The 72,089-nt window shown below is 45.4% G+C and overlaps 1 protein-coding gene across 1 annotated transcript; it reads right to left on the reverse strand.

Moving 5' to 3' along the window:
• Nucleotides 1-13,764: 13,764 nt before the first annotated feature.
• Nucleotides 13,765-55,943, reverse strand: LOC121277467 (BCL2/adenovirus E1B 19 kDa protein-interacting protein 3-like). The gene is made up of 6 exons (XM_041187034.1): nt 55,626-55,943; nt 24,665-24,827; nt 20,074-20,158; nt 19,090-19,196; nt 17,963-18,112; nt 13,765-14,524 (listed from the first exon to the last, which is right to left on the reverse strand). The coding sequence occupies exons 1-6, from the start codon at nt 55,660-55,662 to the stop codon at nt 14,476-14,478; spliced, it is 591 nt and encodes a 196-aa protein (XP_041042968.1). The 5' UTR covers nt 55,663-55,943; the 3' UTR covers nt 13,765-14,475.
• Between the last annotated feature and the right edge of the window lie 16,146 nt (nt 55,944-72,089).

The following is a 72,089-nucleotide window of genomic DNA, read 5'->3' on the forward strand; positions in this document are numbered from 1 at the left end:
TAGTTAAGGGAGCAGACAGATGTTTTTGCAGCCACAGACATGAATCCAGGATGGTATGTTGCCTCTCTGGTGCCAGGGTCATGTATGTCACTGAGTGGCTGCAGAGAAGCCTGAGGGGGGAGGGGGAACAGCCAGAAGCCGTGGTCCTTATCAGTCCTAACGACATAGGTAGAAAGCGGGATAAGGTCCTGCGGGCAGAGTTTAAGGGGTTAGGAAAAACATTAACAAACAGGATCTTAAAGGTAGTAATCTCCAGATTACTCCTACTGCCAAGCGCTCGTAAGCATAGAAATAGGAGGTTAGAGCAGATGAATGTGTGACTGGAGAGATAGTGCAGGAGGGAGGGCTTTAGATTCCTGGGTCGTTGGGACTGGTTCTGGAGGAGCTGGGACCTGTACAAGCCGGATGGTTTGCACGCCAACAGGGCAAGGACAAATATCCTTACGGGGAGGTTAATTTGGCAGGGGGGATGGGAACCTGAAGGCGAATTCAGATGGGACAAAATCAGAAATGGATATGGAAGGCAAAATAATGGTGAATGAGTCTGGAAGGAAGAGCAAAAAAAGATTAGCAAATAAACAAGAGAGATTTGCAGTGCTCAATAGTATGTTCTTCAATGCAAGGAGTATAGCAAATGAAGTGGACAAGCTTGGCAGTATGATATCATAGTTATTACAGAAACATGGCTTAAAGAGGAGCAGAAATGGCAGCTCAATGTTCCTGGTTGGAGGGTTTTCAGACGAGCTAAAGAGGGAGATAAAAATGGAGTGGTGGGGGTGGTGGCAATTTTTGTTAGAGAATCAATTACTGCTGTGAGGAGGGATGATATGTTTGGAGGATCATCAAGTGCGGCCATATGACTTGAGCTAAGGAACTGAAAAGGGGCAGTCACACCACCGGGAATGTGTTATAGACCCCCAAATAGTCGGAGGGAAATAGAAGAGCAAATATGTAGGCTCTGAGAAGTGCAAAAACAATAGCGCAGTGATAGTAGGGGATTTTAACGACCCCAGTATTAACTGTGATAGTTTTGGTATGAAAGGAATGGAGAGAACAGAATTCTTAAGGTGCATTTAGGAGAAACTTTATTGGCTACTATTTAATAAGCCCAGACAATGAAGGTGGGCAGGTGGAAGGAGTGGCAGTGGGAGAGCATTTTGGTGGCACTGATCATAATTTAGTTAGTTTTAACATAATTATGGAAAATAGGACAAAGACAGAACAGAAATTAAAGTTCCAATTGTACTAAACTGAGTGATTTAGCAAAAGTGGGCTAGAAAGAGCTACTTGAAGGTGTCAGTGCAGTGGGAGGCATTCAAAGGGGAGACTCAAGGGGTTCAGAGTAAACCTGTAAGAAGGGTAGGAAGGTCAAATCTCGAACCCTCTGGATGTCAAGGGACAAAAGGAAAGCTTATGTCAGACACCGAGAACGCAACACTACAGAGAGCTGAGGGTAGTTTAGAAACAGGAGGGGTGAAATCAAAAAGGAAATTAGGAAAGCAAAGAGAGGGCATGAAAGAATATTGGCAAGAAAAATCAAGGAGAACCCAAAAGTGTTTTATCAATACGTTAAGAGTAAGGGGATAAAGAGTAGGGCCCATAAAAGGTCAATAAGGTAACTTATGTATGGAGGGCGTGGATGTGGGTATGGTTCTCAGTGAATACTTTGCTTATGTCTTCACAAAAGAGGGGGACAGTGCAGATATTGTAGTTAAGGAGGAGTGTGAAGTATTGGATGTGATAAACATAGGGAGCGAGGAATTGTAAAGGGGATTAGCATCTTTGAAAGTGGATAAATCACCAGGCTGGATGAAATGTACCCAGGCTGTTAAAAGAAGCCAAGGAGGAAATAGCAGAAGGTCTGACCATCATTTTCCAATCCTCACTGGATACAGGTGAGGTGTCAGAGGATTGGAGGACTTCTAATGTCATACCTTTGTTTAATAATGGAGTGAGGGATAGACCGGATAATTAATTACAAGCCAGTCAGTCTACCTTTGGTAGTGGGCAAATTATTAGAATTAATTCTGATGGACAGGATGAACTGTCACTTTAGGAAGGTACAAATTAATCAAGGACAGTCAGCATGGATTTGACAAGGGAAGATCGTGTCTGACTAACTTGATTGACTTTTTTGAGGAGGTAACAAGGAAGGTTGATGGGGCTAGTATAGTTGGTGTAGACTGCATGGATTTTAACAAGGCATTTGACAAAGCCCCGCATGACAGACTGGTTAAAAAAAAAAAGCCCATGGGATTCATAGGAATGTAACAAGCTGGATATAAAATTGGCTGAGTGGCAGGAAACAAAGGGTAATAGTTGATGGATGTTTTTCTGACTGGAAGGTTGTTTCCATTGGGGTCCCACAGGGCTCATAACTAGGTCCCCTGCTTTTTGTAGCATATATTAACTATTTGGACACAAATGTAGGGGGAATGATGAAGAAATTTGCAGACAACACAAAATTTGACCACATGGTTGATCGTGAGGAGGCTAATGTCAGGGAGATATTATAATTCTCATAACATTATTGGAATTTATTGTAAAATATAGTAACAGTGGGATGTCTTTATGTCTACATGTGTCTGTGTGTGTGAGAGACTTAATTGAATTCGATGTAAGAAGAGAAATTAGGTTTGAAATGTTAATTAGATAAACATGGGCAAGTTTAGAAACATAGGTGTCAAGGGAACGTTTGCATTTTTAAATAAACTAGACTAGATTGTTTCAAAAGAGGGAATGAATTGTGTCAGCAGCCAGCTGAAGTTTAGAAACAGTGGGAAGGATTTTCCAGTCGGTGAGCAGGGGCAGGGCCCAGTCGCTGACACGTAAAATGACGCGCAGTGTTGTTGGGACGCCCGCTTGATGTCACTGCACATCATTTAGATTTTCAGTTTGGCAAGCGCGCAGCCGACTTGGCTACACCCCACCCCTCCCCCCGAACTGTCAAAGGCCTATTCCGGCTTATTAAGGCCTGTTAAAAACTAATTAAAACAGTTAAATGAGTTGCCCGTCCAACCTTAAGGTTGGCAGGGGGCAGACGAAGAGCCCAAGCGGCCTTTGCATTTTTCATGAAACCTCATCCACAGGTGGGATGAGGTTTCATGAAATGTTTTAAGATTCAATAAATTTTTTTTTAAAATTTCATTGACATGTCCCAGCTCATGTGACACTGTCACATGAGGGAACATGTCCTATAATATTTTCTTTTCTGTATTTAGCTTCTAAAAACTTTAACTAATCTCCCTAAGGCACCTGCGCAAAACAGCACAGGTCCCAACTCAGGAAATCCAACCCCCCATGCCCACAACCCCACCCCCGCCACCCCCCCCCCCCCCCCCCCCCCCCCCCACACAGGGAGCGCTCAGCGCTTCCAGCTGAGCGTCACACTGGGCGGGCCTTAATTGGCATAAAATGGCGGCATCCACCCGACCCGGAGCGCCGATCAGGTTCGCGCTTCTGCACAATCGCCCCGACGGGGGGATATTCTGCCCAGTATGTTTATTTCTCCTAAAGGTTACTGGTGAAACTTATTGCTATAAGAGGGCTTTATTATCAGGAAGGTAAAGTCCAAAGACATAGTGAAACAATGGGTATTTGCATCCAAAGAGGGAAATCTGTATAAAGGAGAGAAGACTGTAAGGGGAGGCATTTTTAAGATCTAACAAATGTTAAAAAGCTTTCAGCATCTATGCCTCAATCTGCTGCCTTCAAAGGACTGAAGTTAAGAAAACTTACTTTGAAATCGACTTGTTCAGGTTATCATGTTTCTTTGCCTGGGCCTTTTAAAATCTTTGTGTATTACTGTTGCCTTAAAAAAAGTGTAACTGGGAGTTCGATTGATTAGGGGATTTAGAAGTTATCATCGTAGTAATTTGTAGATCTGTGTATGTATTTAAAAATCATTTATCTTATTAATAAATGCTTACTTTCATTTATAAAAACCTATAAGACTTGGTGGTCTTATTACTACTGGATTCAAGGCATGTATCTCAAAATTTATACTAATTGCAAAACAAGTTGTGGCAGTTGTTTCAAGTTTCCCTTTGGGATTTGAACAACTCAGCATTTACCATTGGCGGCGCCATAACAGTAGCTATAGACTGTAAGAAGATACCAATGGACTGGTCAGGTGAGCAGAAAAGTGGCAAATGGAATTCAACCTGGAGAAGTATCAGGTGATGCATTTAAGGGAGGTCAAACAAGTCAAAGGAATACACAATAAATGGGAGGACACTGAGAGGTGTAGAGGAAGTGAGGGACCTTGGAGCACATGTCCACAGATCCTTGAAGGTGGCATGACAGGTCGATAAGGTGATTAAGAAGGTATATGAAATATTTTTCTTTATTAGCCAAGGCATAGAATATAAGAGTAAGCAGATTATGCTGGAACTATATAAAATGCTAGTTAGGCCACAACTTGAGTACTGTGTGCAGTTCTGGTCACCTCGTTATAGGATGTAATTGGCTTAGTCATAGAAGACAGAGTGGAAGGGTGCTTTTCTGAATGAAGAGCTGTGACTAGTGGTGTTCTGCAGGGATCAGTGCTGGGACCTTTGCTGTTTGTAGTATACGTAAATGATTTGGAGGAAAATGTAACTGGGCTAATTAGTAAGTTTGGAGACGACACTAAGGTTGGAGGAGTTGCAGATAGTGAAGAGGATTGTCAGAGGATACAACGAGATATAGATTGGTTGGAGACTTGGGCGGAGAAATGGCAGATGGAATTTAATCCAGACAAATGCGAGGTAATACATTTTGGAATGTCTATTACAGGTAGGAATTATACAGTAAATGGCAGAACCCTTAAGTGCATTGACGGGCAGAGGGAACTGGGTGTACAGGTCTACAGGTCACTGAAAGTGGCAGGTGGCTAAGGTAGTCAGGAAGGCACATAGCATGCTTGCCTTCATCGGCAGGGGTATTGAGTATAAAAGCTGGGAAGTCATGCTGCAGCTGTATAGAACCTTGGTTAGGCCACACTTGGAATATTGCGTGCAATTCTGGCCGCCACATTACCAGAAGGATATGGAGGTGTTGGAGAGGGTGCAGAGGAGGTTTACCAGGATGCTGCCTGGTCTGGAGGTTATTATCAGGTTATGAGGAGAGGTTGGAGAAACTCGGATTGTTCTCACTTGAGCGACGGAGATTGAAGGGCGACTTGATAGAAGTTTACAAAATTATGAGTGGCTTGGACAGAGTAGATAGTCAGAAGCTTTTTCCCAGGCTGGAAGAGTCAATTATTCGGGGACATAGATTTAAGGTGAGAGGAGAAAACTTTAGAGATGTGCGGGGCAAGGTTTTTACACAGAGGGTAGTGAGTGTCTGGAATTCGCTGCCAGAGAAGGTGGTGGAAGCAGGTACGATAGTGGTGTTTAAGAGGCAGCTTGACAAATACATGAATAGGATGGGAATAGAGGGATACGGATCCCAGAAGTGCAAAAAGATTTTGTTTGACAGGCAACATGATCGGCGCAGGCTTGGAGGGCCGAAGGGCCTGTTCCTGTGCTGTACTTTTCTTTGTTCTTAGGGTGAAGAGGAGATTGATGAGGATGTTGCCAGGACTGGAAAATTGCAGCTATGAGGGAGGATTGGCTAGGCCAGGGTTGTTTTCTTTGGAAGATTTGATTCAGGTGTGCACTTTACGAGGAGCTTGGATAGTGCAGGTGGAAAGGGCCCTTAGCAGAGAGGTCAGTGACTCGGGGGCATAGATTTAAAGTGATTGGTAGAAAGATTGGAGGGGGGGGTGGGGTGAGGAAAATCTTTTTCACCCAGAGGGTTGTGGGGGTCTGGAACTCACTGCCTGAAAGGATAGCAGAGGCAGAAACCCTCAACTCATTTAAATTGTGTCTGGATATGCACCTCAAGTCCCGTAGCCTGCAGGGCTATGGACCAAGTGCTGGAAAATGGGATTAGACTGGTGGGCTCATCTTTCAGCCGGCACATACACGATGGGCAGAGTGGCCTCTTTCTGTGCTGTAATTTTTTCTAAATGTCTGAAAAGGAGGAATATGCAGGGATGTGGGGAACAGGTGGGGGGAATGGTAGTATGTGAGTGCCAGCATGGACATGATGGGCCAAATGGCCTTCCTCTATGCTGCAATGATTCTTTGATCACACATATATTTTGTGCTCATCAGGAGTTTAGATTGAGACTTCCAAAGAGCATCTCAAGGAGTATCCCTGGGAGCAGTAGAACAGAGGACACGCTTGTCCAATCAGCCTTGGTTGGTTTCAAATACAGAGCCTCGGAGTGAACGATCATTGTTTAACTTCCTGTCTCACCGTGTCCATCAGGTTCCACTGGTGGAGCTCGGTTCCCTTTTTAATCAGTATCTGGTGGACAAGGCCCTCTCACTGTGACCTGACTTACATCTGCATTCGTCACCTGCAATTCTCATCAAAAGAAATTATGTCATAAGCCAACTTAACACAGCCATGTTAATGCATGGCAATCAGACAGAAATGTTTGCTTTATTCACTTTTGGGATATGGGCATTGCTGGAAAAGTCAGCATTTGCCATCCATCCCATTGCACTTCAGAAAGTGGTGCTGAACTTCCTCCACAAACTGCTGCAGCTTGTGTGGTGAAGGTGCAGCCACAATGATATTAGATAGTTAAGGAGTTGTGTGGAGTGCTGTTAGTCAGTTCAAGCTGGCCTCCCACTTTGCAGCCTATTTAAGTTCCCTGTATCCTAACTTACTGTCCTGTTCACTCCTCGTCTGTCCTGGCAAGCCTACACTGGCCTCCAACCTGTCAACGCATGATTTTAAAATTCTCATTTCATATCCCACCATGGCTTCCTTCCTCCCTAGCTCTGTAATCTACTCCAAGCCTTGAGACATTTGTGCTGCTTGTGCATCCCAATTTTAATCATCCCCACCATTGGTGGCCGTGCCGTCAGCTGTCTGAACCCTAAGCTCTGGAATTTCTTCCCTAAACCTCTCCCCTTCACTCTCCTCCTTTAAGGCTTCTCAAAATGTACCTCGTTAGTTTACGGCAGCCTGGTCTAAAATCTCCCTGTTACTCGATGTCAAACATTTGTCCGATGACATTCTTGTGATTTCCTTCGGTCCTTCGTTGCTGTGTTCCAGAATTTTTACCCAGCAACCACGAACGAACTGTGATAAATGTCCAATTCAGGATAGTGTGTGACTCAGAGGGAAGTTTGGAGTGTACCGTTCTCCTGCCTGCCAACTGCCCTTCTTCTTCTATGATCACAGATGGGTTGTATTAGGAGGACGATTGCGTCAGGATCCTTAGGATGCTCAGAATGAAATTAACTGGAGTTTCCATTCCTAAGTGCTATTCAGTTACACTTCAGACCCCCACCCACCCCCAACAACCCCCATTCTCAAGTCTCGGGCAGGCACTGGGGCAAGTGTTCAGGAGAGAGGTGGGGAAACACTGTGGCCGTAAAATGCCACAAGCCACTCCAAACTCCATTGGCTTCGGCGGGACCGTGAAATCCCGCTGCCGAAAAATTCCTCCCTGTAATTCCTGCCTATGCCAATGATGTCATTCTTGTGGTGCCCAGCCTCCCAGTACACCTCTGCGCATGCGTGCACAGCTTTTATATCTGTATGGACACACTTCCTGCAAAGAATATGGTTGGAAGTTTAGGTTTTGCCAGAAGAACAATAAAGCTATCAACTCATTAATTAGTGACAGCAACAGGTATCCTTCCAAATTCCAATGTTGATCTAGCCAAACTCATTGCTGTGTGCATCTCTGGCTCATGCCAGAGAGGATAGGCTGAACCCCAATCGCCCACGGTTAAAAATCATCCCTAAGGGGATCTTGCTTACACAGAAGTCGCATGAAATCACAAGAGCCCAAATCAAGCAATAATGATACATAGAGGACTTTGAAGATTGTTTAGTTGAATAAGAACCACTAATACTTTGTGTGAAACACCCTCTCTTTCATGACTGGACTTCAAGCCTGCTATTAAATTTTGTGCTTAAATTACACTTCCATGAAACGATATGCCTAGTTGAAGAAAAGGTTTTGACTTTAACTGTTGCAAATCATTTCAGCCCAACCATCTTCAGCTGCTTCATGAATGGCCTTCCTTCCATCTTAAGGTCAGAAGTGGGGATGTTCGCTGATGATTGCACAATGCTCAGCACCATTTGCAACTCCTCAGGTACTGAACAGTCCATATCCAAATGCAGCAAGACCTAGACAACATCCAGGCTTGGGCTGGCAAAGGGCAGGTAACATTCATGCCACACAAGTGCCAGCCAATGACCATCTCCAATAAGAGAGAATCAACATACTGGTGGTTACCATTGACCAGAAACTGAACTGGACTAGCCACATTAAATACTGTGGCTACAAGAGCAAGTCAGAGGCTAGGAATCCACCAGCAAGTAACTCACCTCCTGACTCCCCAAAGCCTGTCCAAGATCTACAAGGCACAAGCCAGGAGTGTGATGGAATACTCTCCCTTGCCTGGATGAGTGCAGCTCCCACAACACTCAAGAAGCTCAACACCATGCAGGTGCTTGATTAGCACCCCATCCATGAACATACACTCCCTCCACCACCCACACGCAGGAGCAGCAGTACCACCTACAAGATGCACTGCAGGAACTCACCAAGCCTCCTTGGGCAGCACCTTCCGAACCCACGACCACTACCATCTAGAAGGACAAAGGCAGCAGATGCATGGGAACACCACCGCCTGGAGGTTCCGCTCCAAGCCACTCACCATCCTGATTTGGAAACATCTTGCTGTTCCTTAAGTGTCACTGGGTCAAAACCCTGGCGTGGGTGTACCTACACCACATAGGCTGCAGCGGTTCAAAGCGGCAGCTCAGCACCACCTTCTCAAGGGCAACTAGGGATGGGCAATAAATGCTGGCCTAGCCAGCGAAGCCCACAGCCAATGAATGAATAAAAAATATATAAACAGGGGAGAAAACACAGCTGCGATTATTTGAGCAGTGTCATTTTCGGTCCTGGCCGCTGCCGACACCATTGCTCGCTGTGATGTAAGTGTGCAACAGAATCGAATGTGCATGCCCAATGTTGGTTGCTGCATTGGCAGCAAGTGCAGCCATGGCAAATGGGAAAAAAGAACAAGCGTTCTGTAGAGAATTCATTGGAGTAAATGGGTGACCAGCGAGTGCTCCAACCAGAGAATCCACAAACAACTCATAAGTAATTCAACGGCAAAACAAAATAGTCAACAGAGGGACTTCATTGCTCAGGTTTAATTACTTTTTTACACAGCGGGGAGGGTGGGTGGGGAGAAGGGGGTAAGAAGCTGAAGCATATTTACAGATCTTTCAATTGTAAAACTTAATTCCAGTCATTAACACTTGCCCTTCTGTTAATATACTGTAATGGGAAGGGCCTCATCCAGTGAGGTTTCTGGCAGGTAATCAAATTGATAACCTATTGGGAGTGTAGGTAATGCCGATCTTACTATTCTGCTCAAACTCCTTTCTTCCTTGAACAGCTCTTAGATTTTACCCAATCCAGCTACTACGGTGCATGTGGATAAAGCACTTCCTCATTTCATTCCTGGAGATGAGGGAAACCTTCACACTTCAGGGACAACGCAGAGGCTTGGAGTAAGACTGACCTCTGGCTGTTGGAGAGCTGCGCTAGTTGGTAAAAAGTGAGTGGAGATACTTGGACCTTTCAACTTTCAAAGGCGGAAGCTGGATGGCAATGGCACAGAAATAGACAAGGGAGCAAGCGGCATTGCAAAAGGCAGAAGGCGCAAACGTGCATTATAGGACAAGGTGACACAAGGTCAAACTAGTAAAAAAGTAAACTTAAGACTTGATTTCAGAAAGGGCCTCAAATAGTGAACAACTCACAAACTAGACTCTTGCAGTACAGATGAAAAGCATGGTAGCATTTTAAAAAGCTGTTGAGATAATCTGAGGGGAATCCCGAATAGAATGAACTTAAAATGAGCCAAATAATCTTCATCATCTATAATTATCTAGCAATCTTCTAAACATTCACTGGGATGGACTTTGATAGCTTCATGACCAGTCAGACGCCAAGTTCATTTATTGTGTTAATATAATATTGATATAATTGTACCTTATTAGCTGATGGAAAATCAATTTTAGCCTGAGCTAGCCAGCCACTCAATAACTATTATCATTATTTGGTATGGTTGTAGGGTATGGAGTCATAGAAACTTGGGATGTTTGATGACTGTTCCATGCTGGGTTTGAGAATCTTTGCCAGGTCAATGGGGTACCATTCGCCTGAGAACCCTCTGAAGCCAGCTGGTATACTGGAAATGCTACCCAGCTATCAGCTATTAAGAGTGAAATCTGCTAAAACAGGGATTAAGTAACTTTCCAGCTGTGACTCAGTAGGTAGCACACCCTTGCCTCTGACTCAGGTGGTGGTGAGCTCAAGACACACTCCAGAGATTTGAACGTGAAATTTAGGCTTACATTCCAGTGCACTACCGAGGGAGTGCTGCACCATTAAAGATGCCATACTTTCTTTGAGACATTAAACCAGGGACTTGCCTGACCTCTTAGGTGAAGGCAATAGATCTTATGGCCTTGTTTCGAAGAGCAGGGAGTCTGGCGTCCTGGTTAATGTTTACCCCTTAACCAAAAATCACTAAAAAAAATATTCTGGTCATTATCTGAAATAAAAACATTAAGTTCTGGAAAAACTCAGCAGGACTGGCAACATCTGTGGAAAGAGGAACAGTGTCCAATGTGGCTTTGGTCCACTGGTTAAATCAGATGATAATAATGCTAAGGTCATGGGTTCAATCCCTATAACTGGCCAGCAAGCTTTCTCAGTATCAAGACACATATGCATCTTTTTCTGAAGAGAACCCAAAATATTTCTCTCTCCAGTTGAGTTTTCCCATCATGTTCTGTTTTTATTTCAGATTCCCATCATCTGCAGTATTTTGCTTCTACTTCATTGCTATTTTTAGCACTTTGCTATGTGAAAATTGGCTTTGTACATTAGCACAATTACTTTTTTTTTAATTCATTTATAGGATGTGGGTCTTGCTGGCCAGGTCAGCATTTACAGAGGGCAGTTGAGAGTCAACCACATTGCTGTGGTTCTGAAGTCACATGCAGGCCAGACCAGGTAAGGACAGCAGATTTCCTTCCCTAAAGGGCATTAATGAACCAGATGGGTTTTTACAACCATTGACAATGGTTTCATGGTCATCATTAGACTTTAAATTCCAGATTTTTATTGAATTCAAATTTCACCGTCTGCCATGGTGGGATTCGAGGCCTGGTCCCCAGAGCATTACCCCTGGGATTACTAGTCCAGCAACACCACCACACCATTGCCTCCCCGACTACACAGCAAAGGTAGCCGTCAAGTGCTTTGAGTTGCCCTAAGGTCGCGAAAGATGCTAAATAAATACAAGCGTTTTTTTTTTAGGTCAGCTCACAGTTTATAAAACTTCGCTAGGTGTTGCCACTAAAGCAGTGGACAGGAATTTAGATCCTTTGCTGTAAAGAGACAGAGGGACTGTAGGCCCCTGAGCAGGGCAGGTCAGTAAGTCACATTGGGGCTGAATTTTACAGCAGCGGGATTTTGTGGTGCCGCCTAGGTCAATGGAGTTTAGAGTGGCTCGCTGCATTTTACGGCCCCAATCCCTGCGGCAAATACGCTGTAAAATTCCGGCTGTGGTCTTCCTAGGCAGGAGCTTTAGTGAGACGTTGGGGAGGACTCCAACTGCTCAAATTCTGTCACAGAGTGCTTTCCATGGGAGCCAGCAGCCACTTCGGCCCCAAGTCAAACACGGAGAGTAATATTATCGAGTCCCACCCGGCCACCTGTTCTACTCTACCCTAGCAATGAAGCAGTACCATGAGCAGAGCAAGGATAAGGAAGCAAATGACCCTATCCAATTTTAAATGGAGTGACTTGATGCTACGGATTTGACAGCAGTCTAAGAATGACCAAGTCTACAGCAGTCGTCCTGGGTTTGTCTTCATGGGCTGTGCAAGAATGTACCATGGAGGCTCGTGGGTCATAAGGTTAGATTCACAGTCAGGGTCCCGATTTGGAGGTCACCCACCAAATAGTCTTAAAAGAACGGATACATATCTCCCCTTTGAGCAGCTCGACAGACTGTGGCTGGGGATCAATTTTCAATTTGCGGCCCAGGTCTAAAAGTTCAAATTCACATTTGAAATGGAGCAGCCCAATGAACTCCCCTTCCTAGACGTGCTAGTTGAGAAATCTGCAAGGGGGTGTTCTCTACCACTGTCTACCGCATGCCTACCTTCACAGGTCACTACACACATTGAGGTCCTCACACGCTACAAGATTATCAAAAATGCAACGAAGCAATTCCTACACCCCCTACCCCACGTAACCGATGGCCTCCTGTACTCTAGTAACAGGAATGGAGGGCTGGGTATGCCCAAGCTCAAAGTCCAAATTCCAGCTGCAGTTATTCGTAAAAGTGTTGCATTGGAAAATTCTATGGATGTGGTGATACAAGTATTCTTCGAATTCCGGGGTTACGGAGACAGTGATAGGATTAGAAGGTTGCGAGAACTTAAAGTTCTCTTGGTCTTGTTGGCAACCTTGTAAATAGGGCCCGAGCCATTTGCTCACCATGCACGCTTGATGCTGAAATAGAACGCGTCAAAGGCACCCTGCAGGATAATGGTTACCTCGATCAGATCATTCTGTGCTGTGTATCACGCAAACCCATGGCTGGGGCTGTTCCTTTCGGCCCTGAAAAGTGCCCAGTCTGCATCAGGTTACTCCAGAAGGACAACGTATCTCAAAAAATTTGAGCAACAGGTGAAGCTAGGTGTTTCACGCTGCTACCATGCAATAGCAACACGAATGGTATTTGCCACTAACGGGATGCTGCCGTCAAGCCAAAAAGACGCTCTGCCTATCAAACAAATGAGTAACGCGGTATATGAGTTTCAGTGCCAGTGTGATGCTCGGCATGTAGACCGTACATCCCAAAGACTGGTGGATCATATCAAACAGCATGTCCCAGCCACTGTTCACAATGGGCAGGGTACAAACCGTACCCAACCAGCCCGTGCTTGCAAAACTCAAAACACAGTGTCCAACATCAGATGTGATTCTGCGATTGGACATTTGCTAAATAATCCTCAGTGTGCTAAGAATTACACTGGCAACCAAGTTAAAATTGTCAGCTGGGCTCGCAGTGTGGTGCATTTGCGTGTACTGAAGGCTACGTATAACACATAGGGCTCTGTTCTTTTTGCAGGCAGGAAGAACACATACACACATTAACAGTGACCAGTCAGGGTCGAGCTGCCTGGTTTAAGTTTCAAAGACTGCTTGGCAGTTAACTGTCAGTCACCATCACTGGTGCATTCTCCATGGCTATGCCTCTGCCAGAGTCCTTTTGCCAACCAATCAGCACTCTTTTCACATACGGTATAAATTGTTGTTTTCCCCTTATGTTGGTATTCTTGCAAAGTGTCCTGATGAGTGCAAGATGAAAAGCTTCGACATGTCTCTTTTTTCAGCAATGTAAAAGTGTTGTTGAGGATTGGCTGCCAGTTATACAAAACATTTGATTTACAGCCAACCCTTAAGGTTAGTTTTAGGGCGGGGGCGGGGGGGTGGATGCATCAAAAAATCTAAGCCCTCAGTCAATGGTCTCCTGGAGCACTGATGCCTCCATCCCCCTCCCCTCTCCACCTCTACCCCCCCCATCCCTGCGCGCCCCCCCCCCCCCCCAACCCCCCGCCCACCACCCCGGCCAATACTCTTACAACCCTTTTATGTGAAGACGGTTTTTCCAAGTGTCACTTTTATCTAGCTCAGCCTGAATTCTATGATTACATTCCTTGGTTTTGCTTGAATTTTGAAAGGACATATAATCATTAACCAGTTTCCTAGTCATTACCATAACAGCACCACATTTTGGAACGATGAACTGTAGTGAAAGTGAAGCTGGGTCCTGGCAAGACAAGGCAAATAAGGCCATTGCCGTGGCGTACTGGTATTAAAGTGGAGATGCCAACTGATTTTTTTTTCAGCCCTTGGATAATGTTACTCTGGGTTTGGGGAAACATGTTTCCTTAGACCTGGATGAGAAAGGGACACACACACACACACACACACATGTGCGCACACACAAATGCTGAGGAGCCTGTGGCGGACAGGCCACTGGAAGTTCCAAGTCCATGGCACGTGCTGAAATGATGAGTTTTGCCTACAAGGAGAGGTTGCAAGGGCATGGGATCGGCACTGGAGTGTAAAGCTAACCACCCGTGCTGTCAAAGCCAACTCATTTATGGTCAGGATACTACAAAGGGAAGGGCATAGCAAATGTTTAAACGGGGAGACGTGACGGGAACAGGAAGTAAGATAACTGTAAAAACACTTCAAGTCTCTGTAACTTTCTTTGGGCTTCGGGTGTCCATCTACATGAGTGACGAGTGACGAAATCGGTGTCAATCTCCGCAGTTCATCAGGTTTGAGCAGTTTTTCCTGTAGAATTTTTACAAGGTACTTGCAGGTGATGCAGCCAATCTTTTTCCAATGTATATTCTAAAGTGAGAAATACAGAAATACAGATCAGATTCAAACAGTGTAAGATGAGGCGGGCCGGGGGGTGGTCAGAGACTTGTAGTTACTTATTTGTCATAAACTATAAGGTACAATGAGTGATTTGGGTGCGGAGTTAACCGGTCTCAGCAAAGTAAATAAAGAATTTGCAATTCTGAAGCGCCTTTCGCAAGCTCAGGATGCCTCAAAATGCTTCACAGCTAATTAGGTGCTTTTGGAGTGGAGTGACTCCTCGTGGAGTAGGATGTCATGTGTGAGAACGACGAGCTTTAATGATATTGGTTGAGGGATAAATAACGGCCAGTGCAGCAGGGAGCGCTCCCCCGATCTTCTTCAAAATAGTGGCATGGGATTTCTTTGCCCCGAGAGGATTGATGGGTCTCGGTTTAACATCTCACCTGACAGTGCAGCACACGCGCTGCACCGCACTGGAGTGTCAGGCGAGATTAACATGGTTTGTGCTGACAATGAGTGGTATGGGGAGTTAAGCTGCCATGATCTGATCATTAACGTGATCCCTGGGATGAAGGGATTGTTTCATGATGAAAGCTTGAGCAGGTTGGTCCCATACTCATTGCAGCCTAGGAGAATGAGAGGTGATCTTATTGAAACCTATAAGTCTCTGAGGGGGCTTGACAGAGTAGATAGTGTTAAACCTGATATACATGTGCAAATTCATCATGTCTTTGCAACCTAACCCATGCTGGATACAAAACCCTGGATTTTTAAAAAAATAATTCATGGGGTGTGGGGGTCGCTGGCTAGGCCAGCACTTATTGCCCATCCCTAAATGCTCTGGAGAAGGTACTGATGAGTTGCCTTCTTGAATTCCTGCAGTCCAGCAAGTCAGCATCTCATAGCAGAGATGGTTAAAAGGAGATTTAATAGAGGTGTTTAAAATCACAAAGGGTTCTGGTAGAGTAGAAAGGGAAAACTGTTCCACTGGCAGGAGAGTCGGTAACCAAATGACATGGATGAAGGAAAGGGAACCAGAGACACTATGGAGAGATGCTTTTTATACAGCAAGTTGTTGCGAACTGGAATGCACTGCCTGGAAGGGTGGTGGCAGCTGATTCAAGAGTAACTTTCAAAAAGGAATTGGATAAATACTTGAAAACGATGGAGAAAGGGCAGAAGAACAGGGCTGTTTGGATAGCTCTTTCAAAGAGCTGGCTCAGGCACAGTGGGCTGTCTTCTTTATATTATTCTATGATTCAATAGCTAACCTCCAGCAATGCCTTAGAGCAGAAGTTAGGGCAATGGATAAAAAAAAAGTGATGAAACTGGAGAGAGAGAGAGAGAGAGCACGAGAGCAGAGAAGGCACGAGTGAAGAGAGGAGGGTCTAAATAGTCAAAGATAAGAAAGGAAACCAAACTGGGGAGAGGCTGATATACTTGAAGGAGCTAACAAGGTCACGAGGTAACTTTTGTTTTATTCGTTCATGGAGTGCAAGTATTATTGGCAAGACCTTGTTAGCATTTATTGCCCATCCCTAATTTACCTTCTCATGGGTAATTAGGAATGGGCAATAAACGCTGGCCTAGCCAGCGACACCCACCCATATTCCATGAATGAATTAAAAAACTCATCTCATGACACTAACTGCATTAAATAGAATAACCTATTATGCCCTCAACGCCTCCAAAGAAGGGACTACTTATTGTAGTACAGCTAATTGGACAGCAAACTTTTGCAAGCCCTCACAACACAGCTGTATTGATAACAGGCCAGCGTGTGTTTGGGGGCTTGGCTGCTGGGAGAATACTAGTTGGGACACCAGTGGATCAGTACAATGGAGATTTTAGCATTCACCCGAGCATACATAAAGGGGCCTCGATTTAACATCTCATCTGGCACAAGTCATTTATAATTGACGCAATTAGTATGCAGAATAAGTCATAAAGACATTAGAAATTTTAAGATAAAGTAAAGTCCATCCCCCTTGACAGATGGAAACCCAATTCCCTCCTCCTCATGTCTTCCTTCAACACTTTCCCTCCCCAGAAACACACCCAGATCTCTGAAACCCATTTATGCTGTCTGCTTCGAAAAATTATTCCACAGCTTGATTTTCCACTTAGTGAAAGCATTCATCTCATTCTTCAGTTGCTTCTGACTGGAGTCCGCAGTGAAAAATTTATCCAAGGCAACTTTGTCAACTCCCCTTCATCATCTTGGAAGTCCCCATCAGAACACCTCAAAGTCCCGATTCTGAAGAAAACAACTCCTGAAATCAGGTGGATCAAGATGGATTGAGAATGTCTGTCAGCAAGTATCAGAGATCAATGTGAAACTAGAGGAAAGAGATTAATGAGGCCATTTAATAAAAAAGCCAAGCAGTGAGCTTTATTTCTGAAGGGATTGCAACAAAAAGCAGGGAACTTGATTGGAACCTTGCATAGACTACACTTTAAGTACTACAAACAGTTTTGGTCTCCATTTTATAAAGAGGAATAGAGAAATTATACCAAAAATTAGAAGTTATAACTATCAGAAAAGACTGAACAAGTTAGGGGTCTTTTTTCTAGAAAAGAGGAGGTTCAGACGTGACCTGATAGGGGTCTTTAAAACGATGAAGGGGTTTGACAGCATTGATCGAGAAATGTTTCCACGTGTAAACAATTGAAAAACAACTGACCATAATAATAAAATTGGAACTAATAAATTCAAGGGAAATTCAGGAGAAACTTCTTTACCTAGATAGTGGTAGGTACGTGAAGATGACACCAAAGATTAGTTGAGGCAAATAGCAGGGATGAATTTGAGAGAAAGCTAGTTAAGCACAAGAGAGTGGAAAAAAATAGAATGGTAGGCTGAGAGAGTTAGATAAAGACAGGCTCTTATGCAGCATAAATGGCCTGTTTCTGTGCTGTGAGCTCAATGTAACTCCATGTAACAGATCGTTAGGACTAATAATTGTGGGTTCTATTTTTGATGGCCATTTAATTAAATGATCAAAGGGAAGCAATCGGTGGAACTCTGTGAAAGCATCATGACACGGGTGTGCAAGACAATCTATATATTAATCATGCACGTGCCCAACACCCAGCATGAACAAGTGAGTCACCATGTCAATGAGTGCACAAGACAATCTATACATTAATCATGGATGTACCCAACACCCAGCATGAACAAGTGAGTCACCATGTCAATGAGTGCACAAGACAATCTATGCATTAATCATGGTTGTACCCAACACCCAGCATGAATAAGTGAGTCACCATGTCAATGAGTGCACAAGACAATCTATACATTAATCAAGGACGTACCCAACACCCAGCATGAACAAGTGAGTTACCATGTCAATGAGTGTACAAGACAATCTATACATTAATCATGGGTGTACCCAACACCCAGCATGAACAAGTGAGTTACCATGACAACGGGGGTGCAAGGCAATTAATTAATCATGGACGTACCCAACTCCCAGCATGAACAGGTGAGTTATCAGGAGAGAGGGAATGAGGAACACTACAAACTCAGAGCTGAAGATTCCTCCTTTCTTCATCACGCCTGTCTTCCGTACACTCAGACTTGAACAATATTTTGGGTGTTTGAATACAAATTCCCTAAGAGTGGCAAGAAAAAAACAAAAATCATTTGTCACTTCCATCCAGTTAAAGCATGACTTGGAAATTACATTCATCCAGGCTATGTTAGATTTTGGATAAAGTGCTCAATAGATTCGTCCTGTGTTAGGTGGTCTCAGCCAGAGTAGCAGTGAGGATTGCTTCCAGTGTCTCCAGGCTAGAGAAGTTAAAATACATTAGTCAGGGCTCTCAGTCCGTAATTGCTACCCTGTGAGTCTTACTTGACCCAAGTAAGTGGATGCCCATCGAGAACATTGCTGGGTCCTGGCTGTGTTGTCCTTACATTCTAGGCTCACATGTGAATTTTTGGTGCCTGAAAGGCATTGCTTCTGAATGTCTGACTTCTGTTTCTATGTGCGAGAGTGATAGAGTAGATGCTAAGAACTGTTTCCACTGGCTGGGGAATCTAGAGCAATCTCAGAATAAGGGGTAGGTCACCTAAGACTGAGCTGAGGCGACATTTCTTCAAAGGTTGTGAACCTTTCGAATTCAGTGCACCCAGAGAGCTGTGAATGCTCAGTGGTTGAGTAGATTCAAGACACAGTGTGATAGATTTTTGGGCACTTAAGGGAATTAAGGGACATAGTGATAGTGCGGCATGGTGAAGTTGAAGTAGAAGATCTTGTTGAAGGTGCAGCAAGGTCAAAAGGCCTAATGTCTTATTCCAGCTTCTATTTCTTCTGTCGGCAACCAGTCAGTGTGAGACTGGAGGCACAAAACGACCAGGTTAGGGATCTTAGCGGACCATCTTCCCTAAAGGATGTTTGTGAGCTAGTTGGGTTCATAGGGCAACTTCACACTCATTACTGTTCTGAAGCTAACCAAGGTCACCAGATTTATTGAATTCAATTTCACAATTTTTTATGGTGGAATCTAACCTCAGGACTTTCAAATTTGTGTTACAACCACAAGGCTATCGCGTCTAACAGCAGTAAGAGTGCGGAACTGCAACTCACTTTGGGGGTACGTTTTCTGGTCGACTGGACCAGTACCAGATCCACTCTGCATTATTCCTTAGTAGTTTCTCAATCTCTCCGCTCCTCTCCTGGTTTTCTTCATCAGACTGTGGAAACAGGTGATAAAAAGATTAACTACCCCAGGAAGAGGCAAACCCCAATCCAAAGTATTCCAGGTGTAAATACGATCACAGGAAGGAAGGTTCTGAAATCTCCCAGATGGCATACATTCAGTTCCCATGGAAAATGCAAAAAAAGACATAAACAGCCACGGCGAGACTCTGGAATATTTGGGAAAACGGCAGATCCCGCAAATTCCCAGGTGATTTTGGCAGCCATTTTGCCCGCCCGTCAATGACGTGGCAAGAGGAAGTGCATGGACAAAGAATGAGAGTGAACGCAAGGTGAGAAAAGCAGAGGAATAAACAACAAAAAAAAAGCAAATGAAAGAATAAAAGCAGCAAAAACTGAGAAGGGTAGAAAATAAAAGAAAAAACAACAAAACCAAGGAAACACTGTCCATTGGACCACTGCCCGCCCAATACCTGCCATAACTTTGGTGCTAGGCTATCAGATTGCTAATTTGCTTTGGGTGTCTAATACATCCCAAAGCAAACATTTTACAGTTTCCAAACCAAGTTCTGGAAAAACCCCACCTGATTAGAGTTTCTGTTTGGCTCATGTACTCAGAATTCATTTACCAAACTTTGGCACAGACTAGCAAACATTAAGCCTTGAGTGGAACCACCACCACTCGTGTTGTATTAAAATGTAATCATCACTCCCTGGTTGGGCATCCCGACTTTCCCATCCAGGCCAGAGCTGGTGTTTCCCATTCTCTGACCAATACAGGACTTCCTCAGGGAGAAATGAAGATCAGAAAGGGGAGCACCAGCATGATACAGAGACGTTGCCATGGGAATGTAATGGGGACGTTAATCACGAAAGGTCCAACGTCACTCCCCTGGCCAAGTCCTTACCTACCTGAGTACTGTTGCTATCTGCAATGCTTCCAGTTTCAAACTCAACAGGAACGTGAGGCATCTGGGGGCTCATCAGTAAAGGAGGGCTGTAAAACAGGAAATAGAACACTTCTTAACAAGGGGCTGATCCAGGGTTCCTCTGCTGCAGTGTTCATAAACCTTCCTGCCAAATAGTTTCGGAACAACAGAGGCCATCGTCATGATCAACGCTTCTAATCTCACTAGGTTCTCCATTTCCAGATATGGAAGTTAAGCTATGTGAGTATTTTTGCGACACAGATTACAGAAATAAGTAGATGTGTTACTCGCAACCTTCCACTTGTCCTTAACCCATCATAGACAGACAAAGAGACCTTCTTAGTTATCAAATTACAGGCTAAAAGGGTTAAATTATGTGGACAGATATAGACGAGCTTTTTAAAAAATTCTTTCATGGGATGTGGGCGCCACTGGCAAGGTCAGCATTTGTTGCCCATCCCTAATTGCCTTTGAACCAAGTGGCTTGCTAGGCCATTTCAGAGGGCAGTTAAGAGGCAACTACATACTATGGATCTGGAGTCACCTGCAGGCGAGACCAGTTAAGGACAGTAGATTTCCTTCCCTAAAGAATGGTTGTGAACCAGATGGGTTACAACAATCAACAATAACTTCATGGGACTAGCTTCCAATTCCAGATTTTTATTAATTGATCTAATTTAAATTTCTCTGCTGCGGTGGGATTTGAACCTATGTCTCCAAAGCATTAGCTCAAGTTTCTGGATTACTCGTGAAGTGAAATTACCACTGTACCATCATCCATGTAAAAGACTTAAGGGGTGATCTAATTGTGCTGTTTAAAGATGATTGAAGAAGTTGATAGGATAGATAGAGAGAAAATATTTTCCTGGGGGTGGGGGAGTCCAGAATGTGGGGACATGAACATAAGTTAGAGCGAGACCATTCAGTGGTGATGCCTTTACACAAAGAGCTGTGTAATCTGGAAACTTTCTCCATAAAGCTGTGGATGCTGCGACAAGTGAAGCTTTCAAAATTCCAATTAATAGATTTGCTACATAAAGGTATCAAGGGCGATGGAATCTAGGTGGGTAAATGAAGCAACAATGCAGATGAGCCATGATCGAATTGAGTGATCAAGGGCTGAATGGCCTATTCCCGTTCCTATGTTCCAGTGACTGCACAGTCGAAGGTCAGTAAAGGCTTGTAAGTTACTCATAATGCATTGAAAAACGTGAGAAAATTAAAAATCTCCCTTTGTAACTCAGAGTATTTACAGACGTTCCCTTAACGATCAATATCAGACAATTTGAAGAAAAGGCAAGGTTAAGGTGTGGCAGGATAGAGGTCTTCACGATTATGAAAGGGCTTGCTAGGACGGACACAGATACGACATTTCTACTAGCAGCAAAACCAGAACTCATGGCTGGAAATGCACTAGGAAATTCAGGAGAAAATTCTTTACCAAGAGAGTGATGAGAATGTGGAACGTGCTGCCACAACAAGTGGTTGGGCACAAAGCATAGATATACTTCAAGGGAAACTAGATAAACACATGAAGGAAAAGGGTATAGAAGGATATGCGAATAGTTAGATGAAGAGAGGTGAGAATCAGATCATGTGGAGAATGAACGTGAGCACAGACCAATTGAACTGAATAACCTGATTCTGACCTGTAAACTATATGTAATGTGTTCTTAAGCCAACTGGTTGCACCTTATCTGAAGCCACGCAGTTTGCAAGATGCAAGGGTTGTTCCAAATTAAGTTACTTCAAACCCTTAATAAACCTAATTTCCCCTTCAAGGGTGGACCTTATTAAGAGCTTCATACCAACTAAAGCTATATTGCAACAAAGCAAAAAAATCATACAGCGCAGAAGGTGGCACTTGTGTCTGCCCTGGCACTTTGAAAAAACTTTCCAATTAGCCCCGCTCCCCTTGCTCTTTCCCCGCAGCTCTGCAAATTTCTCCTTTTCAAGTACATTCTGCTGTCATTGGACATGCTGCTGTTCAGGCTAAGATGGTGGTCAGTGGGTGCGGGGGTGGTGTGGGGGTGGGGGGGACAGAAATCGATAGAAAACTCCTGGATCAGAAATACAGCCATCTCCGGACAAGCCCCCAACAGGGTGACACTGTCCCCTTAATACTTCTAAGCACAGTGGGACTGTCCCTTTAATATTTCTGAAAGCCAATCATTGCAGCAGCCATGAGGACTTCAGTCGCTCGCAGGTTCGCTGAGATCAGCAAGTTTAGTTTTTGGCTCTGTGGCAAGGCGGAAAGCCCCAACACTAATTCCTCTTTAGGCAAGGGGAGGAGAGATAAGCTATAGGACAAGCCAGGGCTTGATGTGAAAAGGGAGTTAAGCTGTCAAATCACGTAGCAATCGCTTGGTCGGTTTTATTGAGGTTTCACCAGTGTTTATTGAGCCATGAATCCTCCACATTTTCTACTTCATTCACCCGTTCAGAATCAGTTCCGACATTTGAGAAGAGCCGACGCAGGTAGCTGCCAGTTCCCCCTCCCCCCCTCACTCACCCCCCACCCCCACCCAACTTGCCAGCTCGGATTTTCCTATTCCACTTACTGCTCAGGGAGGATTCACCAGGGCTTAAAGAGTTAAATCAGGAGGAGGAGGGTTTCTGTAACTTAAACTTGGCTTCTGTTCTCCTGAGTTTAGGAGATTAAGGGTTGATCTAATCGAGGTACTTTTAAATGATAAAAAGATTTCGATGAGGTAGGTAATGAGAAACTGCCTACTCTGGTGGAGCGAGTCCAAAATAAGGACTTCAAGTTAGAGCCGAACCATTCAGGAGTGAAATCAGGAGGCACTTCTTGACACAAAGGGAATGGAAGAGTGGAACTCAGATGCTGGGGGACTAGTGGAGCTTTCGAGGCTGAAATCAGTAGTTTTTCGTTAAGTACAGATACCACGGGATATAGATAGATCAAAGTATCTTATGAAGAGAGATTTCTACATTATAAAAAGAGATTATTCAAACTAGAATTGGACCCCCTGGTTTGACTGGGGTTTTTAGGATGGGGAAAACAATTGAAAGGCTACATAGAGGGAACCTTTTTCCACTGGTGGGGGAATCTAGGACAAGGCAACATAATCTTAAATCAGGAGGGACATTAAGAAATACATCTACACGTGAAGGACGTTAAAAGTGTAGAGCTCTGTCCCACACCTGAGATCGATGCATTTTTGGTAGCATAGCGATAAAGAGATATGAGCCAGGTACATGGGCAGGCTAAGATACAAGTCAGGCATGGTGCCAGTGAATGGTAGAAGGCCCAAGGGATGAATGGCATCCTCCTGTCCCTGAGAGAAGGGTTGCATCAGTACAAACTGAAAGCTGAGGCTGGCTGACCCGTATGACACAGCTACTTTAACTCACCAAGTGCCATCAGCAACCTGCTACTTAATGAAAATTAAATTAAATTAGAAAACACTCCCACACAAAAAGGGCGGCAGAAATTTGGAGCACATTTCTGAGAACTGCAATTGAGGTTAGATCAATTGTTAATTTTAAATTTGAGATTGATCTCTCTCTCTAACAGGGCATTGGCAACCATGGACTTCCAAGAAGTGGGTGTTGGCGATGTTGAATCTCCAAGTTAATCAAGCTCTGGAGGCATGGATCATCTCCGTTGGTAGTACACTCATCCAGTTTGAAATCGTTCTTTGCCTATCTCGATCTCTTTCGCCATCGATCTTTTCCATGATTAGCATACTTTCTAAATCATGTTTTCTTATTATGCGCCCAAGAAATTCCAAATGGCTCTTCCTGATTTTGATCAGCAGAGTTCTTTCGGTGTCAGGTTTTACTAGCACCTTCTCATTGGCAGTGTGACTTGCCCGAGATATTTTCATTACTCGCCTCAAAAACCACAACTCTGCAGTTCAATTCTTTTCTGCATTGCTTAAATGATCATCCAACGCTCACTTTTGTGTGTCAAAAATTGGTGTGATGTAGCATTCCTGGATTTGTAGCTTTGCTTTCATGGCTAATTTTGAGTTGATCATAATCTTTTTCATTTTTCAAAATGCATCATTGGCCATTCCAATCCTTCATCTTATTTCTTGGTCGCACTTTCTGTCCGATGTTAACACAATTCCTATGTAACAAAATTTGTCTACCTGTTTGACACTGTCATTCTTCGTTGTGATCCTACATTCTGGGGCTGTTTTCTTTTTGGACACTACCAGACATTTTGGTTTTTTCTTACAATTTATGCTCAGCTCTTTCTTCTCACTTTCACTCGCTAGTCTATCCAGAATCTTTTGCAGTTTTTTTTTTGAGGTTGATAGAATTTTATTAATCAAAGATATTAAGGGATATGGAACAAAGGTAAAGTTAGGTCACAGATCAGCCATGATCTCACTGAATGGTGGAACAGACTTGAGGGTCAAGGATATACGGCCTCCTCCTGTTCCTATAAAAATGTTTCAGTTTTGCATTAATTTGCAATTGCTTGGATCCAAAAACTGTGAACCTCAGGGAAATATAGCAATATACAATTAGCACTGAAACACTGCCTCTTTCGCCAAGCTGCATGGGTCAGGGAACAGAATGGAAAGTATGGCCAAGATCACCTGTCGCAGTGGGAGCTGCCTCGTGAACTGTTCTTTTCTGATTCATGCTGTGCGTCCAGGAGGATTTTCTCCATGTCTCCGTTGTGGATAGAGCTCGAGGAGGGCACGTGCTCCAGGACCCGCGGGCCACTGTGTTGACTGTAGTCCAGCTCCACCCATGAACCTGAGAGAAAAAAGGAGACAACGTGAAGGGAGCTACCTCGAAACAAAATATCTGATTAATACAAGAGCTCAGTTCCGCCAGGGTAAAACCTGCAGAAGGGCGCCCTCGAGCGGTTACAGGGTGGGTCAGTGGGAAAGGGGTGCATCTGCTTCAGAAACAGCACCTAAAGCCAGTTCCTCTCCAAATTCCCATCCCTTTTCCTCTTCCTCCCTTACACCTGAATTCCATCCCAAGAGGATGAGGAATTTCTGGACTGGGATGTTGGAGTGACTGAAAAAGGTTCAAGGTTCATTCACTTGGATGTATGTTTCAATAGGGACTACAAAAGCACTTCATTGTCTATGAAGTGCTACAGAATGCTCAAGGTAAATAAAGGTACAGCTATTGTGGAAGTGTGAGGTAGCTGGACTATGAAGAGGTACAGAGAACAACGCGGGGGGTTGGGTTGATGGGGGGAGGGTTACTGAGCAACAATGTATGGGATGTCATTCCAACGTCCTCACACTGTTGCTCATTAATGCCTGCCCCAGCAGCCTGTGTTATTAACTGTATTTCTACTGATGTTAATCCAGCTCCGTCAAACTGTCACTCGGCAACTCCTCTCCAAGTATGCGTTACTGTCTGTAAATGTGCTGATATTAATCCAGCCCCCTCACACTAACACTCAGTAAACCCTCTTCCCCAGTGCCCAGTGTTACTGACTGTAACTCTACTGATGTTAATCCAGCTCCCTCACACTGTCACTCTGTAACCCCTCTCCCCGCCCAGTGCCCAGTGTTACTGACTGTGCCTGTACTGACATCAACCCAGCTCCCCATGCTGTCACTCAGTAAATCTTCCTGTGTTAACTTCCCGAGTCGCCTCGAAGCTGCTTCAGCTCAAACCCTCTGCTGCAGATCCAGCAAGATTGTATCAGGAGCTCCAGGGAAACTCCTATCATTCTAGGGGTTTATCCAGCTCAATAACACCTCCCAGCCAGACAATGACAATAACCTGCATCTGGACAACATCCTGAACATAGTAATATATTCCAACAAAATTCGACACCAAAGTCACATGAGGAGCACCGGGAGTAATTTGTGAATGTACACACTCTTTCATAAAAAGCCACTGTCCTGATATGTTTTCAGACACACAGTGAAGGGTTCTGAAACATCTCTCTTAATTACCAGCTAGTAGCATCTTGCTAATATCCCTCCTGGTTCTTCCACTTTGCTGAGCTCTTTTACTTCCTCCAAACACAGATGTGGAGATGCAGTCACCGATGCAGGTTCCTTGTGTTCCCATACTTTCATGATCTTGTCCCAAACCCATCGCTATAACCCACTAGGATTACAGAAACAGGTCAAGAGCTCCATTGAAGAGGTAGGTTTTAAGGAGCATCTTAAAGGACATGGATGTGAACAGGTTTAGGGAGGGAATTCCTGAGATTAGGGCCAAGGTTGCGGAAGGCACGGTCACCACTGGAGGATCAAAGAAAATCGAGGGCGGGCAAGGAGGCAGAGACCTCGAAGCAAGGCCATGAACAAAGCAAACCACGCACTAGGCTTTATTATTAGAGGGAAATTGATAAGTAGGGAATTTATATTAAACTTGTATTGAACCTTGGCTAGGCCACACCTACAGTGCTGTGTGCAGTCCTGATCGCCACATTATAAAAAGGATGTAGAGTCGCTGGAAAGGGTGCAGTGAAGATTAACAATGATGATACGAGAAATGCACGGGTATATACTATCAGGACAGGATGATCAGGCCGGGTCACTTTTCTCTCAAACAAAGGCCGAGGGCTCACCTAATAGAGGCCTTTAAAAACAGGGTGGCTACAGAGAGAATATTTCCTCTGGTGGGGAAGAGCATAACTAGAGCCCATCAATATAAGTGTCACCAAGAAATCCAGTACGGAATTCAGAAGAAAATTCTTTACCCAAAGAGCGGTGAGAATGTGGAATCCGCTACCACATGGAGTGGTTGAAGGGACAGAACGGATGCATTTGAGGGGAAGCTTCTCTTGGAGAAGGAAATAGAGGGTTAAGATGATAAATTTAAACGAGAAAAGTTAGGAGGAGGATCAAGTGAAGATTAAACGCCGGCCTGGACTGGATGGGGCCGAACAGCCTGTTTCTGTGCCGTATATACTACATAATCCTAGTGGGTTATAGAGATGGGGATGGGACAAGATCATGAAAGTATGGGAACACAAGGAACCTGCATCGGTGACCGCATCTCCACATCTGTGTTTGGAAGAAGGAAAAGAGCTCAGTGAAGTGAAAAAACCAGGAGGGAAATTAGGAAGATGCTACTAGCTGGTAATTAGGAGAGATGTTTCAGAACCCTTCACTCTGTGTCCGAAAACATATCGGGCAGAATTTTGCCGTCGGCGAGCAGGGGGCGGGGCCTGCTCGTTGACGCATAAAATGATGTGGAATGATGTTGGGCGAAACCCCCAATGTCATCCCGGTCCATTTAAAATTTCAGGAAGGTGGGGGCGCAGCCAAATCAGCTGCGGGCCCGCCGACTTGTCAATGGCCAATTGAGGCCATTGGCAGATCAATTAAAGTACTTAGTGTACCTGCCCGTCCAACCTTAAGGCCAGGAGCCCCGGTGGCAACTAGAGAAAACATGAAACCTCATCCACGGGCGGGATGAGGTTTCATGCAGGGTTTTAAATTTTTTAATAAAGTTATTATGTTAATTATGAACATGTCCCATCTCATGTGTCACATTGTCACATGAGGGGGACATGTTAGGGAATTTTTTTTATTATTTATAATATTTTTAAAAGTGTAAGCGATCTCCCTGAGGCAGCACTTAGCCTCACAGAGATGTGCGCTCTATCGTGCGCATGCGCAAAAGAGCACACTCTCGCATTCGAGGAATCCCCCTCGCCCACACAGGGAGCGCATGGAGCTTCCTGCCGGGCGTGACGCTGGGCAGGCCTTAATTGGACCGTCCACATAAAATGCCCTTCAGGTCAGTGGCTTTTTGTGAAAGAGTATGCACGTTCACAAATTACCCACAATTATTTTCTTTTCTTCCCATGTAATTAAATTGCAACATAGAAGATCCCCAGGCTGAATTGTCTAAACGCCAGGGTAAAGATCCACACCTTGATAGCCTGCATGGCTTCAGCCCGCTTTCTATGTGTAGGTGCGTGCTGCCTACAACCCAGTTATTTACTGTGAGGGCACCAACAGTGCCGATGGTGGCAGCCCTTGGATCTCCCCTCCCCTCTGATTTATATAACCCGTAACGTTGTTTAGGGAAGGAAATCTGTCACCCTTACCCCACCTGGGCTACATGTGACTCCAGGTCCACAGCAATGTGGCTGATTCTTAACTGCCCTCTGAAACGGCCCTAGCAAGCCACTCAGTTCAAGGGGCAATTAGGGATGGGCAACAAGTGCTGGTCTTGCCAGTGATGTCCACGTCCACATCCCATGAAAGAATATTTTAAAAAAGAGCAGTGTGTGAATCTACTAAATCTTCTGCAAGGTGGCACTCCCTTGACATATTTGCAACGGGTTTCCTGCCCAGTTCCCTTCACCTTCCTCCCTGCTTTCCAAAACCCTCCTTTCCCCTCATTTCTTTGGTAGAAATGGGAGTTATTGTCGAAACCCGAGTAGGAATGTCTTGCTCGTGCTCACTTGAAATGCCTTCCTACTAATGCGGGCTTGTTGAATGTCAAATTTTTCCAGTCTCTTTTCCTTACTTGTGCTTTCTTATCTCAATTGTAACCACAAAGTTATACAGCTGGAGGCAAACAACACTGCAGACAGACGTTTCGTGGGAATATACTTAAAGAATGGCTAGCTTAAAATAAATTGCCAGTCTTGGCACAGTTAGGGCTTTTACTGCTGAATCAGAATGTTGCAGGTTCAAGTCCCACACCAGATGTTTGAGCACATAATCCAGCTGACACTTCAGTACAGTACCGAGGGAGCGCTCCACCACGGGAGCTGTTATCTTTCAGATGAGACATTAAACATCATACCCTCTCAGGTGGACGCAAAAAAACAAAAAGAGCCCATGGCACTATTTCATTTTTATCCCCCAATCAACAATCTTATTTCATCATCGCTGGATCAAAACCCTGGAACTCCCTTGCAGCCTGCAGCAGCTCACCACCACCTTCTCAAGGGTAACTAGGGATGGGGAATAAATAAATGCCGGTGTTGCCAGCAGCGCCCGCATCCTGGGGGGAATGGATAAAAAAAATGATTACAAAGAAAAGCTGATTACCTCATGGCTGTTGGTGGGATCTTGCTGTGCACAAAACAGCTGCCGTGTTCCCTACAACAGTGACTGCACTTTAAAAGTACGTCACTGGCTATAAATCTGGGATGCCTGGAGGTTACAAAAGGCATTTTAGGACTTTTCTAGCGGCTGTGACAAAGAGCCACCAGAGATTGCGCTCGATTCTGTGCAAAAGTGAATGGTTTCGAGTCTCAGGCAACGTGATTACCTCTCAATTTTACTGCTGTCCCCTGCCTGCTCAATTCAATGCATGGCACCTTGAAATGATTTTGTGGGGCTGTGCACACACAGTATCTTGTGAGGGGCCTGCAGGATACATTCACTCTCGCTGCGCGTGGCTTAAGGAGGGCATTGGGCTCCTGACCCTCAGCTACAGGGCCCTGAATGCAGTGAGCCTGGGGTAGTTATGGTTTCCCCCACAACTCAGGACAGATCGGGAATCTCACTCGGGCTAAATCAGCACCGACAGAGGTGGAATACAGTAACTGTTTTCATGGATAAATTCAGCAATTCCCGTGCATAAACTTAGGGAGCACGCTGCCGATTACCAACTCCACAGCGGTGACGTGATGTGCACTTGTGAAATTGAGCCTGCAAGCCAAACAGGGGAGAGCTTCAAAGAGTTGGCACCAGCACGATGGGCTGAGTGATCTCTCTCTATGCCGAATCATTGTGATTCTATGGGCGGAATTGAATGCCCTCCAGCAGCAGCTTTGGAGGTAGGGAGGGCATTTCATTAGGCTGGTGGGTGCTGAGTCGTACCCTTCCATCTTCCCACCTATATCCGATTAAAGCTGGGGCAGGAAGGCTTGTGGACGGCCTCCCTGCCCGGGAGCTAATTGACTCCCTCAATTAATGGCCGTTGAAGGGCCTCATCCTGTCATCACTGGTATTCAACTAGCAATGGGCAAGGGGCTCATCATGCAAGAAACCGAAAAGCAAACCTTGCTTCATCCCCAGCTTTTATCCTATTTTTGGTCCTTTTCCCCCACCACTGTCCCACTAGGGCCATCTGTCACTTGATCATGTTGTTCTTTTCAGAGTGTTTATCCTTTCCCTGTTATTAATACATTCTGCTTTCTTACCTCAATGCCACTATCAGCACCTCCTTTAGCCCTTACACTGCCGTTAATGCCCCCTTTGTCCTTATGATCATGATATCTTTGCCAATCTCGCCTTAGCCCCCACCAATCGCTGGCCTTCTATCCAGCTTCACCTGCTCCACCCCCCCTTAACCAGTATAAGTTTCATCACGTCTCTACTTCTCTTTAGCTCTGAAGAAGAGTCATATGGACTCGAAACGTTAACTCTGTTTCTCTCTCCACAGATGCTGCCAGACCCGCTGAGTTTTTCCAGCATTTTCTCTTTTTGTTTCAGATTTCCAGCACCCACTGTATTGTGCTTTTATCTTTGTCACGTTTGCTTGCAGGCTCCCTAGAGTTTGGGGGGTTGGGGAGGGGGAGCTCCGATAGCCCACCCCTTTGCCCTTGCCTCTGAGCCCCCTCCCCCACGTGGCCCCACCCTGTGAACCCCCTCACTCGTCTTCAGCCTGGGGTCCTTCATTGATCCTGGGCCTCTGGCATGAGCACTGGCAGCAGCAGCCGCAGATCCCAGTGGCACTGACGGGCAATGGAGAGCCGCCAGCCTCTGATTGATCAGCAGCTTCTCAGGGCTTCGGTCTCGCCCCCGTTCACCATCCGTGGTTAACTAAAAAAGTTAAAGACAGTATCAAACTTAAAGAAAACGCATATAATTATGCAAAGACAGGTGGCAAGTTAGAAAATTGGAAAGAATATAAAGAACAGCAAAGAATGACAAAAAGATTAATAAGGAGGGAAAATTTAGAGTGCAAGACAAAGTTAGCTCTTAATATAAAGACAGATAGTAAGAGTTTCCATAGATATTTAAGTAAGAAGAGTTAACAAAGTGAGTGCTAGACCTATAGAGTGTGTGTCTGGGGAATTGATAATGGAAAGTAGTGAGATGGCGGATGAATTAAACAGGTATTTTGCTTCGGTCTTCATTACAGGGGACACAAGTAACATCCCAGAAATAGCTGTAAATCAGGAAATGGAAGGGAGGGAGGAACTCGGGAAAATTACAATCGCCAGGGAAGTGGTATTGAGCAAATTGTTGGGGCTGTGGGGCTGACAAATCCCCAGGTCCAGGTGGACTTCACCCTAAGGTCTTGAAATAAGTGTCTAGTGAGATAGTTGATGCGTTGGTTTTAATTTTCCAAAATTCCCTAGATTTGAGGAAGGTTCCATAAGAGTGGAAAATAGCGAATATAACTCCTTTATTCAAAAGGGGAAGGAGACAGAAAGCAGGAAACTACAGGCCAGTTAGCATAGGGAAAATGGTTAGAAGCTATTATTAAACATGATATAGTAGGGCACTTAGAAAAATTCAAGGCAATCAGGCAGAGTCAACATGGTTTCGTAAAAGGGCAATCATGCTTAAATACTTTATTGGAGTTCTTTGAAGGAGTTACATGTGCAGTGGAGAAAGGGGAACTGGTGGATGTACTGTACTTAGATTTCCTGAAGGCATTTGACAAACTGCCACATCAAAGGTTATTTCAGAAAATAAAACCTCATGGTGTAGGGGGTAACATGTTGGCATTCATAGAAGATTGGCTAGCTAACAGAAAGCAGAGTTGGCATAAATGGGTCTTTTTCTGGTTGGCGGGATGTAGCGAGCGGTGTGCCACAGGGATCAGTGCTGGGGTCTCAACTTTTTACAATTTATATAAATGATTTGGATGAAGGGAACGAAGGGATGGTTGCTAAATTTGCTGATGACACAAAGATAGGTAGGAAAGTAAATTGTGAAGAGGACGGAAGGAGGGTACAAATTGACATAGACAGGTCAAGTGAGTGGGCAAAGATCTGGCAAATGGAGTATAATGTGGCAAATGTGAAATCGTTCATTTTGGCAGGAAGAATAAAAAGGAAGCATATTATCTAAACAGTGAGAGGTTGCAGAGCTCTGAGATTCAGAGGGATTTGGGTGTCCCAGTGCATGAATCACAAAAGGTTAGTATGAAAGTACAGCAAGTAATTAGGAAAGCCGATAGAATGTTATCATTTATTATGAGGGGAATTGAATGCAAAAGTAAGGAGGTTATGCTTCAGTTGTACAGGTCATTGGTGAGATCACATCTGGAGCACTGTGTATAGTACTGGCCTCCTTATTTAAAGAAAGATGCAAATGCATTAGAAGCAGTTCAGAGAAGGTTTACCAGACTAATACCAGGAATGGGCGGGTTGCCTTATGAAGAAAGGCTGGACAGGTTAGGCTTGTATCAACTGGAATTTAGAAGAGTAAGAGGCGGCTTAATTGAAACCTTTAAGATCCTGAGGGGTCTTGACAGGGTGGATGTCGAGAGCATGTTTCCTTTTGTGGGAGAATCTAGGACTAGGGGTCACTGTTTAAAAATAAGGGATTGCTCATTTAAATCAGAGATGAGGAGAAATTTTTTCTCTCGGAGGTTTGAGAGTCTTTGGGACTCTCTTCCTCGATAGGTGGTGGAAGCAGGGTCTTTGAATATTTTTATGGCAGAGCTAGGTAGATCCTTGATTAACAAGAGGGTGAAAGGCTGTTTGGGTAAGCAGGAATGTGGGGTTGAGGTTACATTCAGCTCAGCCATGATCTTACTGAATGGTTGGGCAGACTCAAGGGGCCGAGTGGCCTACTCCTGCTCCTAATTCGCATGTTCATATCCCTCTCTCTATTTGAAGGAGTGCAGGTGATTTCTACCCATTGCCCCAGCAAATATTTAACTAACATTACTAAAAACATACAATCCGGCGATTTGTTGCATTGCTCTTATTGGGATCTTGCTGTGCACAATTTCGCTGTGTGTAGAAATGCAAGTCATTCATTAGCTTTTTTTGATGATGACCAGATACTCTTGCTTTCAGTGTTGTTTGTAGGATAAGTGTCAGTCAAGACACCCCGAAAACTCCCCTGCTCTTTTACATAATAGGGTCATGGAATTTCTGCACCCCTGAGAGGGCAGACAGGACCACAAGTTCACGTCTCTCTGAAAGACAGCACCACTGGCAGTGCAGCACACCCTCAGCATCTAACTGAAGCTTCAGACTGGAATAGATGGAACTTCAATCCATAACCTTCTGACTCAGAGACAAGAAAGCAGCCGCTAAGGCACAGCTAACACTTCAACCAGGGTCTAAACTAAGGCCCTGTCTGGTCAGGTGAATGTTAAACATCTTGTAGAAATATGTTGGAACAGAACAGTGAAGTCCTGCCACTGCTTTTGGCTAGGATTCAAATCAAATTAACTGGGATGTCATCGCATTGTTATTTATGGGACCTAGTACTATAACAGGAAGCACACACCAATGGAATCCATTACCAGTGAATGAGCCATATCTGAGGGATGTGTGACTTGCTCCAATATTCTTTAACCAGTTCTGCAGTACAGTGGTAGTGAGGGGGGAATGGAGTGAGGGAGGATTTGAGTGTGCAATCCACGATGGCACTGCAGCACTGACGCAATTTCAGAGGCACTTTTCTTCATGTTCTTCAGAGGACATGTTAAATTGTGGTCCCAACTGCATATCAAGTGGATATTAAAACAGGAAGATTCCCTTCTTCAACAGCTGGGCAGTAATCTGTCAGAAAGCATCACTCGTCTTTTATTGAACCCGCCTTCCTTAATACCATCAATGTTCTGCCCCTCTTCAAGAACTGCAGTCACAGAATCGGTACAGCACAGAAGGCCATTCAGCCCATCATGTCTGCGCTAGCCTGCCGAATGAGCAATTTACCAAGTGCCACTCCCTATAACCCTGCACATTCTTCCTTTTCAGATAATAATCCAATTCCCTCTTGAATGCCTCAATCCATCACACTGTCAGGCAGTGTAATCTCGATCGTAAACACTCACTGCATTATAATGGTGATCTGAAGAAAACCTTCGCTTCTTTTGCCAATTAATTTAAATCTGTGTCACCTCGTTCTCGATCCTTCCACCAGTGGGAACAGTTTTTCCCCATCTACTCTGTCAAGATAATCCATGCAACCAAGGCAATCTCATGAAGGTTGAACATAATTGGGAGTGGTCAGAGGGGAGATTTTCCTGTGCACTAGATTATCAATTTTAAATTCCCCACTCCCTTTTCCTTTCTAAGAGGCGGCTCTTAATGCTCCGTCCCCTCTGTGGGGAGGTGCATTCTGGTGATATTAATGATAATTGAAGGTTAGGCCATGTTTATCTGCCCTAACTGGTCATTATAGCTGCCTGTCAGGCCCCAGTGTCCATCGTTCCAAGGTTAGCTGATGACATTTGCACACATTCCCTCCCTGCCATGATAACAATCCCTTTCAGGCAGATCAGTTCTTCCTCTTTGAATACTTATCCAATTCCATTGAAAAGCCCTCAATCGCCACTTGTAGCAAAGCATCCCCATGTCTTAGTGATCCTCTGTCTAACCCCTCCATTCATTCTCCAAAGGCTAATCGAGACCAAATGCCTCATGTCACCAATGCGCCAACCAGTGGAAAGAGTCTTCCATTGTTTGCCCTCCAAGAGCTGTTCATACAACTTTAAGAAGGTCTCTATTCAAAATAAAGAGCAACTAATTAGATAGAGCACTGCATCACACAAGAGGTCCTGTGCAGGATTCTGCTGGAGAATAGGAACTAGAATAAAAGCAGTCCTTTTCAAATGGTGCCTTAGGCAAACACAGTGCTCAGAAGTAATAATCAGACCACACACATGCATGAACAGGCATTCCTCCTTCTCAGGCAATCTCTCGGGATCGAGGATGACTTGCTTCCACTCCAGTTCAGTGAGTTCTGAGATGGCTGACGTGTCCAATGTGTGGCCTGCAGACTCTGCCACATGTGGTGTTTGAAGGGTAGGGCGGACGTGTTGTTTGGGTGGTTTGCATGTTCCCTCCACCAGGGGAATTGAAGGGAAATACTTTCACAAAGAGGATTGATAAGATCCGAAGCCCACTTCCTGAAAAGGTGATGGAATCAGATTTCATAAGAATTTGAAAAGGCAATTGGGCATGCACTTGAAATTTATTAATTTGCAGGGCTACAGCGAAAAAGCTGGGGAGTAGGATTAAATTGAACAGTTCTTACAAGGAGCCAGCACCGGCATGATGGGCTGAATAGCTTCCTTCAGTGCTGCTAGATCCTATCATTCTACATATATATGTGCACCCATATATATATATATATATATGCCAAGTATGCATGGACATACTCCAGCACAGGTACATACAAAAAGTAATAGCAGAGTCAACGATACTACAACACAGATCCCTCCAGTCAAGTGTCCATTTTACCCTCTTCCCCCTGCCCCTTCACCATGCTAATATACAGCTCTCCAGCACATTGACTAAGGAGCCATTCACCATCGTTACTGCTGCTGAGCAACTCAAGACCAATTGGGGGAATCTAGACAGCTGGTGCTGGGGAGACGGTTTAGACAGCCAGAGTTGGTGAGGGAGTCCAGACAGCCGGCGCTGGCGAGGGGGTCTTGACAGCCGGCGCTGGCGAGGGGGTCTTGACAGCCGGCTCTGGCGAGGGGGTCTTGACAGCCGGCGCTGGCGAGGGGGTCTTGACAGCCGGCGCTGGCGAGGGGGTCTTGACAGCCGCGCTGGCGAGGGGGTCTTGACAGCCGGTGTTGGCGAGGGGGTCTAGGCAGCCAGTGCTGGTGAGGGGGCCTGGACAGACAGTGCCGGTGAGGGATTCTAGACAGCCGGTCTTGATGAGGGGGTCTAGACAACACCATAGAAAAGATATAGTGCAGAAAGAGGCCATTCAGCCCATCATGTCTGCATCAGCCAAAATACAGAAAATAAAAAAGAAACTAGCTGCTTATTTTAATCCCATTTTCCAGCACCAGGTCCATAGCCTTGCAGGTTACTGCACTTCAGGTGCAGATCCAGTTATCTTTTAAATGAGTTGAGCATTTCAGTTTCAGCCACCAATTTAGGCAGTGAATTCCAGATGCCCACCACCCTCTGGGTGAAAATGTTTTTCCTCATGTCCCCTCTAATCATTCTACCAATCTCCTTAAATCTATGCCCCCCTCGGGTAATTGACCCCTCAGTTAGAGGAAACAGGTCTTTCCTGTCTACCCTAACTAGACCCCTCATAATTTTATACACCTCAATTAGGTCACCCTTCAGCCTCCTCTGTTCCAAGGAAAACAGCCCCAGCCTATCCAATCTTTCCCCATAGTTGCAAATTTCAAGCCTGGCAACATTCTTGTAAATCTCTTCTGTGCTCGCTCCAGGGCAATTAAGTCCTTCCTGTAATGTGGTGACGAGAACTGTACATAAAATTCCAGCTGTGGCCTAACCAGCATTTTATATAGTTCCAACACTACACCCCTGCTTTTGTATTCAATATCTCATCCAATAAAGGAAAGCATTCCATACTCTTTCTTGGCCACCTTGTCCACCTGTCCTGTCATCTTCAGGGACCTGTGGACATGCACTCCAAGGTCTCTCACTTCCTTAACCCCTCTCAATGTCCCTCGTTTATATTATGGCCTTGCTTTGTTTGCCCTCCCCAAATGCATCACCTCATGCTTTTCCAGACTGAATTCCATTTGCCAATTTTCTGCCCACTCAACCAAACCATTGACATCATTCTGGAGTCAGCAGCTATCCTCTTCACCATCAACTACACGGCCACCTTTTGTGTCATCTGCAAATTTCCCAATCATACCTCCCACATTTATGTTTAAATCATTAAATATACAACAAACAGCAAGCGCCCCAAAACTGAGCCCTGTGGAACGCCACTGGAAACCACTTTCCATTCTCAAAAAGCCCTTTGACCATTACCCTTTGTTTCCTGTCGCTGAGCCAATTTTGGATCCAACTCGCCACCTTCCCCTGTATCTCATGGGATCTCACTTTTGTGACCAGTCTGCCATGTGGGACTTTGTCAAATGTCTTACAGAAATCCATGACTACTTTCGCAAGCTCTCCCCTAAGCTTTGTAAAATTTGTCTTCCCCCAATTTAGAACTTTCACTCCTGTTCTATCTTTGCCCTTTTCCATAATGATGCTAAATATTATGGTCATTATCTCCAAAATGGTCCCCTGCTGCTAGCTCATCCACTTGCCCAGCTTCATTTCCTCAAACTAAATCTAGAGTTGCGCCCCCCTCTCATTGGGCTTGTTTTGTGCTGGCTAAAAAAGTTCTCTTGAAAGCAGTTCAAGAATTTTGCGCCCTCTGTGCCCTTCACACTGTTCATATCTCAATTGATATTAGGGCAGTTGAAGTGTTGAACTATTACTGCCTTATTGTTTTTGTGCTCAGAAATTAGCCGACATATTTGATCTTCTAACTCCCTTCCACTATTTGGGGGTCTAGCAACGTGGATGCCCCTTTTTTATTGTTGATTTCCCACATGGTGGAGTGTTGGTGAAGGAGTCTAGGCAGCCTGTGCTAGTGAGCAATTTGACTGAAAACATTCCCTTCGCTCCATTTAATATTCTGGCCAAGAAACCATCAGCTTCTCTGTTCTCGCTGTCATCTTAAGGAAGAAACACTGGCATTTGCAATGGCAAGTCACACATCCCTCAGAAGTGTCTCAAATTGATTCACTGGTAATGAATTCCTCTGAGATGCTTTTACTATTATAGCACAGGTCCCATAAATAGCAATGCGATGACAGCCAAGTTAATCTAGTTTAATGGAATCTTTGCCAAAAGTACAGTCAAGGTTCCTCTGTTCCTCTCCAAAACACTTCGACATCTTTTAACATCCACCTGTTTAGACAGACAAGACCTCAATTTAGCTCCTCACTTAAACACTAACTTTGTCTAAGCTGGAGCACTGTCACTATGGAGTCACCATTCCCAGTGAAGTATTGAGAAGCACTATACTTTGACCACTTCAGCCTGTTCCAGCTTCCAACGGGGCCACAGTGATCTCTACCTCCAATACACTTCCTGCCCTATCCCCAGCTTGGCTAAAGGTGCTACATGAATGAAAGCTGTTGCTGCCTCTGCCTTCACTGCCAGCATATCTTGTTGCAATAGGCATAAGGTGCACGAACATGGGCTCTCCCTCCCTCTCAGCACAAAACCCAATCTGCTACGTGTCATGTAATCAAGGTGCTCCCACTTTCCATGAAAACAACTTACCCACCTGTAACCATCAATACCCTTGCCTGACAAAGACACAACCATTGTATTAACTCAATGCCCATGTTTCTATGCGCCGGGTGGCTCAGGGGCAAAAACGTTGGGTGATTTTACTGCCCTCCTTATGCAATCATGGATGGAGTTGTGGGGTGGCAAGTGGGCAGCTGCTGTCCTGGCTAAGGGGAGGGTTAAACTTGGTATCAGTCCTGGATAAAAGGAGGAAATCAATTCTGCCAGTGTAGTCTCAGCAGGTCTTCCAACTCTGATATGCCAGATTGAAACAATCTAACCAAGGCCATCAGAAGACCCTGCTCGAGGGCTTGAGACCTGGGCCCCCAGTAGTTTCAATGTCAGCTGCAAGGTAAGACTCCATTCTAAGCACTATGTTTAAAGGATGACTGATCTAGATCTCCAATTCTCCTCCCCTGGGTGGGAGTCTACTGGAATGAGTCGACTAGTCTGCTAAGCAGTGTTGCTAGCAATCCAGGAGAAGGAGGCTCATAATACGAGAAAATACCGTAATCCTCAATGTTCCCTTTGACACCGGGACTCCAGGGGCCCCATCATGGTCTACTCCATGATCCGGAGACACAACTCCTCTGTAGAGCTCAGGAAATGGCCAGGTCCCCGCTGGCTTTTCCCTGCTCCCTTACATCGTGTGCCACCTTATCCTGCAAGAGAGAGGACAGAAAGTCAGTGCTGGTGTAGTTCCATACTGATCTGTGGGTGACATACTTACCATTGCTGAACAGTTGGACGTATGTGGGACCATGTGCGGTGGGAAAGAGTCTGGAAGCATCGATACATATGTCAGCACACGATAGAGTACCTGGGTGTCTGGCATGAGTTCTGAGTGCTGTGGAGTGTGGCTCAGTGAGTTGCATGGAGCAGCGTGGAAGGCTGGTGTTGTGGTGGGTAGATGTCATGTCAGGATGCATTCACTGACCTTGGCCATCCATGTGAGGTCATTAAACTTCTTGTGGCACTGTTGCCAGGTTTTCAGGTCCAGAATCTGGAAATTGACCTCCTTAGTCCATTGCCCCCACTTGCCTGGATGAGTGCAGTTCCAACTACAATCAAGAAGCTTGATACCATCTAGGACAAAGCAGCCTGCTTGATTGGCACGCCAACCACAAACATTCACTCCCTCCACTACCGATGCACGGTAACAGCAGTGTGTACCATCTACAAGATGTACTGCAGGAATTCACCAAGAATCCTTAGACAGCACCTTCCAAACCCATGACCACTACCATCTAAAAGGACAAGGGCAGGAGGTACATGGGAACACCGTCACCTGGAAGTTCCCCTCCAAGTCAGTCACCATCCTGACTTGGAAATATATCGACGTTCCTTCACTGTCGCTGGGTCAAAATCCTGGAACTCCTTCCCTAACAGCCCTGTGGGTGTGCCTACACCACATGGGCTACAGCAATTCAAGAAGGCAGCTCACCACCACCTTCTCAAGGGCAAATAGGGATGGGCCATAAATTCTGACCTAGCCAGCGACGCCCACAACCCGTAAATTGAATTTTTAAAAAATGCAAAATCACCAGGCTCTATGTTCCTGGTGTTCTCCTCCTGCAGGGTCAAAGAGAGGAACACAATGGGTTTTCATATGTGTCCTAAGAACCTCTCTTGGTTAAGTCTGAAGGCCCCTTCATGCATGTCGGAGAGTTATGGCCACCACATGGGTAGTGTGCTTCACGCCTGTCGAAAACCCACCTGCCCACCTCCGCCCCGCTCCACCTCACTGATTGGCAGCAGCTTTGCCCACTGGACTGCATGTTGTGCTCTCAGCTCAGGCACAGGCATTCTCCTAACCCGCACTGCAAGGCTGCACTGTTAGCTTGAATCATGGGGGAGACTGGTCCAAACCTTCATAAAGATGTTGCACCTCCACCAGTGACTGCGCCATGGCCACCTTTCACAAGGGGATTGTACAACTTCCCAGGCGGCCGACTGCTCTGCTTCGGCCTAAAACGCACATTGATTTGCACTCTGCACCCGAAGGGTGGAAAGTTCTGGAGCATTTGGTAGCACATTGATGCTTTCGCGTTGCTCCAGTGAGCAGGAAAACTTCAGAGGCCCGACTCCAAGCGTGTCAATGGAGCTGCAGCTGAATGGTCTCAGCTGTGGAAGAATGCTCACTTTTGACAAGCTTTTCCAAGTGCGTGGCCACTTCCCTCACAACCACCTCCGCCCACCCCCACCCCCTAGCCATGTGCTTGTGTACTTCCTTCAGTCTGTGCTGCCTTGTCCCCCACCCCACCACCCCTGCCTCACTTGCATTGGGGTCCTTGCCCCCAGCACTGCAATGAAAGCCAGTCAGGAAAAAGCTACTTGCCTAGGGTACCCCACCCCAGCGAATACCTGGCGTCTCTCCCCTGCCCTACAGGTGATGCTCGCAAGCGCTGTGGAAGGTTGTGTGCGCTCGCCCCAAGTTCCCCTCGAAATTCGGCTCTCCGGGTGCCGGCCTTTGAAAGGCAGTGGTGAAGCACGCTGCTCTGGAGTCACACCGACATGGGCAGTCCATTTGACATGGTGGAGGGGGTGGGATTCCAGCATGGGGGCACAGTAAGAGGTGCAAACGCATCAAAATTAAGTTCCCCACGTTGGACAACGAGAAAGGCCATTGACGAGCGGAGTGGGCGATCCCAAACTAGTTTCACGAAGGCACGAGGCCTTCTCGCCATATTGTCCACTCACGCCCATCGGCAACAGGCCGGACAATTCCTCCCCATTAACTCTGCTTTTCTCCTTCCACAGGTGCTGCCTGTCCTGCGTGACCGTCCCCAGCATTTTCTGTTCCTTTTTGTCTCAGGCTTTCAGTATCCGCTACCTTTTGTTTTTTTAATTCCACTTAAATTTGTTTTCTTTCCAAGTACTAAAAGGGAGAAATGACAAAACGTTTGTCCACACTAATCGAACGTGGAAGGGAGTTGTCTAACTGTCTATGGAAAGACGGTTTTAAATTAGATCAGGCCTGCTGCTGTCACCAAACATTAGGAAGTAATTAAGAGATAACACTTAGCATGGAGTCTTTCATCCAGCTCAACTGCTTAGAGTTGTTTTTCCCAGATTGCCTATCATAAACCCATTATTAAGCCCATCACATTATTAAGAACGTCATGTATTCTCCACCCAAATTAACAGAATTTGCTTTCAAGGCATTCAGGAATTCCCACGTGCAGCTCCCTGGTTCATTTGTAATAACAATGCAAATTTTTTGGAACTACACAGCGGACCTGTCAGCATTTATCAGCCAGAAACCCCCTGTCACAAGCACGGTAAAAAAAAATTGCATTTATATAGCGCTTTTCACGATCGACGGACATCTCAAATCGTTTTACAGCCAACGAAGTGCTTCTGAAGGGGAGTCACTGATATAAAGTAGGGAACGCGGCAGTCGATTTGCGCACAGCAAGCTCCCGCAAACAGCAATGGGACCAGATAACCTGCATTTTTGCGATGTTGATTGAGAGGTAAATATTGGTCACACCACCAGGGATAACTCCACGGCTCTTCTTCAAAATAGCGCCATGGGATCTTTCGTAGTTCAACACCCCCTTTCACTCACCCCGAGTAGGTAGATGGGGCCTCGGTTTAACACCTCATTCGTGTGAAGACTTTGGTAAGTTTGGGTCTTCAGGGAGGGAGAAGGGGAGATGAGAGGAATCACAGGTCCTAGGGTCAAAGAGAGAGTTCGATGACCTGCAACTGCTGAAGTGAAGTCTGTCTGATGATATAAAAGACCAAAAATAAATATGAAAGTCACCAGCACTAGTAACGAATTCAAAGCAAATTCTTTACCTAGAAAGCAGCAAGAATGTGGAACTTGCTACTAAAAGGGTTAATTGAAGCAAATAGCATTAGTGCTTCTTCTGGACAGTACCCACTGCGCCACAAGCACAGCTACGCACTTGTAGGGAAGTTAAATAAACACGTAGGAAGAAAAACATGGAAGCATATGTTGATGAGGTGAGATTAAGTCGGGTGGAAGAAGGAACATGAGACACGTAAACACTAACATAAACCAGTTAGGATGAATAACCGCTTTCTGTGTTGTTAATCGTATTTAATTATATGTAATGCTGAGGAACCTCAGACTCAATGGGGAAACTTAATAGAGGTATTCAGAATTATGACTGGTAAATAAGGAGAAAATGTTTCCATTGGCAGGAGGGTCAGTAACCAGAGGACACAGATTTAAGAGAATTGGCAAAAGAGCCAGAGAGGAGATGAGGAGAAATCCATGTAACAAAGTGAGTTATTGTGACCTGGAATGCAGTGTCTGAAAAGCTGGTGGAAGCAGATTCAATCGTAACTTTCAAAAGAAATTGGATAAGCACTTGAAAAGGGAAATGTACAGGGTTAGGAGGAAAGAACGGGGAAGAAAATGAGATCAAATAGGCGGCTCTTCCACAGGCAACAATGGGCCGAATGTCATTCTGACTCTACAGTGCCATCAAACTGTCAATGGCCTTTTGGATTTGTATGAGAGACTTTTGAAACTTGCTCCACTGGGCCACCTTGCAGCCCGAGTCTTCACTTACATTGTGGCATTCGACAAAGCAAAATGTCACAAATCTTTTTTTTTCTTCAGGTTTTCATTATCAGAACGTAGAAGTCACGAGCAAGGCGAGCATTTGTTCCTCGTTCCCAGTTGCCATCAGGAAGTTGACGATGGGCTCTCTTGAACCACTACATTTAGCAGTTTTACTATAACTGAGTGGCTGATTTGGCCACTTTGAGGACATTTAAGAGTTGACCACATTGGACTGGAGTCACATTTAAGGCCAAATTGGCCAAGGATGTCAAGGAGAAACCCTCTGCTCTTCAAAATAGGGCCATGGGATCTTTTATACTCACCTCAGAGAGCAGACGGGGCCTCAGTTTCATGTCTCATCTGAAAGACAGCATCTCCAGCAGTGCAGCACCCCTTCAGTATGGCACTGAGAGTGTCAGCCAAAATTTTCTGCTTAAATCTCTCGATTAGAATGAATTCACAACCTTCTGATGTTGGCAAAAGTGCTACCAGCTGAGGTAGGGACTGACACTATGGGGGAAGGTGGGGACTGACACTCTGGGGGAAGGTGGGGACTGACACTCTGGGGGAAGGTGGGGACTGACACTCTGGGGGAAGGTGGGGACTGACACTCTGGGGGAAGGTGGGGACTGACACTCTGGGGGAAGGTGGGGACTGACACTCTGGGGGAAGGTGGGGACTGACACTCTAGGGGAAGGTGGGGACTGACACTCTGGGGGAAGGTGGGGACTGACACTCTGGGGGAAGGTGGGGACTGACACTCTGGGGGAAGGTGGGGACTGACACTCTGGGGGAAGGTGGGGACTGACACTCTGGGGGAAGGTGGGGACTGACACTCTGGGGGAAGGTGGGGACTGACACTCTGGGGGAAGGTGGGGACTGACACTCTGGGGGAAGGTGGGGACTGACACTCTGGGGGAAGGTGGGGACTGACACTCTGGGGGAAGGTGGGGACTGACACTCTGGGGGAGGATAGATAAGGGAAAGGCCACCAGTGAGCCAATTGGGATGTACAACAATCGGATAGCTCCATGGTTACCTTTACTGATTCCAACACCTTATTTCCTCTTTCTTCCTCTCCATAGATGCTGTCAGACCTACTGAGTTTTCCCAGCAATTTTTGTTTTTGTTTCGGATTTCCAGCATCCGCAGTATTTTGCTTTTATCTTATTTCCAGATTTATTTTCAAACTGTATTCAAATTCAGATTTGTTGAATTATTTTGTCCTCTGGATTGCTAGTTCAGTGCTATAATTGTTACACTATGTTCGCATAACAATTAACAATGGCAACCTTCACACTCATCCCACATTTGCTTATCATTCTCTCCTCTCATCTCTCAATTAGCTCTCCTATCATTCCTGTTCCCCTTCTCCTATCACACTTCAAGCCTCTCATACCCCTTCACACACCATCCCTGTCCCTCTCCTAGCTCCCCTCATCACCCGTAACCTACCTTCCCTCCACCTATCCTCCCCTAGAGTGTCAGCCCCTACCTCAGTTAGCAGCATGATAGCAAAATACCGTGGATGCTGGAAATCTGAAATAAAAACAGAAAACACTGGAAAAACTCAGCAGGTCTGGCAGCATCAGTGGAGAGAGAAACAGAGTTAACGTTTCGAGTCCAATAAGAACTCTGGAATTCCAAAGAGGGGGTTCAAAAAGGACTCAAAACGTTAACTCCGTTTCTCTCTCCTTGGATGTTGCCAGATTTTTCCAGCATTTTCTGTTTTTATATAAGTTAGAAGCACTCTTGCCTTCATCAGAAGGTCGTGGGTTCACCCCAACCCAGAGATTTAGGCAGAAAATTAAGGCTGACGCTCTCGGTACAATACTGAGGGAGTGCAGCACTGCCTTCCAGATGAGCCATGAAATAGAGACCTTGTACGCTCACTCGGGTGGCTATAAAAGAACCCATGGCAATATTTTGAAAGAGAGCGGCATTGTCCCCTGAGTTTTGGCCAATATTTATCTCTCACTCAACGGGCTGAGCTTTCAACTCTGAAGTCTAAGTTCTGTGGCGGGAGCAGAAGTGGGAGTGAGTCCCACTGGGGGCTGGGACGGGTGAACACATGCGACCCTGCGCTGTTCTGCCCATTAATTATTCACCCACGCGGAGCAAGGCAAATCTCCCGGCGGGGGGAGGACAGGAAGTTGCTGTCCACGCTGTTGCCTCCTGGTGTCAAACGTCTGGACACCACACTTAAAGGGCACCTGAGCAGCCACTCACTCGCTGCAGGCCAGCATTGCTCGTGCAGAGTCCTTGCGGCCACAGTTCGTCCTGAGAAAGCTGGCAGATGTGAGCAACCACATCTCGGGGCACACGAGGGCACCTCTGGCATTGCCTTTCACTCATTTCTACATAAAAAAACACCGCCTGCGATACACCCTATGGTTGGGCCAGTGCTCGCCGTTGCAGTGGACCCTGTTCACCAGCCTCTTGACCTTCCTGAGGCCTTGCTGCCTCTTGCTGCTCTTGCCCGTGCTCCTCAAGGCCCTGTGCCAAGCGGCGACGGTCCCTCCTTCTCCTCTTCTGGATGACAGCCGGTGCCAAGGCAGAGCTGCTTGCAGCCTGCATCCTGCATCAGCAACACCTCAGTGGATCTGTGAACGCATTGAAGTTATACATTTAGTGAGCATATCCTTTACAGCTGTCTCTCCATCTCAAAGCCAGCAAGTCCTTCCCTTGGCCTCCATCTAGGCACTGCATCCCCACCCCACCCCTTCCAGGTGAAAGGCATCCTGGAGGAGCAGACCTGTTCATACATGAATGCACATGGAGACACTGCTCTTTGACCAGAATGATGGAGCCATGTTCGAGAAGCCTCCCTCGGAGAGTATTCCGTTTGCCCCCACTACCCTCAAGACTCTATAGAGAGCCTTGGCAGCGTAGAAACACTAAACACAGGAGCTCTTGTCAGCCATGGCCCTCCACCCGGGAAGATGAAGGTTTGGAGTTGTAAGTTGGCTGCCACCCATTAACCATGCCCCCTGGAGGCATTCCATCTCCCTCCCTTCATCCCTGCCTCTGACTGCAGCCGATGGCAAATGGCACAGAATGAGCGGTAGCTCCACACCCTTCTGGGATCTCAATGTTCTGACACCCAGGAGTCAGGAACAAACCTGCTGCAATGCAGCCTTCACCACAGACAGGAGAACACAACTGAGTGCCTTTGACATCCAGTTGCCTCATAATTATTAGGGTGTCCTTTTAGTCGGCCACATGTGCTGACCTTGAACTCCACCCACCTAGAGGTGTCTCAGACTAATTGACTAACTGCACGGTCAAGATCAGTTCGGAAAACTGGTGCACGTCACCTTTCAAACTCGGCCCACCACCTTCTACCCTCCCCCGTCAACCACCAACTTCCCCCCATCACCCTTGATCCACCCAATATAACCATTCCTCTCCCCTCTGTCACCCTTGAACCTGTTACCCTGGACCCTATTACCATCCACCTCCACATCTTCCTTCCCCTCAAAGCCAACACCCATTACCGCCCCCATGCCCACCCGTTATCCAAGCCAACAATCTAGACCACCTCTATGACCACTACCTCCCCTGCCATACCTTACCCACTTAACCTGCCTCCCCTGTCCAGCCTTTTCTCCACCCTATCCCCATTTCCAGCCTCCCCTGTCAGGCCTTGGTGCAGTTTTTGCTACCGGCACTCGATATGAGTGAAGTTATGTGCGGTGCCCAAAAAGGAAAAAAGCAGGGGAGGTAGTGGTGTAGCGGCATTGTCACTGCGCTGGTAACCCAGAAACCTGGGGATGATGCTCTGGGGACCCGGGTTCAAATCCTACCACAGCAGATGGTGGAATTTGAATCCAATAAAAGTCTGGAATTAAAAGTCTAAAGATCACCATTACCAATTGTCATAAAAACCCAATTGGTTCACTATTGGAAATCTGCCATCGTTACGTGGCCTACATGTGACTCCAGCAATGTGGTTGACTCTTAAAAGGCCCCCAAACAAGGGCAATTGGGGTGGGCAATAAATGCTGGCTGAGCCAGCGATACCTGCAGTCCATGCACAAGAAAACAGCGACTGGAAGGAGTGAAGCTTGCATTAGTTGCACAGCACTAATATACAATCATAAAAGTGAATGTTCTAATTTCTCACTGGTGGGGAACTGAATTTAGGCAGGGGGAGGGGCTTGGTGCTGGCAAGGTGGCCTTTTAATGAGAATGCGCATGGGGCCGGAAGACTCCCGACATCACTAAAATAGATGATTTGGTCATTATCACAATGCTGTTTGGTGGGGGCTTGCTGTGCGCAAATTGGCTGCAGCGTTTCCTACTTTAAAAAGCAATTGCACCTCAAAAAGCTACTCCATTGACGGTAAATTGCTTTGGCATGTCATGCGGTCATAAAAAGAACGCTAAATAAATATAAGCCTTTCTTTAAAATCTTTCAAATGGGGTAAATACGTAAACACATGTGACAACAAGTCCGAACTAGTAAACACCACACTTCCTGATGTTTCCAAGGAGAAATAACCAGTTTATGAATCTGCACTCACTGCCACAGAAGGTGGCAAGCTGTGAAGAAGCTTATTTCGTTCACTGAACAGCAAAGGAGCATTTTGTTTTCTCCATGCACCAATTGCTGCCCAAAGCCATGAAGCCAAGTGGGCCTATAGTCAGGCCTCTGGCCAATTCTTGCTCTTCCAGTTCCCAGTGTTCAGCCCTTCTCCTTCCGTAACATCACTGACTGAAGAAGGCAGGGGCAAGGGTTTCATGTCCACAGATGCCACCTGATCTCTGACGTTTTACAGGTTTGAACTTAAAGGCCGAGTGTTGACAGTTTATCTGGGGGGGGGGGGGGGGGGGGGGGGGGGGGGGGGGGGGGGGTGTGGCACAGGAACAAAGGAACACCTCCAGCCCATTCTGCTATTCAATGTGATCATGGCTGATCTGTGACCTGACTCCATGTACCCACCTTTGTCCTTTAATACTGCTGGTTAACAAAAAAAAAATGTCAATCTTAGATTTAAGATGAACAAATCATCAACTATGTTCTCGGAAGAGAGTTCCAAGCTTGTACCACCGTTGTGCTTTCTAACGTCACTCCTGAAAAGTCTGGCTCCACCTTTTAGGCAGTCCCATAGTCGCAGGATCCACAGGCAGTGGAAATCTGGGCCTCCAGGTGCGGGCCTAGCTGGCAGGCCCCACCGCGTCCTTCCTTCTGTCCTTTTAAACCCACTGCCCGCAGCTGACTCCCAGGAGGCGTCCGCCCTGTCCCTGTTCCACCCTGGCAGCGCCGGCCCTCTCGGAGAATGAGTTTCACACCGGGTGGCTGTTAATTGGCCAGCCAGCTCGAGTTTGCATCTGCTTCTGGGCCCGCCGATCGCTCCGAGGGAAAAACCTCAAGGCCTTTGATTGGCCATTGTTGGAATCTTGCAGTGCCTAAGCGTATTCGCATACAGAACAATAGAGAACTGCCCTCAAAGTAACTCAGTGGGCTTGAAGCCACTTGAGACCTTTCTGCAAGGTGTGATTTGGTACAACGTACGCCTGTTTATTTTACTTCCTTTCAGTGAATGCCATAGGCTTCGACAGAGGGTAACAGGTCTGGGATAAATCAACAGGCATTCATGATTCCGGAGACAGCCAGCATTCTCACATCCTTGTTGTGCAACTTGTTTATGCTGTTGGGCGAATAGCCAATTGCACCCAATGATGTCATTGACACACAGACACATACTATTTCAATAAATACACTTCAAAAATATCCAAAGAGAGAGGTAGCAGTGATGAAGCTGCTGGCAAATCTAGACACCTCTTCCCTCACATCAACAACAATTTGCATTTACACTGGGTCTTTGCTGTAGTGAAAAATGTCCCAAGGTGCTTAACAGGAGCTTGGGCTAGGAAGTAGAAACAGAAAATTTATGACACAGGAGGAGGCCATTTGGCCTATCACGTCAATGCTAGCTCAGAAAGTTATCCAACCTAATCCAGTGTCCTGTAGGTTATGGAAAGTCAACCGCGCACCCAATACAAAGAGTGGTAGAGGCAGAAACATTCATTCAAGCAGCGAGTTCCAGATCCCCAACACCCACTGGGTGAAAAAAAATCTCTTCAACTTCTCCAAAAAGGTAGATTTTAAGGGAGTGTCTTAAAGGAAGAGAGTGAGGTAGAGAGGCAGAAAGGTTTAGAAAAGAATTCCAGAGTTCAAGGCCGAAGTAACTGGAGGTGGGGGGGGGGGGAAACGGGAGCGGAGGGGGAAAAATGGGAGTGTGGGGGGCGGGGAAACAGGAGCGGAGGGAGGGCAAACAGGAGCGGAGGGAGGGCAAATAGGAGCAGAGGGAGAGAAACGGGAGCGGAGCCGGGGGGGGGGGGAGCGGGACTGGGGGGAGGGGGGGTAGATGGAAGCTGGGGGGGAAATGCGAGTGGAGGGGGGAAACACGAGCGGTGGGGGGGGGGTGGGTAGATGCAGATTGTGGGGAGAGGGGAAAGGAGGGCCTTACTACTTGCTGTATCTGCATGCTAACATTTTGGATTCATGTACCAGGACACCCAGATCTTTGTGTACCACAGAATTCTGCAGACTCTCTCCATTTGAATAGTATTCTACTTTTCTATTCTTCCTGCCAAAGTGGACAAGTTCACATTTTCCCACATTTTACTTCATCTGCCAAATTTTTACCCATTCGCTTAACCGATCCATAGCTCGTTGCAGACACTTTGTATTCTCCTCACAACTCACTTTCCTATTTATGTATCATCAACAAATTTGGCTACAATACAGCTGGCCGCTTCATCCAAGTCACTAACATAGATTGTAAATTGATACAGATCGTAAAAGTAAATAGGAGCATGGATGGGGAAGGGGGCATGAGCAAGGAGGAGGAGTGCAGGTTATGAGAGGATCAAGGTTGAGGCTGCTTCCCCACATAATCCAAAAGCAATAAACTTCAGCTGCCTGGTCAACACATGGGAGAACAGCTGCTTGGATGAGGATGGGTTAGAGATGCCAATGGAAATATACCCGGGCACAGGTCAATGCTGGCAGAAGAAGCAAATGGGCGGATAAGATTGGATGTTGTTATTAAAAATAACCATTATGGTTTCCCCTTAGGTCTGATAAAACAGGTCTTTAATGCCACTGACTTACTGTATTTAACCATTGAACCAATGACGCTTCTCTGAACTACTAGAGCTCTCATTTTTTGACTTTTATATTTATTCAGACAGTGATCTCTCTGCTTTATCTTCCCCTCCTGCCAGCAGACCCTTCCCCGCACCACGCACCCACCCCCCAACATCAAACCGCCAACATACAGCCACCTGCAGACCTGTCGCACAGCCTGAAAGGGTGCTGCACACACCGTGTCTCCTGCCAACACAAGATGGCGGCCTGGGCATGCGCACTGGTCCACACATGGGTGGAAATCTGCTGGCGTCACTCTGCTGCACCCAGGCTGCCAGTATCAGTCTACCCGTGCACAGGCTTCTGAGCATGCGCAACTAAGGTGATGTCGGAAGGATTGAGCACGTGCGAATGTCAAAACTCGGCAGCTCCCGGGGAGTGTGTCAGTAGGCACGGGGAGTCCATTGGGCAGCATTTACGGGGGTCCCCATCTGCTTCTCCTCACCCCCGTCCCTTCCCTCCTCTCCCTGGGCAAACACTCTCGTTGAATCCCCTGTCAATGCTAACATAATGGCCTTTCTGACCAAGCGCATGCCACCATATGCTTTCTCCAGGCTTAATGGGTGGCAGACAGAGTACAGTTTTCACAGTGAAACCCAATGATTTACTATCACTCCTTGTTCCACAGGCAACTCTGCAATTAGTCTTTGCAAAATTGCACTTTTTCAAACTAACTAGCTATATGAATTTTGGTTACAAGCAGCTGTGCTTCATTCTGGCATGCTGGTATCAATGACAGAGAGGGTGCAGTGTCTTGCCTTAAATCTGTGCCTTTCTTTTATGTATGTTATAATTTAAATAACCACAATGGATGAGTACAAATTAGTAGTTTCACATTTCTTTCCGCCTGTCCATTAAGAAGGATGCCGCCACCCAGCTGTGATGATTTCAGCAGGTGCCATCTTTGAACCTGGCCACTGCCACCTCGGGCACTTCAAATGACATCACGGAGCAACACACGTGAACTGTGCATGCCCAGGGCATGTACGGCGTTGGCGGGAAACACAGCCTGACGCAAATGGCCCTATAGCCAACTTTCATAAGCCATCACTCAGGCATAACTGTGGCCTTCAATGGCCTCACTGGCCTTGTCCCCACAGACACTTCTCCCCAACACTTGGAGGTAACCACAGGCCAGCTTAGCACCTCCCAACCAAAAAGTGGCTGAGATCACACATTAACTAGTGGCTTTCAGCATGCCGATGTACCTAGCACTGAGTTTATTCACAGAATGGCATAGGATTTACACAGACGATCCTCTTCCCACCTCAGCAAAAAGCATTCTATTGCTTTCTGCCTCATGTACTTTCCCTTAAATGCATCTATCCAATTTGCCTCAACTACTCCTTATGGCACAGAGGTTCACATTTTAGAATAAGGAAGTTCTTCCTGAATTCTCTTTTTTTTTATTCATTTACCAGGGTGTGCGCTTCACTGGCTGGGCCAGCATTTATTGCCCACTAATTGCCCTTTAGAAGGCGGTGCTGAGCTGCCTTCTTGAGCTTCTGCAGTCCATGTGGTGTAGGTACATGCACAGTGCTGTTAGGTAGGGAGTTCCAGGATTTTGACCCAGTGACAGTGAAGGAACGGCGATATATTTCCATGTCAGGGTGGTGAGTGGTTTGGAGGGAAACTTCCAGGTGGTGTTGCTCCCATCTATCTGCTGCCCTTGTCCTTCTAGATGGTAGTGGTTGTGGGTTTGGAAGGTGCTGCCTAAGAAGCCTTGGTGAGTTCCTGCAGTGCATCTTGTAGATGGTACACACTGCTGCTACGGTGTGCCGGTGGTGGAGGGAGTGAATGTGTATGGATGGGGTGCAAATCAAGTGGGCTGCTTTGTCCTGGATGGTGTCAAGCTTCTCGAGTGTTGTTGGAGCTGCACTCATCCAGGCAAGTAGGGAGCATTCCATCACACTCCTGACTTGTGCCTTGTAGATGGTGGACAGGCTTTGGGGAATCAGGAGGTAAATTACTTGTCACAAGATTCCTAGCCTCTGACCTGCTCTTGTAGCCACAATATTTATATGGCTAGTCCAGTTCAGTTTCTGGTCAATGGTAACCCCCCAGGATGTTGATAATGGGCGATTCAGTGATGGTAATGCCATTGAATGTCATGGAGAGATGGTTAGATTCTCTCTTGTTGGAGGTGGTCATTGTCTGGCACTTGTGTGGCACGAATGTTACTTGCTACTTGTCAGCCCAAGTCTCGATACTGTCCGGTCTTGCTGCATTTGGACATGGATTTATTGAATTTATTGGTGACTGTGTTATATTTATGACCCCTCATTTTGGTCTCCCCACAAGTGGAAACATTTTCTCTACGTCGATCCTATCAAACGCTTGCACAATCCTAAAGATCTCTAACAGGTCACCGGTACACTGTGCCCCTGCTCCCCTGCTCCATGCCCCCACCTCTTCTCTTTTGTAGAAGGAAGCCTGCTCTATCTTTCCTGATAGCTATGAACCTCTCAGTTGAGGTAGAGTATTCAGAAGAGCAAATGCACACAACACAGAAATACTGAACACGGAGCTGACCTTTTAAGATAACAGCCTGTTGAACTCTCAGGAGCAGGTCAACACAAAACGACAGACTGTAAACGGTGAGTCATGCAGACAGTTATAAAAAGTGATAGCAACACAGTTATAACATTGGAGAGTTCAGACAACATGAGCGAGAACAATGTGCAATCACTGGGGAAATATTAGGGGAGCTTAAACTTTATAATCTACAGATAAGATGGTTAAAGGAGGATCTCAGCACAGGTAAAAACTATTAAATGTTCCTGATGAGGCACTCTCAGATTATTACTCCAAAGGGAACTAAGAATATAGGGCCAGGGGAAATTAAAGGAGAGTATTTATAGATGTTGACAGGAAGAACTCAATGGAAACTACCGCAACATCATATAGCACAGGAGGCCATTCAGCCCATTGAATCTGTGCTGGCTCTTTAAAAAGAGCTACCGAATTAGTCCCAATTAGCAATACAGAGGAGGTTCACTTGACTGATACCTGAGATGGGAGGATTATGAGGATCTCATGAGGAAAGATTGGACCCACTGGGCCTGTATCCATTGGAGTTTAGAAGAATGAGAGGTGACCTTCTTGAAACATACAAGATCCTGAGAGGATTTGAAAGGGTAGATGCCAGGCGGATGCTTCCCCTTGTGGGAGAGACTAGAACTAGGGGACACAGTTTAAAAATAAGGGGTCTCCCATTTAACACGGAGATGAGGAGAAATTATTTCTCTCAGAGGGTCATGAGTTTTTGGAATTCTCTTCCCCGGAAGAGTCATTGAATATTTTTAAGGCAGAGGTACATAGATTTTTGACTGACAAGGAAGTCAAAGGTTATCGGGGATAGGCGGAATGTGGAGGTGAGGCCACAATGATCTTATTGAATGGCGGAGCAGGCTTGAGGGGCCGAATGGCCTGCTCCTAATACGTATGTATGTCCCACTCCATCTTCTCTTTCCCCTCAGCCCTACAAATTGTCCTTCCACAAGTATGTATGCGATTCTCCCTTTTGATATTAATACAGCACATCAACATACATTCCCTGCCACACTTATCCATCACACTCAAGCAACAGTCATCATTTGTAATTTACAGAGAGAAGGTACCCCAGCAAAGCAAAATATCTTAATCGGCACAGGAGGCAAAACATTTGTGATCACAGACTGACTTTATCAAACCCAAGGCTCTGACCTGCAACTTAAAGAACAATTAAACTCTGATCTCACCCACAGTTTACTTAACAGCTATTGGGCTTTGTGGTTTTAACGAGACACAGCTCCATACTGGCAGCAGATTAACATATTCTACATGCATGGTATAATGTGTCCAGTTTTCTGACCTATTGCAAACAGTTCCACAGGATATCTGCTAATATGTGCATAATGTTGTACAAACTGTACAGCCACAACACTTCAGCTGCCAAGGTTTTGCCACCAATATAAACTTGATATCACCACACAAATAAGATTATAAGAAATAGGAGCTTGAGTGGGCCACTCAGCCCACCAAGCCTGCTCTGTCATTTAATAAGGTCATGGTCTTATGATCAGACTGTGGCCTTTACCTGCCTGCTCCCACGCACCTCCATAACCCTTGACTTCCCTGTCGATCAAAAACCTGCCTAACTCACTCAGTGTTGATAACATTCATTGGCCAACGGTCCACTGCTCTCTGTGGAAGAGAATTCCAAAGACTAACGATCCTCTGAGAGAGGAAATTCCTCCTCAACCCCGTCTTAAATGTGAGGCCCTTATTTTGAAAAGTGTGTCCCCTAGCTCTAGATTCTCCCACAAGAGGAAACATCCCCCTCAGCGTCTGCCCACAGAATCACAGAATTGGTATGGCACAGGAGGAGGCCATTTGGCCCATCGTGCCTGCACCGGCTCTCCAAATGAGCAACTCGCCCAATGCCCTTCCCCTGCCTCATGCCCGTAACCCTGCACATTCTTCCTTTCCAGATAACAACCTAATTCCCTTTTGAATGCTTCAATTGAACCTGCCTCCACCGGACTCTCATACCCTGTCAGCCCCCCACCCCCGAACCTTATGTGTTTCAATAAGATTACCTCATTCTTCTAAACTCTAAATTAGTGTGGGCTCAGTAGACAACCATATCTGAGCTATTAGAAAACCTACAACCTACTCTGGGAATAGCCACATACATATTTTATTCTTGTGCGCAGAGCTGTACCTCTTTAGTTTGTTCAGATCTAACTTGCCAGCCCAAACATTAGCTGTGCCACAATGCACTCTTGCCTCTGAGCCAGAAAGTCATGGGTTTGAGTCCCGCTCATGAGACCTAAGCACAAGACACTTCCAGTGCAGTACCGAGGGAATGTTGCACTGTCAGACCTGCCCTCACTCAGATGCAACATAAGGCTCTGAATGCTCTCTCAGGGGGACACAACAGATCCCACCACATTACTTCAAAGCACGGAGTGACCGACTTTGTGCCCTGGCCTATATTTATCCCTCAATCAACATCACACTAGCAAGGCACCGCACTGCTTGCTCGTTGGATCTTGCTGTGCGCTAAAAGGCAACATTACCTACATGACAACCGTGAGTGCAGTTTAAAAGTACTTCATTTGCTGTAAAGTGCTTTTAAGTTGTCCCAAGGGGCGATAAAAAATATTAGCGCTTTCCCTGAAGCAACACTGTTGCTTTGAGTTACCCAGGCACCTCCCCCACCTGGTCCGCTGTCAGCCTTTCGCCCATTCATAAAGACTGCAGCGACTGGCAAACTTGAATTTGACAACAGTAGCGAAAGCAGAATAGCGACCCAGTGATTTCACCCTTGTCAGATTCAATTTGCCATGAAAAGCCCACGAAGTACACATTAATCAATTCATTATATTCAAAACAAAAACACATGAATGCAAACGGATCACCAAAAAAAAATAGTTCAAGGAAATATATTTTGTCAATTTAAATCTCCATTACAGCTGTTCATTTTGACACCGTGAAACAAATATTAGCTGGATATTATTTTAACTGAGGCATAAAGCAGCTCAAATAAATATTGCTTCTTGACCCCACAGCAGCAAATAAAAGTGTTATTTGTCTGCTCTCACATGGATGCTAATGAGAATTATCAGAAGCAGAAATAATATTGGACAACATAAAATATAAAAGCACATTATTATAAATAACAAAGAGGCTCGCTGGAATACTCACCATGCAAACTTCCTTCTGCTAAATTGGAAACTGACATCTTAAGTCTTTTTTTCTTTGCAAAAAAAAATTTTGCCTCCTATTTTCTAATGCAGCGTATCTCCGCTGGAATGGATAAATCAGAGACTGATGCTGTAATCTAAAAATAAAAGCCCTCTTTTTTTTTGGCTTCACTCTCCCCTTTTCCCCAGTTGCTGCTTCTAGCTCTCTCCCTCTCACTCTCTGCTTTTCTTTCTTTCTGTCTGCGCTTTGCTAAAGCATTTACAGAAAAAAACAGAACGTGCAAAGATGCACGTCAGTCCCTGCACTGCCCAGCTCCGCTGATCATGTGAGCTTAGGAACGATCAGCTTGTAAACAAAGGGCTAAGGGAACGTCTCCCAAAAAGCTCAGCGCCTCAAACAAAAGAGCCACCCAGTCTACCCAACACAGCTCCAGCATGGAAATAACATCAGTCACTGGCTCCAGGAAGACCGCAGCAAAATGAAAGATTGTTTTTTTCTCTCTCTCTTTCTCATTTAACAGCAAGACTCAGCCCAAGGAATGAAAGGAATTTAGAAAACTTGAGAGGTGACCTAATTGAAGCACACACGCTTGTTATGGGCCTTTACAGGGTAGATACCGAGAAAATGTTGCCCCTGGTTGGGGAATCATAGAGTCAGAGAGGTCTACAGCACAGCAAAAGGCCCTTTGGCCGATCGAGTCTGCGCCGGTCAAACAAGTACCTAACTATTCTAATCCCATCTTCCCGCACTAGGCCCATAGCCTTGTGTGTGCCGGGAAGGGTTTTGCATTTTGGGGTCAGGACGCCACCGTCGGGGTCAAATGAGGGTCCCGAATCTGCACCGTATCAGAGCAGTCACCCAACTTCGGTTTTTGCCTGGATTGGCATGCCCAGTTAAGATGGTGGGCGAGCTCTCAATGCTGGAAGGAGCTGCAGCCTGCTCTACCTAAGGGAGGGGGAGGGGGGGAAACCCTCTCAGCACTTGTAAAAGTCTTGAGAGAAAGTAAAATGGTGCAACTGCCGGACGAGCATTGTGGAGGGGAAACCCCTGCTGCCTCAGCTGTGGGCGAGTACGTGTTATGGAGTCAGGGGGAAGGTGATCCCAAAGTATTTCTGGAGCACTGGCAGTCTCCCTGCCGCTGTCATGTTCTGGGTGCCACAGGGTCCTGCAGGTCAAATTCCACTGGCCTCTTATCAATGGCCTTAACTATTTGACATTTTCGTCACCGTAACGAAGCTTCCCACCATTGCAGGCTGTTCCAGTTCCGATCCAGCATCCTTCATAATTGGTAGGCAGGATGGTGCCAGCAAAATGCACACCGGTCGGCCTGCCCACCTTCGTTCCCACCCCCATCAGCCTACAAAAATCTTACCCACGCGGCCACAGCCTCAGAATAAGGGCTCAGTCATTTAGGACTGAGACAAGGAGAAATTTCTTCGCTCAAAGGGTTACGAACCCTTGGAATTCTCCACCCCAGGGATCAGTGCCTGCTCAACTTTGAGCAAAGTCAGGACAGAATTTAATGGATTATTTTTATTCTTTCGTGGGAGGTGGGTATCGCTGGCAAGGGCAGCATTTGTCGCCCATCCCTAATTGCCCTCGAAGTGGCTTGCTAGGCCATTTCAGAGGACAGTTAAATCAGCCTCATTGCCGTGGGTCTGGAGTCACGTGTACATCAGGCCAGGTAAGAATGGCAGATTTCCTTCCCTCTAGTGAATCAGATAGGGTTTTGCAACAATTGATGGTAGTTTCCCAATGACCATTATTGAGGCTTCCAATTCCAGAATTATTAATGACTAGAATGTAACTTCCACCAGCAAGACTTGCTGGTATTTAAACGCATGGCTAGAATTTTGACCTTGATGGACGGGCGGGCCCCACCGGCTCAGCGGCGGGCGAGGGGCTGAACTCCGCCGCCGAAAGGGGGCCGGCCGCCATTTTGAGTGGGTGGGCCAATCAAAGTCCGCCCAGCGGCCTACCCGACAGGAAGCGCTATGCGATATGCACCTCCTGTGCAGGCGGGAGGGGGATTCCCCATCTGTCAAAGTGCGCTCTTTCGCACACTGCTCCCTGAGACTAAGTGCTGTCTCAGGGAGAGCGCTGAATATTTAAAAAACTTTCGCTGTCCGCCCACCTTCCTAAAAATTTAAATCGACCAGGATGACATCGGGGGTTCCTCCTGACGTCATCCCGCGTCGTTTTCCCGTTGGCAAGCGGGCCCCGTCCCCAAATCACCAACGGGAAAATTCTGGCCCATATCTCCAGAGCATTAACCAAGATCTTTGGATTATTAGGCCATTATGACCGAGCAGTTGGTAAAGCTGAGTTATTTTTTTTAAATCCCAGAGGGAAACTTTAAACAACTGGCATAACCTATAATTTTAAGTGGTATGTTTGAGATGCAGCTCTAAATTCAGGAATCAGACCACCAGTTCTCGAGAGATTTTATATTAAACTAAATGAAATATTTTATTAATTTACACAAGTTAAATAGATATACATGGCTACAAATCGCTATTAGCATAAGCCTTTAGCAAATTCCCAAACCAATCTCCATTAAGGCAGAAGGCAAGATTTAACCAGGCAAAGCATTTTTACCTTACGAATTTAAAATGAGGGTTCCTTTCACTTTGGTTCCTGTGGAGACAGTTGGAGGCTTACAGCTATTTTGATCTTACATTGCCTCTGCTCTGCACACGTGGAAACTGCTGAACTTATACCTAGCACAGCTCAATGAATGTAAGTTTTCATTGTATCACCAGCGTCTTTGAACCCACCTCTTCTAAAAATAAAACCATCTTCATAGCGCCAATTTTATTAGCAACATAAACATATTGCCTGGTCTCTGCTCGCTGGGTGCCAAATTTCACCTCAATTCTTGAATGCTGTATTAAAAAAATGCAAATGTGCTCTACCTCTCTTACATCTCAAAATGAGCACACATCAAAGCACCCAGACTAGCTGGCTTTAATCCAATTAAGGCACACCCTCAGACGAAGCCTCTATCTTAAAAGAAAGATGTTTTCCAATAATATTATATACATTAATAGCTTCAAGACATCCCCCTCATCGAAAAATAAACCGTCATAATTCTAAAAGAAGGCTTCATCTTAATAGCCCATTTCACACTATCTCCTATACTTATTATGCTATTACGTTACCAGATGTATGCACTAACATAATATATATACACAAGACCTTGGCATCAGCAGAAATCACTTCAGTTCAGTGTCCAGGTTTTTTTCCTAAATGCCCTATTTTCCTTTAAGCTTCAAACTCTTGATAATGCATCCGCGAACAAACTTTCTCTTTCAGCAATATGTATAATCCATAGATTAAATGGTTGTAACAATAGACTCCATCTGAAAAGCCTTGCACTTTTGGCTCAAAATTTGTCCAAAATCTTCAAAGGATTATGGTTTGTATAAGCAATTGTTTCTGATGAACATTCCGCTTCCGTGAAAAATACCCCATCGGTTTTTCAATTCCAGTGCCATCTTCTTGTAGCAGTACAGCCTCAATTCTTCAACGGCCAACTTTAATTGCTTGGCATAATTGGGTACTGCCAACACTGGCGTCATAGTTAATACAGTTTTCAAATTATCGAATGCCTTCTGACACTCCTGTGTCCATTGAAGCTTCTTGTTCTTTTTTGATAGTTCAGTCAGTGGTGCAACCGCTTGGCTAAAATTTGGTACAAATTTCCGGTAAAACCCACTCATGCCCAGAAATCTCAAAACCTCTTGTTTTGTTGTAGCCACTGCAAACCCACGATAGCCTTGACTTTCGCAACTCTCGGAGCCACCTTACCATGTCCAATGGTATAGCCTAGATACGTAACTTGTGCTTTTGCAAACTCACTTTTAGCCAAGTTCATCACCAAATTAGCTTCTTGTAGTCAAGTAAATAATTCTTCCAGATGCTGTAAGTCCTCCTCCCAAATCTGACTGAAAACAATTAGATCATCAATATAAACTGCATAATTGCTTAGACCCGCAATTACTTTGTCAGTTTTTGAAATGTTGCAGGTCCATTCTCCATACCAAATGGCATGACTTTAAACTGACATAGTCCACTTGGCGTCACAAAAGCTGATATCTCCTTTGCTCTCTCCAACAACGGTACCTGCCAATATCCTTTTAGCAAGTCAATCTTTGTGATAAATTTTGATTGTCCCACTTTCTCAATGCAATCCAACTGTGGTATGGGATAGGAATTCACTTTTGTCACCTCAGTCATCTTTCAGTAGTCCACACACAGTCTTTGTGTTCCATCCAGCTTCGGTATCAGTACAATTGGCAAACTTCAGTTACTGCAACTAGCCTCAATGATACCATTTTGAAACATGAAACCAATACTTGTGATAACTTTGCTGGATTTAATCTATAAGGTTGTTGCCTTACTGAAGATGACATTTCTACACAAACATCATGTAAAGCTAAATTTGTCTTTCCCAGCTCATTTCCACCAATAGGTTTGTGTGACTGCAATAGTTTTTCACTTTAACACTTGCTTGGAAGGTAACTCAATATTTCATTTAAATTTTCAAGCACCCTTCTCATTATCCAATTTGATTGCAGGAAAATCAATTTCAAAGTCCTGCACTTCTACCTCTTTCTCATCATCCACCATCACTAAAACTTCTTTTTATTCCTCTTCCCTGTCAAAGTATTTTTTAAGCATATTTACATGACACGCCCTCTGCTTCTTTCTTCTATCTGGAGTATTTACTAAATAATTTACTTCACGCAATTTCTTTTCAATCCCGCAAGGCCCCCTAAATCTTGCATTTAATGAATCACCTAATACTGGTAACAAAACTAGTACCTTCTCCCCAGAAACAATACTGCAAATTTTAGCTTTCTTATCTGCTTTCATTTTCATCACTTGCTGTGATGTCTTTAAATGTTCCCTAGCCAACTCACATGCCCTGTTCAATCTTTCCCTGAAATTTGATACTTAATCCAGGAAAGTAGTTTTTGAATTTTGACCCACCAATTTCTCATGAATCAATTTCAGTGGTTTCCTTACCTCATGACCATAAACTAATTCAAAAGGGCTTAAACCAGTCAAAACATTAGGAGCATCTCTAAAAGCAAATAACAAAAAATGGAATTCCCAATCCCCAATCCTGTGCATAATCCTGACAGTATGTTTTCATCATAGTTTTTAAAGTTTGATGCCATCTTTCCAAAGATCCTTGTGACTCCAGATGATAAGCTGTTGACTGAAACTGTTTTATCGCCAAACTGTTCGTTATTTCCTTGAACAGCTATGACATGAAATTTGACCCCTGACCTGATTGTATTTCTTTAGGTAACCATATCTTGTTAAAAAAAAATAATTAACTCCTCTACAATCTTCTTAGTTATAATATTTCTTTAAGGTATCACTTCAGGAAACCTGGTAGATGCATCCATTATTGTCAATAAATAATGATTTCCACTTTTAATCTTAGGGATGGGTCCTGCACAATCTAGCATGACCCTGGTAAAAGGTTCTTCAAATGCTGGTGTTGGGATTAAAGGCGCTAGCTTAATCACTGCTTGTGGTTTTCCTGTTATTTGACATGTACAACAGGTTCTACAGAATTTGACTACATCCCTATGTAATCCTGGCCAAAAAAAACCTCTGTATCTTTTCTTGTGTTTTCCAAATTCCTAAATGCCACCACCCCACCCACCACCGCACCCCCCCGCCCCCACCCCACCCCACCCATTGGAGTTTCATGAGCAATCCTTAGAATCTCATTTCTATACCCTAATGGAATAACAATCTGATGCACCTCCTTCCAGCTTTCATTTGCTGAGATATGAACTGACCGCTACTTTCTCATTAAAATACCTACTTGAAGATAATAATGTGCTGGAATGCATTTTGCTTCTGTTTCTGAATAAGCTTTCTGATATAACTGTTTTAATTGTAAATCATTTTTCTGTAATTTCATTAACCTCTTTGAGTTAAACATTTCAACTGAACTGTTCTGTATTCCCTCCTTTTGATCAATGTTATCAAATACTTTGCCAGCTAATTGGATTTCGATACCTTCTTTGCCTTTGAACTGCCTGCTTTTCCTGTTTATCTTGTTCCTCCTGGTGAGACTTTGATTTCATCATAACACAATCAGAAAAGAATCCAGGATGTTCCTTCTGTAGCACCTCTGTTGAAGATACTTCTGCAGGATGCTCAACTACCATAACCATCACCTGCATTTGCGAACCAGCTATATCATTACCCAGAATAAATTGAACCCATGCAATGGGCATTTTTTCCACCACTCCAACTACAATTTCACCTCTCTTCCATTTGCTCTTTAAATTTATCTTCCACAACATAATAGATTTAGCATCTCCATGAACCCCACTCATTATTACCTTCTCCTGAAATACTCCCTTTGAACAACAAAGATCACTATCCCACAACATTAATGATTGACTAGCCCCTGTGTCTCTTAAAATTTTAACATATTTACCTACTCCACCCTGTACATATGGAAAGACTTTCCCTTCACGTGCAAAATCGTTAAACATTTCTGCAACCTGCTCCTCAAAATTCTCATGAGTAAACTGTGAACACATTCCTACTTCTTTACCTTTCACTGATTCTCCTTGTTCACAAGCCATTGGTTTATTCTGTGCCTAACCTCAGAACCCACAGTACTTTTACTTCCAGAGCTTTTCTGTACCCAAACAATTGCAAAATATGTTTCCTGCAATCACAGACTTCATTTGCCTCACTTCATTAAAATGGAAACACCTCAATTTTTGAATGTCACTTCTACCTTCAGCCCTTCCTTCTTATCCTGAGAAAAAACTTTCTGGGAAATTCCAGCTATTACTTCTCTTCCCTGACGACCTATCTTCCTTTCACCTTCCCACTTTTTATCCTTTTCCAATTTGAAAGGGTGACAAAAAAAAGGTTTAGCTCTATGAACTAACTCATAATCATCAGCTATCTCTGCTGCTAATCTTACAGAATCAACCGCCTGTTCCTCCACATGAGTTCTCACTACTGAAAGAATTGAATCTTTAAATTCTTCCAAAAGAGTTACTTTCCTAAGAGCTGCACTGATGTTTCTATTTTTAATAATCTTATCCACTGGTCAAAATTACTTTGTTTTACTCTTTCAACCTCAATATATGTTTGCCAGGCTATTTTCTCATATTCCTAAATTTCTGCCTGTATGCTTCAGGAACTAATTCATAAGCACTCAAAATAGCCCTTTTCACCACACCATAATTCACTGACATTTCTTCTGATAGAGAAGCATATACCTTATGTGCCCTACCTAACAACTTAGACTGTAATAATAACGTCCAGTTTTCCTGTGGCCATTTCATCTGTTTAGCTAGCTTCTCAAATGAAATAAAGAGTGATTCAATATCTTTTTCCTCAAACTTTGGAAGAGCTTGTACAAATTTAAAAATATCTCCACAGGGTTCTACACCCAGACAAGTCTTAGCAATTGCAAAAACCATCTTGCAGTCTCACCACTTCTAAAATACCTTACCAACTCCTGAGTTCAAAGTGCTTCTCATATTTGTAGGTTTAAGATTCACTAACTCCAAACCAATCAAGGAATTAGAAATATTTTTTATCCTGGGACGAGCCCCCAATTGTTATGACTAAGCAGTTGGTAAAGCTGAGTTACTTTTAAAAAATTCCAGAGAGAAACTTTAAACAACTGGCATAACCTTTAATTTTACGTGGTATGTTTGAGATGCAATTCTAAATTCAGGAATCAGACCACCAGTTCTCAAGAAGTTTTATATTAAATTAAATGAAACATTTTATTAATTTAAACAAGTTAAATACATATACATGGCTACAAATTACTACTATCATAACTTTTAGCAAATTCCCAAACTAATCTCCATTAAGACAACAGCAACCCACAGATTTAACCAGACACCAGGCAAAGCATTTTCACCTGACAAATTCAAAATGATGTTCCTTCCACTTTGGTCCCTGTGGAGACGCTTGGAGGTTTGATCTTACATTGCCTCTGCTCTGCAGACACAAAAACTGCTGAACATATTCTTAGCGCAGATCATTGAATGCAAATTTTCATTGTATCACCAGCCTCTTTGAACCCACCTCTTCTAAAAATAAAACCCCTTTCATTGTACCAATTTTATTAGCAATATAAACATATTGCTTGGTCTCTGCTCACTAAGTGCCAGGTTTCACTCCACTTCTTGAATGCTCTATTCAAAAAATGCAAATGCACTCTACCTCTCAAAACAAGCACACATCAAAGTACCCAGACTAGCTGGCTTTACTCCAGTTAAGACACAGAATATGATGTCAGTTGTCATTAACTCTCATGCAGCATAAAGAACCAAGAGCAGATGGTTCTGTCGAAGGGTCATGAGGACTCGAAACGTCAACTCTTGTCTTCTCCGCCGATGCTGCCAGACCTGCTGAGTTTTTCCAGGTAATTCTGTTTTTGTTTTTGTTTTGGATTTCCAGCATCCGCAGTTTTTTTGTTTTTATCAAGAGCAGATGGTGCCTGACTTCCACCACCCTCAAAGACAGTGGACAACACTCAACCGGATCCACACTGGGCATGGGCAATACACCTGCTCCATAACTGAGACAAACCAACGAGCAATCGTGGCCATGTGCCCTAGTCTATGGAACACATAACATCAAACGGCCCACTAAGATCTGCTGTGGCAGCCATTTCATTTCCCCGCTCAGCAATTCAGGACACCACAGAAAGGATAGCTGAACTAGACACCCCATGATAGACTTTTCCCGTCAGCTGAAAATAGTACTTTCTCAAGTGTAGTTCCTATTGTAGGATGTGGCGCATGGCTGTCAATTTAGACACTGCAAGCTCCATCGGAGAAATGGGATAATGACCAGATCATCAATTGGTCAGAAAACTAGGGAGAACTGCCTGTTCTTCTTTGATATTGCGCTATGGGATCTTTTGCAGCTGCCAGAGGGTGGGGGGTGGGGGGGCATACTGTATTCCCGTCAACCTGTCTGCTCAGTATCAGACTCCATCCCCAGCCGTTACAATGTGGATTATGAGTCACTGATATTTGTAGCAGATCTTCCTTCCTGCTCTGAAGTCATTGGTTTTTACCAGGGAGGGGATGCTCTGCTACATGACGAAACTTGATCAGTATCAGTGTGAGCTTGGACAATGAGCGTCAATAGGCTGCTCAGTCACGCAAGCACTGCAGCTGATCCCGATCTACTTCTAACCCAGTGACCTCATGCATCTGTACTTTCCACCTGGACTCACTGTCCATTTTTTTAAAAAATAATTTCAACCAGTTTCTTCCTTTCTCTCCTGAAAATGCTGTCTTCTGCTTAAGAGAACCGTTCTGTCACCTTCTGCTACCTTGCACAATCTTTCAAACCTGCACCTGTGACAGAGTCAGTGGACACTCAACCATGAAGTCCATCACAGCGGGAGCTGATGCAGTTCTCAGGTGGCAACCAAACATTTCGGTGAGCATAGGAACTATCGCTAACTTTTACCAACACCCTCACTCCCAGCCGAAGAACACTGAAAGCCAACTGACCCCTAACTGAGATCAGCTAACTCAGCACGGAACAAGTATTTAAACTGATCTGCATGACTAAGTACTATATCAGACAAAAAGCTCGGATCATCAATTTAGAGAGATCAATTTAAACTCTCTAGCACGATCGAAACAACACGATTTAGCGATCATCACTTCAAAGTATCAGTGCAGCAACTCCGAACTTCCCTGTCTTTAATCAGAAATGAATGGTGAGAGGCATCTACTAAAGATTAATACACAACGTTACACATAATGACACAGAGTTATTGTTAACTTTTGGTATGTGCACACTCGACTTTCCCAGTGCTCTCCAGGCCAGTCTCACGTCTTCCACCCTCAGTAAACTTCAGCTCATGCAAAACTATAAGGCCCATAGGCCTTGTCATGGAGGTTAGGTTGTAAGCGCTTATCTCTTTGGCTAAGCTCCACACAGTATAACTCCTAGTAAATCCCATTCGCCCATCACCCCTTTGCTCGCTGACCTGTGTTGGTTGGTCCAGCAATGCCTCAAATTTAAAATTCTCATCCCTGTTCTCCATGGTCTTGCTCCTGTCCATCACTGTAATCCTATAACCCTGAGATCTCTGTGTTCCTCCGATCCTGACCTCGTCTGCATCCTTGATTTCCTTTTGTCCTACCATTGGAGGCCGTATCTTCAGCTTCTAGCTCCCAAGTTCGGGAAATTGCTCTCTAAATCTCTCAGCCTTTCTATCCTCCTTTAAGACGCTTCTTAAAACCTCGCTCTTTGGCCAACCTTTTGCTCAACTGTTCGAATATTTTTTTCTGTGACTCGCCATCAAGTTTTGCCTAATCAGCCTCCTGTGAAGTGCCTTGAGATGTTTTACTGCATTAAAAGCGCTATATAAATGCAAGTTGTCATTGTTGTATACAAAATCTACCTAACATATTAAAATTGTCACGTCAATGCCCTGAAGGTCACGTGCAAAGTACAGTGCTACGGAAGTTCCATTACATTTTGGGCTGGTAATCTAGAGTTTAAATCCGACCAGATTTTGAATTGAGTTTTAAATAAAAAGCTGGGCTCTAGAAGTGATTTTGGAGCTGTCGGGTTAACATAGAATCCAATGGCTCACTCATATCCTTTAGGGAAGGAAACCCGCTGATCTCACGCAATCTGGGGCTATAGGTGACTCCAGTCTCACTCCCAAAGTGATTGACTCTTAACTGCCCCCTGAAATAGCCTAGCAAGTGATTCAGTTGCATCAAGCCGCTACACGGAATCTACAGCAATTCAAGAAGGTGGTTCACCACCAACTTCTTGAGGCAATTAGGGATGGGCAATAAATGCCAGCCATGCCAGAGATGACCACATCCAGAGAATGAAGCAAGACTACATTAAAAATGGTGCGTAAACGCCCTACAGAGGTCACATTGTAGACGTTATAATAAGATGCAGATGGAGAACAGACTTTGGAAGCGTGTTTTAGTTGCAAAACTGAAGCCCACGCACTGGGGGAAACTTAGGAAATTAAAAGCAGGAGGGGAAGTAAAGTGCAGCATTTTTTTCTGAAGTGGAATGGAGTTGTGAAATGAGTCGGGCAGGCTGCATGCCATTTGGGCTGAAGAGACAATTAGAAGGGTTTCAGAAGAGTGAATGTTAAAGAGAAACGACGAGAAGGGTTGTGATGTTGAAGTATAGTAAAAAGAAGCAGGATTGTTGGTGCCTGAGGCCAATCCAGTCCTTTAAAGTTCTCATGTACTTATTCATGCTCAACTTCTTTCATTAATTAGAAGTTTTGAGATGCTCACTGCAGGATTATTTCAGAAGTACGATGGAGAGCCATTGCGCAGTGCAGCCTGACCCACCTGCTCACAACAAACCCCACAGTACTTAAAAAATCCTGTGCTTGGAGTCCTTATCCTTCTTTGACTGAACTGTAAATTTCTTTTTAAGATGACACATGATAACACGCTCTGTAGAAGAGTCATACGGGCTCGAAACGTTAACTCTGTTTTTCATTCCACAGATACCGTCAGCCCTGCTGAGTTTTTCCAGTGTTTTCTGTTTTCGTATGCAACAATTGAATTTGTGCATGTCTAACACAATGGGCACAATCATCCCAGATTTGCACTAAGTGCAGTAGCAGACGGGAAAACCCGCTGGCCGCAATGGGTATCACCCCAAACCTGCCGCATTAATTATGCACTCCCAGGAGACACGCCACTTCGATGGCAGGTGCTCTCTCATTCGTCCACCTCGCCGCTTCATACCCGGCGCCACATTTAAACTGTAGCCGCGCGCACACCTCTCAGCCGCTTCCAGCCCAGGACAGCTGCAAAGAAGACAGGATAGCCCCGAAAGGCAAAAAGACTGCTGCACCCCCCCAACCCCCCCCACCACCGATCCCCCCCCTCCCCCGTTTTAGTGACGCACCCCTCAAGCACGTTTTGGGGGACCCGCCATGATGTCCTCTACCCCCCCGCTCTGGCCACAGGATGGGCATCATCACCGATCCAGCATGGGAGGCAGTGGCAGCGGTGGTCAGCGCCAATACCCTGCAAAAGAGGACAGCCACCCAGTGCCGCTACCGGTTAAATGGTCTAATTTGTTGTGCCAGGGTAAGACACTCTCAACTGTCACACTCACAAACCCATCACACACCCACAGGGATCTCACACCTCAAGGGGCAACACCACCAGCCCTCACACACACCCTCACATCTCCATCAGGCTCATACCCTCTGAAGCTCACGTCCTCATCCTGTCTTTGTCTCCGCTCACCACACAAACATTCCACGTGGTGCCATGTGTCCTGCTCACAATCTCTCCATCTGTTTTCATACAGGAGAAGCTGGTTCACATCAGCAGGGAGAGGTCCCAGATCACGGATGGGTGGCCCATATCAGGCCCCTCACTCACTTTGAGGAGTGTGCCATTGCGCTGATTAGTGAGGGCGTGGACCGTGCCTATGGTGACTGTGAGTTCGGCACCACATCATCTCTCTCTCAACACAATTATGAGTGCTCTCTCTCCTGTTTTTGACTGTGCTTCCAGGCACTAATTATCTTTACTTTGGTTCACAGGGAGCTCTGCAAAGCGACTGACACCCTCAGCCAACTAGTTCCTCAGCTCCATCCACGTCCTCACCTCTAGCTAAATGGACTCCCCCTCCATTGAAGAGCTAGAAATAAGCAGCCTGGAAGACCCGTCACAGTGCTTACCCACACCCTCCACCAGCGCAGGGACACACACCTCGATGGGACCTAGATCTAGAGCAGGCTCGGGTCCACAATCTGGTGGACGCTGCACGGACACGTATCCGCAGCAGGAGGAGGCAGGTGCGGCCAAGGTCCCCGGCACTTGGAGGACTGCTGGGTAAAAAGCATCTGTGAGATCCGAGTCAGATGACGAGCCTCTGGATTTGCCTTCTAATTCATCCTGGAGAGTCAGCAGAAGACGTGGGAACATCACGTAGAGCTGTTGGAAGCCCTCAGCAGAGCTGGAGGAGTGCGTCCGCCTGCTCTCTAATGAGGTGGTTCCCATAAGTGTATGAATGGAGGTTGCCATTGGAACGATGGAAGACACCATGGAGACCCTGGTCCAGTGGAATGCAGAGATGTGTGCAGACCTGCACTCTATCGTGGGAGCCATTGGTGAGTTCACGCAGCGGCAACATGAGAGGGAAACAGGGCACCTGGATGGCCCTCTGGGTGCTTCTTCCCTTCAAGGAGTCAGGCTGGGGCCCCTGGGTGCCCGAAGGGAGGAGGATCGGCAGCTGGGTCATCCACTCAATAATCTCAGAGGCTGTCCTCTCCCTCCGAGTCCCCTTTGTTTGTGAACCCCTCAAAATCGTTCTCTATTACTGCAGAGGGAACAACTGGCCAACAAATCTTTCTAGAGGGAAAAGTGCGTGCGTGTGGCAGAGCCTTTCGGAGCCTCGTGCAAGCTCTCTCCCCCACACACACAGATCCTTCACACATCACACACACCTCATTGTCCTGAGTATTTTGAATGCTGCCTGTTGGGGTTTGCTTCCAGTTGTCCATCTGAGCTGACCTACATCTCCGCCCACCCAATGATCACACTCCCATGCAGCACCTGATCTCGCTCACCATGACTATCGTTTCACTTTTGATTTAGACAGCGTGGTGGTGATACAGTATTTCATTCGCTCCCCTGTCCTTTCCCCTCCCCCAGTCACTCATTTCCTTTCCCCATCACTGTCCGGACCCCTTCCCCCCTTGGAACCCCTTTGCTCCCCCAATCCCCTTCCCCCGCTGGAACTCCTTCCCCTCGAGATGTTTCATAGAAGGTATTTTCAAACTGGACTTGACACCAAGCCACATAAGGAGATATTGAGACAGATGACCAAAAGCTTAATTACAAGTTTCTTAACAGAGGAGAGAGAGAATCACAGTATCGCAGAAATGTTACGGCACAGAAGGGGGCCATTCGGCCCATCATGCTGATAGCTCCTCTCTGAATGTACATTTTGACATAGTGCCATTTTCCTGCCTTTTCCCTGTGCCCTTGCTCATTGTTTCTATTCAAATAATCATCTAATGCCCTCTTGAATGCCTCGAAATCACTTTCAATCTGTGTCCTCTTGTTCTCAATCATTTTACGAGCAGTGACAGTTTCTCCCTATCGACTCTATCCAGTTCCCTCATGAGTTTGAACACCTCCATCAAATCTCCCCTTAGTCTTCTCCTCTCCTCGGAGAACAGTTCCAATCTCTTCAATCTATCTTCATAACTGAAGTTTCTCATCCTTGGAACCATTTTTGTAAACCTCTTCTGCACCCTCTCCAATGCGTTCACATCCTTCCTATAGTGTGGCACCCAGAACTGTGCACAATACTCCAGCTGAGGCCTAACCAGTGTCTTATATAAGCTCAACGTAATCTCCATGCTCTTGTACCTTATTCCCCTATTAATGAAACCTATGATCTATGCACATATGCACCCAGGTTCCTCTGCTCCTGCACCCCCTTAAGAATTGTACCCCTTATTTTATATTATCTTAGAGAGAGAGAGAGAGAGATAGGAAGATAGAGAGGTTTATGGAGGGAATACTAGAGCCAAGGCAGCTGTATGCACGGCCACTAATGGTGGAGCAATTAAAATATGGGGTGTGAAAGAAGCCACAATTGAGGAATACAGGTTTCTCTGAGCATTATAGAGCTGGAGAAGATGGCAGAGAGGGGGAGGGGTCAAGGGCATGTGAAGATTTGAAAATAAGGATGAACACTTTAAAAATGAAGGCTTTGCTGGACTGGGGGCCAGTGTCGAGGTGATGGCTGAACAGTTCTTGTTGCCAGTTAAGATAAACTCAAATTTATAGGAGACCAGCCAGGAGAGCATTTAAATGATCGCTTGAAATGCCATAGCATATAGGGCTATGGCCAATTGCTGGAAAATGGGATTAGAATAGATAGGTGCTTGTTGGCTGGCCTGGATATGATGGGCTGAAGGGCCTGTTTCTGTACCATATAACTCTATGACTCTACTGGCAGCATTCTCCCCCCCATTGCGGGGGGCTGTGTGTGGGAGTGGGTGCGTGCGAGCGAGCGGGTTCCCGATCGGCGCCCCTGGTTAGGGGGCGCGCCGCCATTTTACGCGGGTGGGCCAGTGTGATGTGCGCCAGGAAGTGCTGTGTGCTCCCTGTGTGGGTGGGGAGGGGGGTCCCTGTGCCAGGAGTGCTCTTTCACAAATGCGCACGAAAGAGCACTCAGATCTCCCTGAGGCAAAAGTGCTGCCTCAGGGAGATTTAAAACGATAATAAACGATGAGAAAAATTTTATTGACATGTCCCCTCATGGGACACTGCCACATGAGCTGTGACACGTCAATTACTTTGATTAAAAATGTAACACAAATTTTAAACCCCTCATGAAACCTCATCCCGCCCGTGGATGAGGTTTCATGTTTTTTTCTGAAGGCCGCCAAGGCTCTTCGCCTGCCCGCCAGCCTTAAGGTTGGACGGGCAGCTCCTTTAACTGTTTCAATTACTTTTCAATAAGCCTTACAGTTTGGCGGGTAGCCGGACTGAAAATCTAAATGGCGCGCGGTGATGTCGGGACGCCCGCCCGAAGTCACCACGCTTCGTTATACGCGTCGGCGAGCGGGCCCCATCCCTGCACGCCAAATGGAGAATTCTGCCCTATAATTCCATGACAGCTTTTAAATCGCCTCGTCCAGAGGTAACAAGAACATGGCTGAGGGTTTCGGCAGCAGATGAGCTGAGGCAGGGTGGGATTGGGTGACAGTATCTAGGTGGAAGCTGACGGTCTTAATGTGCTCTGTTTCAGCATCAAGCTTGCATGATGAGCAAATGGTTTGGGCCCTATTTACAAGATTGCTGGTAAGACCAATCTTATATCGTGTGGAACTGTAAGTACCGGAGAAGGTAGGCTTGCGGTAGACCGTGGTAGAGAACCCCCTGGCAGATTTCACAACTAGCACGGCACGGAAGGGGAATTCATTTAACTGCTCCATTTCCACGTTTGAACAACATTTTCCAAATAATCCTCAGTGTGCTAGGAATTACGCTGACAACCAATTTAAGATTGTCAGTTAGGCTTACAATGCAGCACATTTGTGTGTACTGGAAGCTACATATATTAATACACAAGGTCCTGTCCATTGCAGACAGAAAGATAGAAAGCTAAACAAAATAAGTGACAGCCATTCACTGACTCATTCCTTAGGGCAAAAGCTTGACCAATTAGGGTCAAGCTGTCTGGTTTAAATTTCAAACAATGCTTGGCAGTTAACTGCTAGTCACCATCAGTGGTGTATTCTCCATGGCAATGTCACTTGCCAACCAATCAGCACTCTCTTCACATACAGTGTAAATTGGTGTTTTCCCCCTTATATTGGTATTCTTGCAAGTGTCCTGATGAGCGCAAGACAAGAAGCTCATACATGTCTCTTTTTTCAGCAATACTCAAGTTCTG

Source organism: Carcharodon carcharias, chromosome 1, assembly GCF_017639515.1.
Source record: "Carcharodon carcharias isolate sCarCar2 chromosome 1, sCarCar2.pri, whole genome shotgun sequence".
Taxonomy (NCBI): domain Eukaryota; kingdom Metazoa; phylum Chordata; class Chondrichthyes; order Lamniformes; family Lamnidae; genus Carcharodon; species Carcharodon carcharias.

Coding starts and splice junctions, on each gene's coding strand:
- LOC121277467 (XM_041187034.1), bottom strand. CDS start 55,662: ATGTCAGTTTCCAATTTAGCAGAAGGAAGTTTGCATG. Junction 19,197..20,073: donor CAGATAGCAACAGTACTCAG/GTAGGTAAGGAC, acceptor CTGTTTCCACAG/TCTGATGAAGAAAACCAGGA. Junction 14,525..17,962: donor CTGTTCATGCTGGGAGTTGG/GTACGTCCATGA, acceptor TTCTCACTTTAG/AATATACATTGGAAAAAGAT.